Here is a 72,089-nt window from a genome sequence, read left to right on the forward strand (position 1 = left end):
TCCTTCTCAATATTTAGATACAGTGGAATTCTCTGTTTTTTCTTTTCTTTTGTTTTAATTGGAGAATAAAGTAAAAAGAGATCAAAATACATGAAGGAAATTTTTGAGTAAGATAGCATCCAGAAAATATGTGATTTCTTTTCTCTGAGTATTACAGATTAATGTTTTACAGGGAAATAGAAGAGCAAGCTGTCTATCTTTGAGAAATTTCAATCAGTAACAACAACAGTGGGGAATTAACAGATGAAATTTGTTGAATAACCGCCAGAAGTTCACTGTGGAACTTCTACGAGCGCAATTCCTTACCACAACCCTATGGAGTGTCATTATTCCAATTTAACAGATGATAAACAAAGCCTTATTAGTTGCCAACTATGACTGAACATTAGAATCATTTTGGAAGATTTTGTAAAAATGTCATGGTTGGGCCCTATAGCAGAGCAACTGTAATGGAGCCTACTACCGTGTTTCCCTGAAAATAAGACAGGGTCTTACATTTATTTTTCCTCAAGAAGACACCCTAGGGCTTATTTTCAGGTGATGTGTTATTTCCCCTCAAAGCCTCAGCTTGCAGCACGCACAGGATGGCCAGGACCTGACAGGGGGAGCCGACCTTGTTGCTGGGGCTGCCCGCACCATTCTGGTCACCTCTGGAATGACAGCTGTCACGATGGGGCAGATGAGAAGGGCTGCTTGTCTTCCTTACCGCTCTGCAACAAAATGCATGGGTTGTGCACATACGCTGTGTAGCCATGCCCATCACTAGGTCTTATTTTTGGGGTAGGGCTTCTAGTGTGCAAATGCTTAGAAATCCTGCTAGGGTTTATTTTATGGGTAGGTCTTATTTTTGGGGAAACACGGTAGTTGCACACCAAGCTCCCTCCTGCTCTTTGTCCATAGTAGTTATAATGGAGATATAGCTGCACAGCCAGGGAAGATACTTCCAAGCCTCCTTTGCAATTGAGTGAGCCAAGTACCATTAGTAGAACCTGAATGGAGGTGATATGCATCACCTATCCCCACACATGCACAGTAGCCCCACTAAGCAATCTTGTTTTTGGCTGACTAGAGCAGGGGCATAGCAATCTGTCCTTGCCCATGCAGGTGATTTAAGGGCCTTGGATATATGTTGTCCAAAACAGTAATTACTGGCCATACCTGGCTACCTACATGAAAAAAAAAATTTTTTTTGAGACAGAGTCTCACTCTGTTGCCTGGACTAGAGTGCTGTGGCATCAGCCTAGCTCACAGCAACCTCAAACTCCTGGGATCAAGCAATCCTTCTGCCTCAGCCTCCCGAGTAGCTGGGACTACAGGCATGTGCCACCATGCCCAGCTAATTTTTTTCTATATGTATTTTTAATTGACCAATAAATTTCTTTCTATTTTTAGTAGAGACGGGGTCTCGCTAAAGACCCCGTCAGGGGGGTTGCTGGTTTCAAACTCCTGAGCTTGAGCGATCCTCCTGCTTGGCCTCCCAGAGTGCTAGAATTACAGGTGTGAGCCATCGCACCTGGCCAATGAAAATGAATTAAATTTAAATCAAAGTAAAGTTTAGTTCCTCAGTCACACTAGCTATTCTTCAAGTGCTCAAGTGCCCTCTGTGATAAGTGGCTGTCATATTGGAGAGCTCTTTCCACCACTGCAGAAAGTTCTCTTGGACAGTGCTGTCCCAGGGGTGGGGTAGCCACATGATGACCCAGGAAAGAGCCTGTATCCATGCATCTCCATGTGTAGAGACCCACCTGCTGATGTTGACCATCGGGCTGTTATGTGAATGAGAAATATTTTCTTTCATTAAACCACAAAATTGGGGGGCCTGTTTCCTATAGCCCATTAGCCTACCTTTACTTTTTTTATACTTTATTTGCATAAATGTAAGGGGTACAAGTGCGATTTTGTTGTGGGAAGGACAGACATGAGTGTTCATCTCTGTGTAACCAATCCCAGAATTCACTCAGGATTAAAAAGCTGCAGATATTGCTCAAAAACACTGTACAGGCACAAACACAGATGTCTGCAACAGAAGATTAGATGAAGACATACAATAGACCACCTAAGGCCCTGAAGGAACACTGGAGTAGACTTTCTTTGCCAAATATGGGCATTCAAAATCAGATTATATGGGAGAGAATTTAGAAAACCATGCACATGATCAGACAAGCCCTGAGAAGACCCTGAGCTTTCAAATCAGGCTGTCCCTAGGCTCAATGCACAAATCCTAAGTGTTGAAAGAGTTCCTCAGTACATGGACACTCTCCAAAGATTGAGAGAGGGGTTTTTGTCTGCTTGCTTGCCTGTTTGTTTCTGTGTGTGTGTGTTGTTTTTCTCTCTCCTTTTCTCTCCTCTCTTTCTCATCTTAGCTCCTGGCGTTCAAGGAAATCTCTGTCAAAACTAGCTGAACGTGAGCTAGGGAACAGAAATTTTAGTGACCACACATGATAAAGAACACAATCTTTGCAAAAATAGTTTGAAGATGTTATTAAACATATGCATTACTACAGTTGTCAATAATCAGGAAAAAAAAACAGCAAAACCAAAGGAAAAAAGAGAATATGATTTACAGAGTCATTGCATTATAGTATTCAAAAGTCCATTTTTCAACAAAATATCACAATGTATTCAAAGGAACACAATAAATTGTTTCTATTTATTGTTCCAATCAATTGACAGAAACCATTCCTGAGGAAGCCTAGACTTACTAAATATATTCAAAGAGCTAATGGAAAACATGAACAAAGAACTAACAAAAATAAAAACATAAGAAACATTATATATGAAATAATTAGAGTAGTAAAAAGATAGAAATTATTGCTTAATATGTACAAAGTTTCTGTTTGTGTTAATAAAAATCTTTTGGAAACAGTGATTATGGATATACAACATTGTGAATGTAATTAATGCCTCTGAATTTTCCATTAAAATTGTTAAACTGGCACATTTTATATTACATATATTTTACCACAATTATATGTATATATTATATATATTATATCTACATACATACACACATACATATATAATTATCAAATACAAAAATGTACATCAAGGTTTACAAAGGTTTCTTTGGAAACTTCTTTTTCACTTGAGTGAAGTCAGTTCCTATTACCAGTGATAAGATTTATATGCCCATCCCAGACAGTCCTTAATAGAGCTTTAGTACATATGTAATATGTTCATAATAAACAATTATCAAATTAAATAATATATTATTAAATAATGGATTATATAATTTATTATTGACTAAGCTACAGACATACACATCTTGAATCTCTAAGGAATGGCTAATACTGACCAAATCAGCTCACTCTCTCTTTTAGTTTCCTTTCTCATGCACTTGCACATCTACACACATTTATTCCTTACTTAATTCTTTCAATTCCATTCCAAGGGTGATAGCAGAAGAATCATAGAAAAAATTAGAATATAACTGGACAAGGAATCAAATTATAAAACAACAAGAATGTCAAAAAAAGAAGTGTTTTAAAAGTTTGAGACAGAAGATGATTAATGGCCAAAGGACGAAATTCACCTGCAGGTAGAAATGATAGAACATGAGAGCTTGCATATGACCAAAAACCAAAAGAGAAAGGGGAATAGATGCAAAAGCAGTGACTGCACACATAGAGAGAAAACCTTAGATTTAGAAGGCAATAAAGCTTAGAGTTGAGGGTAAAGTCAATACCACTATATTTTAGTATATAACCTATAAAACTGTAGGTACTTATAATATCATACAAAAATAACAAATAGCACCCAGAGATATAAAGGTAAATAAAATGAGAACGATGGAATATCATTATATACTTGTAAAACTTTAGCAAGGTATTGAGCTCATAATAAAATATAATAAATATTTGACCATCAAATGATGTATTAGCTCATGAATCCTTAAAAAGTGATAAAGCCATTTATTCAGGGCTAAAGCAGCAGAAAAGATAAAGATCTCTGAGAGAAAGCATGCTTTATGCTGTCGCTGGCTTCAACAATACACAGGCTGGGCATGGACACTGGGAGGAACACGTGGGGCCGGGAAAGAGAAGAACAGAAAACAGCCACGGGATTCCCAGGAAGCATGAAGTCGGGTTGAGTTGGAGGCAGCAATGGCTTCCTGGAGAATGAGGATAGAAGCTGATGGTTAGAAAACATACTGAATAAGGGTAAGACTGGGGGTGTTAAAACAACAAAGCACAGTTAAAAGTACAACACACACAAGCTTAATTGCCAGTAATTTTTGGAAGATTAGGTATGTAAGCTGATGTACACTGGTAAATGACATTATAGTATATTCCACTTCATTTCTGTAGACTTTGAAATATATGAATTAATATTTTTTAAAAAAGGAAGTTTATACAGATTGAGAATAAAACAGGCATGGTTTTTAGTTGTTTTGTTAAATAACTAATTTATCTATGCAATGTCTTTCCATCCACAGAGTCAGAAACAGTGGTAAATATAGATTATAATGAATTGGTGGGTGGGACACAGATGTATCAGTGTAATTAATAGCAGCAACAAAAATGTGGAATTAGAGCCTTTTCTAGAGAATATGGAAAATGGGTTAATTTTGGAATTCCAAGAGTTCCTATTTCTCCAATCCTTACTGCTTTATTAGAAGTATTGTAGCTTATGGCAAAAAGACTGGTTTAAAATTGAAAGAATGTTCAACCCTTGGGAATTAAGTATGTTTCAGTACTATGGTGCAGCTCATGTAGGGAAGGACCAAAATGTCTTGAAATTGTATCCAAAACTGATCTTTCAGATAAAAATGTATTTTACAAGGAAAAAGCTATAAATACAGTTATTCTATAATTATTAATGTCATCATTAATATATTTGTGCTTTTTTTCTTGTTTTTTAGGAAACTGTGCTGTCAACTGCAGTTAAAGAGTCATGTACTTAAATTTCATTTGGAAAAGCAAATGCAAAAAACCTGAGCTAATCTGAAATTTTTCTTTAACAATAAGATTAATTTGCTTGCACCAGAACCACATGGAAGGTTTCATTATTGAGCGCTGAAAGAATATCAGCTTAGTAAATCAGGCAAAATGTTGAAGCTTTTGAATATACATGATTAAATAATTCAGGTGACAAACAGAAATATCATAGACTAGTCCAAAATCCAAGGAATCCAGAATCTAACTCAATCTCTATTGGAAGATTATTCATGAATACACATAACACTTTGGGAAAATTAAGTGCATATCATTTTGGAGCAACATGATGATTATATATCATGATTAAAATTTCTGACAGTAAAACTGAGGGTGGCATGGAAACTTATTACAGATAGTTTCTTCAACAGTGTTCTACATTTGAACACTCAAATCTTTCTTCAATAAGGGCATCAAGAGGTTGTAACACACCTAGGGGAGTGAGAACAATTTCACTGCACCCAGAGTGTTCTTTTATGAAATCTTTTGTGTCTTCTCTAGGGGAACTGGTAAAGTTCACATCCTGTCTCCATGTCTTATCTGAATTTCTATGTGCACTTTCTTGTCTTGAAACTATTTGAAATTACATCTCTACTTTGTCAAAAAGCAAAATCAGATGTCAGCGAGGGGTTAAGATTCTATATTTTCTGGAGAGACAAGATAGTATAGGTTGAGCATCCCTAAATCTAAAAATCACAATCCCAAATGTTCCAAACATTCAAAAATTTTTTAGTGCTGACATGACACCACCACAAGTGGAAAATTCTACACCAGACCTCATGTGGCAGGTCGTAGTCAAAACACAGGAGCACAACATGCTGTTTATTCAGCATCCTCATAACATGGACACTTCGTCATCCCTAGAGGGCCCATTTATTGGTCTCTAACTGCTTCTGATACTTTTTCTCACTGAAAAAAATAAAATACAGTGCTACAGTAATCTTTTAAACAAAACACAGCTTCATAGGCGGAGACTGAAGGCCTACCATGGTTTGTTGTTGCTATTATTTAACAGCCAATATAGGTATTTGGTGATGCTGCTGTGCTCCTTAGTTATCCTAAAAACATTTTGTTCATGGTATTAATGTCATGTCATATTATTTACTGTTAGGTACCTCTGTGTGATTAAGTGCAAGAAAATGGTTGCTATAGGTAGCATGTAAATTCAAAGCCAGGAATGATAAGTGATGCTAAACAACCACAGATTGTCTACCTGGGTGGCTGAGATAGTAATGCTTTGGTTTTCTGATGCACATAAACTTTGTTTCATGCACAAAATTATTAAAAATATTATGTAAAATTACCTTCAGGCCGTGTGTATGAGATGTACACAAAACACAAACAAATTTTATGTTTAGTCTTGGGTCCCTTTCCCAAAATATATTATTTATATGCAAATATTCTAAAATCTTAAAAAAATACCAAATCTGAAACACTATGGTTTCAAGCATTTCAGATAAAAGATACTCAACCTGTCATAACTAGTAACTCAAGGTCAGGCCTCCAAATTCCTGCTACTCCCACCTATATATAGGCCTAGAGAATATCTCTCCTGAAGGTTTTTTAACTTGCCATCTGGATTTCTTAGGAAAAAGTTCTATTTTCCAACTTATGATAACGGAGCTCAAGTGGCAATTTTTTCAACAAATTCCAAGTAAATCTTCATTTTTTTATGGTATAGCTATTGAATTTACTCATAAAATAGCAGAATATGTCAAAGGACTGACTCTGCATATCTTACAGCATCGTAAAATGAACCCATTCATTAAAGGCCATTTATATGAATGCAGGATGTAGCTAAAAGAGTCGAAAAGTGTGTCAAAGTGAAGAAGGCTGCTGAAGGTTACTAACACAGCTGAGACAGAAACAGCCTTACCTACCATCTTTGTAAAGAGCAAAACTAATCACAGAGCAGAGACATGCATTGTTAGAAAGTCTAAAAAATTAACAAAGCCTCATCCCAAAGTGATTTGGAAAATATTTTCTTTAAAACATTATTTGGTAGATGAGTTGAAATATAATTTTTTTCATATTGGGTAGACCTTCAGGTTCTTAGACCAGCTGCAGCACACAATGGGACCTCATTAGTTGAACACACCCTTCGGGCTTCCAAAACTATTACTGGCGATATTTGGCACCTGTTCATTCTGAGGGACACAGGACAGGAACCCCAGCTCACAGGTGAGAGCAAACTCCCAACAGGCTACTCAGCTTTCTGGGATCTGTTTTCTCTGGCTCTTCAGCTCATGTGTGAAGAAACCAGACTCACATTGACACAGTGCAAGGACTTCCCCAGCTTAGAAGTGTCATGCCTCACAAGAGCCAACACAGTTTGTAACAATCCCACATATGTCATTTCCAGGGTCTCTGCAAGAGATGCGTCCTGTTGCAAGAGTCACTATAAGCAAGGAAGCCCAAAGCTATAATTAACTAGTAAGTGTTCATCGTTCAAGTGTAATTTGCCAGTCAGGGATCATATTCTCCATGAGAAATACTGCTTGTAGCCTAATGGACAACCCAATTTTTTTCAGGTTGCCGGGAAAGTTAACTGATGGTCAAATTTTTGTACAGAAGGGAGAAACGTGTTTCTTAATTTTTTAACTCAAGTTGACATTTCTCATAGCAAGTTCTGTGAAGCAATTTTTTTCCTTTGTGATATATGCAAGTGCTAAAAATTTCTTGAAAGAAAAAAGTGAATAGAAAAATGAAAGGACATTAGTAAAAAAAGACAGGAGGGAGAAAAGGAGGGAGGGAAAAGAAAGGAAGGGTGATCTAGCACCTCTTGTATTATCCTGGATAGAGCTGGAGCCCAGTCTACTAAGTGAAATATCACAAGAATGGAAAAACATGCACCACATGTACTCACCGTCAAATTGGTATTAACTAATCAACATTTACGTGCACATATAGTAGTAACATTTACTGGGTGTCGGGCAGATGAGGGGGAGAGGATTGCTATATACACACCTAATGGGCGCAGTGCACACCATATGGGAGATGGACACGCTTGAATCTCTGACTCAGGTGGGGCAAAGGCAATATACATAACATAAACATTTGTACCCCCATAATATGCTGAAATAAAAAAAAATTTTAAAGAGAGGGAAAAAAGAGAAAGATACAGTTCATTGACAAACACCTACTAAACTTCATATATTAATGTGAATTTTGAAACCCCTGGAGGAAAATATAGCGTGTAATTTCCACTATACATTAGGTAGTGCCTTGTATGCCACTAATCTCCAGTACACCTCACATTCTTTATTGGTAGGTACAAAGAACACAAGTCCTTCACTTCCCAGAGCCATTTTACTAATAAAAAAGAAAAAAAACTAGTACATAATGCTGCTGCAAATAAAACCTACAGAGTTAAATAGCATTTTTAAATATAAAAGACTTTCTTAATTTTTCTTTAGTTAGTACAGGTCATATAACAGATCTTCAGTCACTTTTGGAATTTTCTTGGCTACAAGGCTGTATCCTGATTTAAATTCTGTGTAGAAAAATGAGTCAACCAGGAGAGCAATGGAACTGCACTAAATCATTTTAGTTTGCATTTTGGCTTTACCACATGGGATTGTACTGAAATAGAATTTAATTCACATTAAATTAGAGTGACAGGTGGGGACCCAGGGCAATTTAAAATTCTATAAAATAGAAAAATCTAAATTATAGTAAATGAACACTTCTGCATGTATCAGAATATACGATGGTGATATTATAATAAATGCAAGCTTGTTAGGCCTAAGTTCCAGAACCAATATCACACTCTCCTCTATAAAACCGGACTGAGGATTTTCTCAATAATTTTATACCTACTGTTCTCTATATAGAGTTTAAAATTTTGAATGTTTGATTTTTTTAAGTCAGATAATCCCATAAGGATATACACATGAGAACATGAATTTGTGAAGAAAATGAATTTCTGTGCATAAATGATGATAGGGAGTTAAAGATATCTTCAACTTCCTCACAAATGCCCTTTTTATTACTTAACTAGGGATCCAATTAACAAATAAACTACACAGAGAAAGACTTCTTGTAGCATATTAAATTGAATGACTGATTCCAGGAAGGTTAGTGCTTTTAGACAAGATCACCGACAGCTCGCTGTGAATAAAAACTCCAGGAAGGGCGGTGCTGGGAAAACACGATACGTTCCTTCTCATCTTCTGGACCAATACGGAAATAGAGTTTATGGCCACATATTTCAAATCTTGATCAGTGGGAAAGCCTGAGTCCTGGCACAAATGTAAACACGGGCCATAAATTAGCCATAAAAAGGGCGCTACACTGTTCAGGATGCAGGGCTCTGTCTAAATTTACAAGCTGTTTGCAGAGCCTCTGAGGCTAATGGATGAATAAAATATTCCAGCCAACTAGTAGAGGAAGTACTATGCCTGATTGAAAAGTACTGTGGCTGACCATTCTGATTAATGAGGGGTAAATTACTGTTAATGCTTGGCATAAATGTCACGGGCTCTATTTCACTAAGCAGCATCCAGGGCGCTATAAGGGCTCCACTGGTTTAAGAGCTACAGATGAAACGATGACTAATTAATCACTGGGAAGTTTTAGAATTGTGTAACGCTTTCTGGTCAAAAGCAGAACAGCCCTTTATGTGCTGCCTAAGGAGGGAGCCATTCTCCCTTTGTCTGACCATGAAGTGGGGTGGGGTTTTATCAGCTTTTCAGATCTGATTTTTTTTTTATTTCAGCATATTATGGGGGTACAAATGTTAAGGTTACGTATATTACCCTCCCCCACCCTCGAGTCAGAGCTTCAAGTGTGTCTATCCCCCAGGCGGTAGGCATCGCACTCATTATGTACACATATACCCGTCCCCTCTTCCCCCACCCACCCACCCAACACTCAATAAATGCTATTCCTATATGTCCAGATCTGATTTTGTTTTGAGTCTGCTTATAATGTGATCATGTTTAAAGAAACCTAAGTCACTCTGAGAAGAGGAAGAATCTGAGTTATGAGTTGTCCTCATTTATTACAAGTTTAGAAGTCATCCTTGACACCCACTGCCAAGGGAGGTAGAATAAATCTGCCGTGATGAAACCTGAGTCATGAACTCAAATGTGGCCAGGATCTCTGAGCAAGTGGATTCAGCATCAATAAAGGAAGCCTATACTATATGCCATGTGATCAGATTCAGGGAGTTGGGCTGAGTGTGGTCAGGTAAAGAGTGGTGGGTGAGAGCTCATTGATTGTTCTTCCCCAGGAGAGCTGGGCTGGTGTAGGAGCGGTCAGAGCTGGCCAGGGCCAGTGCGGAGAGCTAGGCAGGCAGAGGCCTGCCCGACAAGCCCAAATCAGGGCCAGGATCAGCGAAGTCTGAGGCTCCATCCAATACGGACAGATGCATGCTTTGACTAGATGGTGTCATTAATATCCAGCTTATGGAGAATCCTAACAACCCCTAATTGGGGTCTAGGCATGTTCAAGCCTATCTTCAAAGGGCCTCTGGGAACTAGAATAGTGGCCAGCTCAAATTCCTAGAGAAGGTGTCACTGTCCTGTTCATTTCTAAACCAGGATTCCAGGACTCTGTGCCCACTGAGGCCCCACAGTATCAACAGAATGCTCCTGGCAAACAAATATTGCATTTGTGATTAAGATCAGCAGTATGGTGATGCTATATCACCATCATCATCGTCCCTTCTTTTTAAGAGGCATTTCATTTTTCAAAGCATTTTCATACATCTTTAGTTTCTTGCTCAATATTCACAACCAACTTGTAAGATAAGCAGATGGTGATTTCCACATTTTGCAAACGATCTGATACACAGAGAGGTTAAGGCAGTGGTCCCCAACCTTTTGGCACCAGGGACCGGTTTCATGGAAGACAATTTTTCCACAGACAGGGGTGAAGGTGGAGGGGAGGAGGAGGCAGAGCTCAGGCAGTGATGGGTGATGTGAGCAATGGGGAGCTACTGTCTATACAGATGAAACTTCGCTTACTCACCTGCCACTCACCTCCTGCTGTGCAGGCCCTGGTTCCTAATTTCATGGGTGACAATTTTTCCATGGATGGGCTTGGGGCTGGTTGGTGGAGCTCTGTGGCCCCATCCCTAACAGACCACAGACTGATACCCAGAGGTTGGGGACTGTAGAATTGAGGGATTTGATCAAGATCAGGAATTTAGTGTTGGAGTTGCAAATAGAACTCAGACATGCTGATTTTTAGTCCAAGATTGTCTATCCCCACAAACACATCAATAATGAATGAATTAATACATAATTAAAATATCCAGTCATTCCTTTACCCACCCACCATCATACCTGTTTACCTACCCACTCACCCATGTATTCACCCATCCATCCAGTCATCCAGCCATCCTCCCAACCATCTATCTATCTATCCCTCCTACCATCCACCATCAATCTATATTTCTGGATGTATTCCACCAGGCACTGCATGATTCGGCCTCCCACATATATCTCCAGTGTCAATTTATACAATATCTCTCAGTATATAGACCCATCAGTATCTCAGTTGGTAGCTTTCTCTGTTTTCTGAACTACTGTTGTTTTCTATCTATGTACCTACCTGTTTATTAATATCTATCAATCTATGCCTAGCTCTGCCTCTCCCCTTCCCATTTTGGTGAGATTCAGGTGGAAGGGAACCTTCCTCATAGCACATTTGCAGATGTGCATAGGCTGAGGTGTGGCTTCTCTGTGTATCCGCCTGGCATCTGGCCCACTGCCACAGGGGACCCAACACACTCTGCAGTGTGAGCCACTTCACTGGTCTTTTTCCCCCTGTGGTTATGGGAGAGAGCAAGGACTCTGTCTTCTGTATCCCTTTATTCCCTATCCCTAAGCATAGTGTCTCGCTCATGGTAGGACTCCAAAGTTTGAATTCAGTAAGTAATTAATTTAGTAATAGTAAATAGGTACTTAATTTATGCTCTGAAACAGGCTAAATATATCATGATAATGGCTAAAAGCATGGACATTAGAACCAGATAGTTACCCCTTTATTGGGCCCATTTCTTTCTCTTTGACCTTCAGAAAAAGGAAATAACTGCTCAAAACATTGCTTTCTTAGATACAAAGTAGGTATGTAATATTATCTTACAGGGTGCTGGTGAATTGAAATGAATTTAAAACACTTACAATGGTTTCTGCTACATAGTAAACACTCAAAAAAGGTGCTGTGATGATTAAGCTTCATCTTTTTCATTTTGTGGGTTAAACTTTTCAAATTTTTCCTTATTCATTTCTCTTTTATTTTAAAATTTGTTTTAGAAATAAAAGTACTACATCTTAATTTATGTAGCTCTAAAACCATTTTATTTTGTTAGTATTAAATAAATATAGCACAACAGGTCATGGAAGACAAGGAGAGGCAGAGCCATGCCTTCAGGCTGTTGCCAGTCAGTAAGAGAATCCTAAGACAGGTGCACAGAGAGCTGTTTTCTTTAAAGGGACATATAGGAATTAGAACAAAAGTACACTAGGAGTTCAAAGTCAAAAAGGACAGGGGCATGTGGACTAAGAATGTCTCCTTAAAGGAGGAAGTTGAGCAGCACTTGAAAAGAAGAATGGGACAGCCATAGATGCTGAGTAGGAGGAGGAGAATGTTCCAGGGAAATGCTGCATGAAGAACTAGGGCCTGAAGACAAACTCTATGAAATCTCTTACTTTAGTGTAATGTATCCTAGTCTGGCCAAAGCAGAGGAACTGGGCCGGCGGGAACTTACTAAAGACAAAAATCAATAAAGACCATGTTGGGTCGTGATGCACTTTAATTTCAGGATAGAATCCCCTGTAACTGGTACAAAGTGACTAAAGGCTTTTGGTTGGGAGTGTGACCAGATGATCATCAGAAGGTCAGTGATTATGCACTCATTGCCTACTGTGGGCTAGATAACCTAGCAAGGGGCATACCATTGATGGAGACAAAACCAATAGCATTGAGGATTTACCTTCTAGTGAGAGGGTGCTGGGGGGAAATAAAATAAATCAATAAGATAATTCCAGGCAAGGATTGGTGTTATCAATAAAATAAAACCAGGAAGGGTGATAGCGAAAGAGGCTGCATTTATTTGCTGGGCTTCCAAGGAGGGTCTCTCTGGAGATCAGACCTTTGAGCTGGGTCCTGAGAGAGAAGAAGGACCCAGGGGACCTGGGTTCAGGCAGGCGAGGGGTGTAGGGGTCCCAGCCGAAGGAAGAGCAGCTGCAAAGGTTGCTGTAGAGGAACAAGATCAGTGTGTTCAAGGGAAAGGGAAAGCACAGATAGGCAGTGGAGAGAAAACAGAGGCTGCCACACCTTTTAGGATCCCTTTGCAATGGTCCAAGGGAGAAGCAGGAATGACCAGTGAAAGCCACAGCAGAAAAAAGAGAAAATGGAAGAAGAGTGTATTTCTTCTCTTCTCATATTTCCAAGACCCCACATGAAAGCTATGAGGGGTGGAGGAAAGAGAATAGACATTAAAAGGGAGGGATATTCAGTGTATTTTGATTCCTATCATGAATTTGATGCCAAATTAAGAAGTACTGTGTCAGTTTCTATATCATTTCTCCTACAAATAATTTATAAAACTTTCAGTAATTTTATATAATTTGAGATTGGATCATTCCACCAAGCTATTACAAACACACCAGTGAGGCAATATAATGACTTTGGTTTCTGGAACTCTGTTCACTCCCTCCTTTCCTCTCTCCCTCCTATCTCTTTAGAGACAGGCACATTTTCAACCACCTGCATTGGAAGCTTCTGCCAAGTAATTCAGCCAGTATTTATCCATAGTCTCTAGAAAAATACTCTTGCTCTCTGATCAGGTGAATGTGCTATTCCTTGAAATTTGTCCTGGAATCCTTCCAAGTTGATGATCTGAAATTACAGTGTATGCCGAGGTGGAAATAAAAATGGAACTAGTGTTGCTAGAAAGCTTGTCCTTTGTATTCATACTTTGCCTTGGAGAGAGGCTATTCTTTCCCATGTTTATCTTATTTGTTTCCGTTCAGTTTGTAAACCTAATAAATATACACTCATTCAGCTCTCTGATGTGCTTATTAAGCCCGGTTTTTCCCATTGCTATACCTGAGAGCTCTAGCTATTTACTCTTGTTTTAGAAGTTTGTAAGACCAGAGCCTTGGTAGCCAGAGAGACAGAACTGTATAACGTTGTATCTGGAAGAGATCTTAGGTATGAGTCTTCATCCATCCACTAATTTTACAAACAAGAAAAGTGAAACCCAAAGATGTGAGTGATTTGCAGAATGTGAGGTGGTGATTTGCACTGTGATTTGCACTGTGAGGTGGTGGCAGGACAAAGTCTACGTCATCACAGACTTCAAATGCAATGATTTTTCTCCTGGAGGCTGGATATCCAACAGCCAGTCTGGCTGGGTCAGGATGGCACAGGAGACAGAAGGAACAAGGTAGCAGCAGTCTGTGCACACCCTAAGAAAGAGGCTTCACTTTGGGGACCCTTGGCCAAACAGCAGTTATGTGGGAGGCTAGAAAGAAAGCTTCATAGGTGAGAAGAGTATCTCACTTTGCAAAACATATAGTTCCTCATACTAGTCTGTTACTCACACACTTGTCTGCTTATTAGCTGGCTATGCATTTTTCCTTTACTGCTCTGTGGTGTGCTGGGGGCAGAGGCCTGCAGATCATGAAACCACAGGGGAAAGAAACCTGACTTGTTTTTAAAGTCCAAATTTTATTCAGTGGCAAATAATTCAAATCATTACAACTACAACAAATATAGGGTATATTAGTAAAAATTATATTATATTGAACTAAATAACTAAATTTTAAGATGAAAGATTAGACTTCAAAGTAATTTCTGACTTAAAAAGGACTTTTTGTTACTATTTTTTTTATATTTCAGGATATTATGAGGGTAAAAACATTTTGGTTACATGTTATGACTTTGCCACACCCAAATCATGATTTGAGATGTACCCTTCCCCCCTACAACGCCCACCGCATCTATTAGTTGTGAGTTTACCCATCCCCAACCCCCCAACCCCGAAAGAATATTACTACTGTGAGAGCACCTTAATGAGTTACATTTTTAATACTCCCAAAGGGTATGAATTTCTTCTAAAGAATGCCTACGGGTTTGAAAGCAGAAGAGCATTCAGAAGGAGAATGTTAAATTTTTAGAAGTTGATAAATTAGTTAATTAATTTAAAAAACAGCAGCTGGTAAGAAATATTCTAAACAAATAACATTCTAAATCATATTTCATAATATGCCATTTTGATCTCCAAATTGCAAAACAGTATACATTCAAGAACTCATGAATTTTGTAAATTGTATAGCTGAAAAATAGCTTTTTGCATTTGCTTCAAAATATCCTCTAGAGACGTGTCAATTCTGACATTTTATAACAGCCTAGAGGGAGAACTTCCAGCCTCAAGTCTAACAGCAAATCTGTCAGCCCACCATCAGCCCCGTGACCAAGAAATGTCACATGTATGCAGGAGGTCCTTGAGGAGTCAAAGGAAGGAGAAATGTGATTTTTTTCAGTTATGGGTCCTCTTTTCTTCCACTTCTAAGACACATTTATTTCTGCAGAGAATAAGCAGCTACATTTTGAGAGAGATTTTTTGATTCAAGTTAAGTGATTGTGTATTCCATCCACCCATATCATTCCAAAATGATATTAAATAACTACTTTGTACCAGGCACTGGGCTAGGAAGTTGCATTAGAGTATTTTTTTTTCCCCTGAGGCTTTTAAGTCTTTTAACTGTGCAGATTGTTTCATATGCAAGTTTGTGAACTCATGTAACAATGTGCCCTATTGTAATTAGGCTACTTTTCCTTGAGAAGACTAAAGTAATGTGATCGTGAAAGGGAAGAGAAGAATGAGAAAGCATATCCTCATAAGACAGTTGTAATTAAGAAAATGTGATAAGACCTACTAGTGGGAGTTCCTTCTGAAAGAATGACAGGCCAACTATGTACAGTAAAGAAACGCATGGACAACACACCAGGGAGAGAAAAGCACACAGTGCAAACTCCGCCCATGGGTGGACATGCTTATGGTGTGGCTTCGATATATGAGGATTTCAGGTATTTTCTGGAATGTAAAGTTATTTGAGGGAAATAATGAAAGTAGGGAAGACACAGGCATGAAATGTGTCACTCCTTCGAAGGCGTGGCTCAGAGTCGGTGGGCGCCGTGAGAATAGGAGCCGTAGCTGTGAGGATGAGTGGGCTAGTCCAGGAGGGCGCCATGATTCAGGCCTGGGTGACACTAATTGAAAGATTTGCCACTGCCGACGGAAAGACCAAAAGTGAAGTCTATATAATTTCTGTAATTCCTAACTACTGGTGATTTTGAGAATGCTGAAAGAATATCCAATCCTGTCACCTGCTACCATCCAGATTTAGGAGATTTTCTCATTATTGTCATATGGAATGAGAAAAACATTATGCATAATGGTGGTCTTAGAAAAGATATGAAATTATTGTTTTTGGTAAATGGATTATGTCAAATAGCCTCATCTTTATAAACACACCTGTGTGACTTATCTAACAATAAAACGATCTATTCCAAGGCACAATTCAATAAATTTTGTTGATGGAGGAGAACTTCACTCTCTGATCACATAACAGACGCAACCTAACTCAGCCAAAGGATCAAATTCATTATGTAAAAATTTTGTAAGGAAAAAAAAAAAACATGTGGCACTCTCATTTGTTCATTATTTAACAATTTTTCGACATTCAGTAAGCATCTACTATCTATTGTACTAGGTGCTGGAGCTACGAAAATAAATAATCAGACCCTGTCTCTATCCACAAAAATTCATAAACTTATGGGAGAGAAAAACATGTGAAGAATAGATTGTATAGTAATGTAAAACCTGCTGTAACTAATGAACAAGAAGGCATGGATGGGGAACCAAAATGAGCTAAATGTTTGTGTCCCCCCCCAAAAAAATTCATGTGTTGAAATCTTCCTCCAAAGTTGGTGGTATAAGAAGGTGGGCCCTTTGGAAGGTGATTAGATCACAAGACAGCATGAGTGGGATCAGAGTCCTTAAAAAGAGGCTGCAGGGAACTTTCTCATCTCTCACACCATGTGAGGACTCAGAGAGGAGACAGCTTTCATTGAGCCAGGAAGCAGGCCCTCACCACACACCCATTCTGCCAGGCCTTGGTCTTGGACTTCCCAAGCTTCAGAATTGTGAAAAATACATGTTGGTTGTTTATAAACTACCCAACTTATGGTATTGTGTGATCAAACAGACTAAAGTAGACACCTAACTCAAAATAAGGGGAAGCAGTCAATGATCAGCAAGAACTTCACTAAAAGAACGGCCACAGATGTGAGACTTCAGGTAAAACTTGGAATTGTCCAGAAAAGAAAACACCATGCAAAGATAGGTCAGTATGAAAGCATAGACTTTATTCCAGGGACCAGCAGGTTAGGTTGATTTAGCCCAACCAAAATGTAGTGAGTTTATAGAGGACAGTGACGAATAATGATAAAAATAATAAAGTTGGGTGAAGAGATCAGAGCCTGGTTGAGGAAAATCTTTGTATATAGTGCAGGAACACTTTCCTACAGCAGATGGGAAGCCATGACACCTTTTAGGCCTATGAGTGATATGATCAAATTTACATATATGTATATATGTGTATTTTTTTAGAGATGGGGTCTCACTCTGTCACCCAAGCTGGAGTACAGTGGCACAATCATGGCTTATTGCAGCCTCCAACTCCTGACCTTGAACAGTCCTCCCATTTGAGCCTCCTGAGTTACTGGGATTATAGTTGTGAGCTACCATGCCCGACCACATTTATATTCGCATAGAGCTCACCACTGCATGGGTGATGAAATGGAGGAGTCGAAACTGAAGAATTGGAGACTGAGTGGGCTTTAAAGGGCCAGTGAGATACTCCAGGGAAAGGGATGGTGTTGGCAGGAAGGAAAGCGGTGGCACGAGAGAAATATATGATAAGTTTGAGGGAGATGGAATCAACCAGGCTTGCTCTCCAATTGACTTGTGCAGTGAAGAGGAGAAAGCATTAAGAGATAAAGAGGAAATAAACTTCACTACAAACTTTTTAGATGTGAAACAATGATAAGATCACAATGCATAAAAATTTGCCATATGGCAAACTGCCACTTTGAGGGAAAAATAGAGTCTTAAATGGATTTAATTAGGACATACATAAGGTTGAATGATAATTTCACAAAGTTTAAACTTAAAAATTTAGGAGGAAAAAATACTGCAAATAAAATGGAAAAAAAATCATTTTAGCTGGGCACAGTGGGCTGCATCTGTAGTCCCAGGAACTCAGGAGGCTGAGGCAGGAGGATCCTGAGGCCAGGAGCTGGAGTCCAGCCTGGGCAATATAGCAAGACCCCATCTCTAAAAAATGAATAAATAAAATAAAATAAATTTTTAAAGACAAAAATAGACACAAAGAAATATATTTTTTTAAAAAAAGTAGAATAATTATTTAAAGCAAAATGTGATTTTTCCATTTTTATGGGTACATAATAGTTGTACATATTTATGGGGTGTATAAGATATTTAGATACATGTATACAATGTGAAATGATCCAATTAGAGTAATTGGGATACCTATCACCTTAAGCATTTATCATTTTTTTGTGTTGTGTTATAAATTCACTCCTCTAGTTATTTTGAAATATTCAATAAATTATTAACTGTAGTGGCCCTATTGTGCTACCAAATACTAGATCTAATTCCTTCACCTAACTGTGCTTTTGTGCTCATTGATCAACCTCCCTTTATCCCCTCCTCCCCATTACCCTTCCCAGCCTCTGGTAACCATTATTCTACTCTGTACCTCCATGAGATTAATTTTTTAGCTCCCACATATGAATGAGAGCATGTGATATTTGTCTTTCTGTGCCTGGGCTATTTCATTTAACATAATGTCCTCCAGTTCCATCCAGGCTATTGCAAAATGTGATTCTTTAAAATAAAAACAATTGTTGCTATTTATATAGGGCCCACTATTTCCCCAGGTACTGTTCCAAGCATTATATATATTAATCTTTTAATGCCCTTACAAAATAGCTACAAAATAAATACCATTATTACAGGGATTATTTTAAATGAGAACACCCAGGCACATAGTGTTGGAGTTTCTCCAAATCATACAGCTAGTAAAAAGATTAATAAATCAGAAACACTTTGGCAAGCGTGATCAGGAAAATAAAAAAAAAAAAATAGAAAAATCTGTGTTCAACTTAATACCAATAAAGTTAAAATATTAAATAATTTAAAAATTTTAGGTGGTGAGAAGCTGAACTAAATCAACAATAACAGGAGGAATTAAAATGCCAATCAAAGATTTACCAATACCACCCAAAAGGCACTTGTTCCAGAGAATTCTATGGAATATTTTTACCATATTCTCAAGGAATTGATTGATTTCTCCTTATAAAAACTGCTTCAGAAGATTGCAAGGCACTCGCCTCATTTTACAAGGTAGGTATAGGTAGGCACAGCCTGGTAACAAACTTATGCAGCACACAAAAAAGAGGGGGGACCTACTGACTAATATAACTCATGAACATAGTAAAATAGGAACAGAGGGAAGGAGGGAGGGATGAAGGAGGGAAACAAAATGATAACGGACATATCAATCTGTATTTTAAAGTGATAGAGCATCATGATTATGCTAGTCACAGTTTTTATTGCAAATAACAAACTTACTCCAATCAGTTAAAACAGAAAAGGAATTTAACAAAGGATGCTCAGTAGCTCCCAGTCTCAAGCTTGCAATCCACACCACGAGGAACAACTCTAAAGTTACAACCTTGGGGTTTTTTTCCTGGAAATCTTATGCCACTCCTGGACGTGCACCCTGTCACCAGTAATGACAACCCTGGGAATAGGACCCTGAACTGGGACCTCCACCACCGCTGGCCCTGCAAGCTGGATCTCCCTGCTCTGTCTTGCTCAACAGCAGGGACAGCCCCATACCCCTTATTCTCATTTCTCCCTTATGCCTGTGTCTTCCTTGGGCTGTGTGATGGCTGAGTGTAGGTCATGAGCCTGTGTCCTCACTGTCACAAAGCTAAGAGGGTGAGATTCAATCTAGAATAGACACGAGCTACAGAGTGAGAAATTACCCAAACATAGAAATAGTGGTCAAAAGGTTTTGGAAAGCAGGAAAAATGTTTTTCTAGAAATAGAAGGATATTTCAACTTAGAAAATCTATTAATAAGGTTAAAGAAATTAAATCATAAATCTACATAGATAAAAAAACTAACAGATGATATAGATTGATAGACTATATTTGTATATTATATGACAAAGAAGCAGTATTCACAATATAAACAACTCTTACGAATTAACAAAAAGACAAAAATCTCAGTAGGGGAGTGAGCAAAGCAGGAATGCATTAAGTCACAGGAAAGAATATTTAAATATCCTTTTTATAAACATTTGAAAGATATTAAACCTCATTATAATCAAGAAAACATATTAAGAACACTAGGATAACACTTTTTACTCATTAGATTAGTAAACTTTAAAGTATCCGTTTAGTAAGGATATACACAACAGATAACACAGAGATATACACAGAAGTCTTATAAACCGTGGTAGTTATAAATTTATTGCAGCCATATTACATGGTGATTTAGCTTCAGAATCTATTAAAGTGCATGAACTATGACTCTGAAGCTTCTCTTCTTGTTATCTACCCAGAGAAACATTTTAATATGTGTAAAAAAAAGTGTATGTATAGGATGATCTTGGCATAATTGCAGAATAAATTAATGCCCTAGATAATGATCATTGGGGAAATGCCTAAATAAATGATGGTCTATCCTCACTACCAAATACTATGCTACAGTTACAATGAACCAGGTAGACGTATATGTGCAGAAGTAAAAAGACGCTATGACGATGTTTATGTAAAACGTAGATTCATACACACAGACACACACATAGAACCACTACATTCTACTGAGTATGTATTCCAGGGGTGCCTGCACACAGGGAGTGTAAATGCAAAGAAAGAGGCGTGGAGCAAGCCACACAGAACTGATCACATTACCCACCCTTGGGAGAGGTGTAGTGAGAGCAAATTTGGGGGATGTAGTTAAAGGAGAAGAGTATGAAAGTTAATTTTGAGGTGTCATAGTAGGCCAGTTGAAAGGGAGAGTTTAAAGGCCCAGGAATGTGGAGAAGTCAACTGCTTGAGGGCCCTCAGAGGGCAGGAGGTGGCTCGCACAGGCAGAACGGTAGCTCTTCTCTCTCACAGAAGGGAAAAAAGAGGAGATGGGGTCAGGAATAGTTTGTCTGCATGTTTGCAGCTGAGTTTCCATTTAGTGCTTCAGTTATTTCAGTGAAATAAGAGACCCATTGAACAGGAAGTATTATACAAAGGTTAATGAAAGTCTACAAGAAATGAAAAGTAAGCTATGGAGTAAGGGAAGCACATAAGTATTGCTGAGCAAAGCTGAAGTTCACTGGATTGGAGGAAACCATGAATTTCTAAAAGCTCCATTTGAGCAGTTACTTGATCCTCTCCAGCAGCTCTCAGCCTTCCCAGCACAGGCAAAGTGACTATGAGCATGAGGACGCATCCAGACTTGAGGATTTTCAAGACCAGTAAAACAAAAGCACTACCAGGCCAGGGAAATAAGAATGGGCATGAGACGGTAGGAGTGAGGGGTGTAAAATGCTACCGAGTTGAAGAAAGGAGTAAAGATGGAATTGAGTGTTGATGGGGAGAGAAGGGTGAGAGGGTGCAGAGGAGTAAAGAAGCTGAGACACACACACAACGTAGGAGGCTGGTGTTGGAAACGAAGTCTTCTAGACAGAATATTCCAGAAGGGAGCACTCCCAAGATATGTAAATAGTACTACATCGGCACCAAATGAAATAATTTATAGAAAGTCATGACTGCAATGCTGGCTGATGCTAAGTGTGCAATGGTAAGGATTCTTTTTAAGCCAAGACCTGGCCATTATTACTCTCTTCTGTGGCATTCTAGTCTTCTTCAGCCTGAGTCTGCGCTATTCCCTCTTTTGCCTCCTGCTCTGCCCTTAATTACCCCTCCCTTTTCAGCTGCTGCATGGCCACGGTTAACGTTATCTCTGCAGCTCATAAATTAACACTTTGCAAACTTTTCCTAACATTCACGATTATTTATTTATTTATTAGGATATTTAGGCAAGATTGCTAATAATCACTATTAGGAAGAGAAAATAACATAGTTGGCTGTGACTAGTTGACATCTGTGCTCCACGTGCTGTGCAGAAAGAAGTCTGGCCAGCGCTGATCACTGATGATCGGTCATTATTATTGCTAACGTCACCTGCAAGAACTATCCACCATTCATCCAAATGGGTTCTGATCCTAAAATTGGTTTAAATTCAGGCTTTAGTTGAGAATTTTTAGCACAGAAATAATTTTCAAATTGTATTATGTGTTTTAATCACCTACATGTTTCTGCTTCTCTACCCTGAGATTGAACCTATTCAGAATTCATAAACCTATTCAGAATTATTCTGATTATAATGATAGATCCTCACTGAGGACGCCTTACATTCCCAGGTGAGGACCTAAACAAATACAACTTTACAGACAAGAGTGAATGAGGCAAAAAATTATTGGGAAAATGTATTAGTGACGTGGATGATAAATGTCCTGCATCAAAGAGCAAAGAATTAACTGTTCTCTGAAAAGTCAAGAAACAAGAACCAAGACCATATAGAAGTGTTTGTACGTAAACCTTCTGTATTTCCCAGACCCCTCCTAAGAGCTCCATCCAAACTCTACAACAAACTAGAAAGTAAACTGGGCTGTGCTGTTAACTGGCTGCACAATCTTAATCAAGTCAGTTCACCTCCTTGGACCTCAGTTCCTACACAGAAAAAAACAAAAAAACAAAAAAACAATGCTGTCAAAGTGATAATCTGTAAGTTTCTCTCAGCCCTAATATGATCCTTATTTCAAAGTGATTCCATTTCAAATGGCATTTATTTTAATTTTGTAAAAAATGTGAAGGGCTTGTACAACTTGGGGTGGGCAATATTTCAGTGCTTTTTAAGTCAACATTGGTATGAAGCTTAAATTTAAGATAATACATGGGAAAGCATCTTCCAACCTGTAAAGCTTATCTAAATGTTAAGGGAAATTTTTCCCTAAATTTGACTTGTTTCTAATTAGATTAATTTCTTAAAGAATCATGAAGTAGAGAGGAGTCCAAGAAGTCCATCTTCTGCACTACCTTTTTCATCTAATTCTTAGACATTTTGTTATAGATCCGACTGTGATCTGCCCTGAGATATAAGGATAGTGTTAAGAAATTTTTAGTTAGAAGAAATTATACACGCACATGCACACACATGCCCCCACACACACCTCACAATAATATAATTATGTAAATATACCAATTATATATTTAATTGATTTAAAGTAGCAGATTAAATATATATATAATTTGAAAACCATAAAAGACTGCTGTTTGTCAACTTCTACATATTCTGCTAATTATTCCTTTAACACCGATGAAACCAAGAGAAGTTGAAAAAATGGACAAGGAAGGTCAGAGTACTATGTTGATGGAATCTCTAAATCTAAAGTGTTGGCGGCAATACTGTTTGGATAGGAAGGACAATAATATCTACTACCTACTTTACTGAAGGTTGATTTTATATTCTGTATAAGAGGGATTTTAAACTCTATCCTCTCTCCCTGGGCTGTCAACTTCCTTTGCCCTGTCATTGGGATGGAGCAGCATGGAGTCACCATTAATGCTACTGACTCATAAAAGTTCAGGCCCTATGATTGTGCATATATGAGATTTCTTCTGGAAGATAAACCACTGGCATTTGGATAACTTCCAAGATACCTTGAATTTCTCACAACAGGTTCAGCAAATCACAGTGTTAAAGTTAAATATGAAAAAAAAAATTTGGCAACACTATGGCTGGCATTAGGTAAGTGTCTCACCTTTAAAATAATAATTTACTCATTATTGAGTCGTGTATACATAATCAAAACCCTACATCATTTATTAGAATCCATTTCACTTTGAGTATCCTATAATCAATACCTGGAAGCCTCTCTGAGGATACTGCAGAAGAAGGTCTGGGAGTTACAGATCTTGGAAGGTCAGTACAAAACTTAAAAAGTTTATGCAGCAGAGTAGAAAAGAACCCTTTGAGCATCACAGATTCCCAATGTGCATGTGTTCCTTTGCTAAATTAAATTATGAGTTTCTCTGATGCAAAGAAGTCTTTCCTCATTTACTTTATTCACAAGCCCCTTTTACTGATTTATGGTGAGAAAGCATCCAAGTATAATATACTCTTATACTTGGCATGCAACGGGACATTGCAGAACTGCTGCCATATGTCAACTGAGTATCTGCTGCATGATGCCTTGGTTCCCTTCAAGCACTAACACACTAGATTCTCCTTGGTACAAAGGCACAATTACTTTGCAAGGAATGATAAGGTATCTCAACCTTCCAAGATGTATCATCTAGTTGAAAATGTAAGATATTTTTCCTAAAGTCATGCAAGTGAGTACTTGCCTGTCTTTTGTTAAAAGCTAATTGGATAAAGAATTTTAATGGTGTAAATAAAATATGCTCTTAGTCACAGACCCTGCATATTAGAAATATGGATGTGACCTTCATACAAGTTTCTTGGTGGAAGTGAGGGTAGAAGCTACTTGGCAAGATCAAGTTTTAAGGAGATCATCGCTAGCTGCTTTGTGGAGCATGGGGCTGGAGTTGTGCATGGAGGAGAGATGAGCAAACCTACTAGAACAGAGCTGTGCTCGGCTGGCAAGTGTTGATGATAGTTAGATTAGCACGGTGGCAGTGGAGATGCAGAAAGTTGTTAGAATTAAGAAATATTTTAGAGGTAAAATTAGTAAAGCCGGTGAATGTCATAGACCTGGGAAATGAGAAAAAGGGAGGGGTTCTTAGCTTTGGGGTTTGGGAAGCTTGGAACATGGCAATATGTTCTATTGTCAGTGGGCATAGCGGATGACAGACAGGTTTGTGGAGACAAGTCATGAGCTTAAGAGGCCTGCATGGGACTGACAAGCAAAGATCTTAAGTAAAGTGTTTGCTTTTGCAACTAAGTCTCAGAAATGAAGTCACAGCTCAGAGAATGGCCAGCATATATGGATGGACCTTTGAGTCTGGGGCTAGAGAAGGAGTATGTGTAGAGATGAAAAAGGCACAGAAATGAGCCTCAGGAACTCCAGCATGCAGGTATAGGTGGAGGAAGGGGAGCCAGCCTAGGAGACTCCAAAGGAAGGCTTTGTGAGCTAGACACCAGGAACATAGTGAAAAGAGGGGTGAGTCAACCACATAGAAGGCATTACTCACTGGGAAAAATCTGGATGATAAATATCTGTAACTGATGTATCTTGCAAGTAAAAGTTTGCACCACACACTCCATGGACAAGATACACTAAATAGAAGCAAAATTGCATCAGCCCTGCCCACCATGAACACATGGTATTGGGTTTACTGTGGACATGGCAGCAAAAGAAATTAACAGCTTTTATGAAGCTAACCTATTTTTCAATGTGTTAGTGCTTCTAAAATGCACAGTACTTTCAAAAGGTAAAAGCTACTTTATTCGTGTTTTTTAAGAACAGAATTTTCTAATCTCTTGGGCTCTGCTATAATATTTCTTTTGTTAACAAACCATACTTTAGACTTCAAGTTCCACCAGAATAGAGTAGCCCTATTTCGCCTGGGTCCTCCCTCTAATAACTAAAAATTCTGTATGTAACACAACAAACATAGGAAGACTGAAAGATAGAAGAAGGAAATGGACATCCTATGGGTCTGGGGACTTGAGAAACAACAGAAATGTGAGTCCCCTGAGTTGTCCCCTGTTGTTTCCACATATCCAGGACAGGACTCTGCAGAGCCTCTACCTGACAATGCTGATTGGCAGAGAAAAAAAAAATGCTCCAAGAAAAGCCTATTCCCCCATTCAAAAGACTGGGAAAGGGTCGCCTAAAAAAAAAATTTTTTTTTTCAATATCTGCCCTACTTTAGCCAAAAAAACACAGAAAAACCATATGCCTCCCCCATGGGTTCAGCAGGACTGAGCAGGAAGTAATCTTATCCCCTACCTACCTGACAAAGCAGGGCTCTGGATCCCACCACCCAGTAGTTTTGGGAGGACTGAGTGTGGAGATAATGTTTATACCTCGGTCTACAGAAATAGGCAATGCACTGATTGCTCAGACAGGATGGAAACAGCAGACGAATGGTGAGCTTAATGTTCACATCCTCCCAGCAGCAAGGAGATGCAATCAGGCTAATCAACACTCTCCTTGACTATCCATCCACTGTCATCCAGCCTCAGTGCAGAGCTGAGCTTCTGCCCCAAATCTGAACCAACAAAGTGGTGCGAATGATGCTAGTTCTATACTTCTTGGTAACAGCAGGATCCAGAGGGGAGATACTCTTATGTATCCTTTTGGAGCAAACAAGGTGGTGCCATTTGGTGCACTACTTTCACTAGGAAGATGTCAGCAGGGCTGAGGAGGGAGGGGAACTTTCACCCCACCCATCTGCAATAGGCAGTGAGAGTTCTCTACCGACGCCATGGGGGCATTGGCAAGGCACAAAGGGAAACTGCACATATGCACCCAGTGACCATCACTCCACACCGCAATGGGGGGACCGCTTGCTAAGAAAGAATATTAGCTAAGGTCTGGGTCTTCATAGTATGATATCCAATATCTAAAATGTCCAAATCATCTATAAATGATAAAGACTAGCAACTAGAATATATTAAAAACTCTCAAAATCAAGAAACAAAAATACCAATGCCTTGCAAATTCACTTGTCATGCTAAGAACCATAAAAATTTTAATATGAATATGATAAGATAATCAGCTGATACCAATACCAGGTGAATCAGATGCTGGAATTATGACAAGGATTTTAAAATATCCATAATAAAAAAGCTTCAGTAAGAAGCAAGCTTTGTATGCTACTAAAACACTTCCCTCTCCCCTGAACAATAGCAAAATGCACATTCTTCTCCAGTGCACACAGAGCATTCTGTAGTATAGATCATATAACAAGTCTCAAAATATCTTAAAAGATGATAACCATACAAAACATGTTCTCCAACAATAATGGAATGAAGCTAGAAATAACAGTAGGAAAACTAGCCAATTTGCAAATATATGGAAATTAAACAACAGAATCTTAAATAAGCAATAAATCACAGAAGAAATCACAGGGAAAATTAGAAAATACTTGGAGATGAGAGAAAACAAAAAGACAACATACTAAAACTTGTAAGATGCAGTGAAAGTAGTGCTCAGAGGGTAATTTATAAATGTAAATTTCTACATTAAAAAGAAAAAGGTACAACCGATTTTTACAAAAATAGAAAGACTATTAAGAAAAACTATAAGCAATTTGTATGGCAACACATTTGGTAATCTATGTGAAATGGATAAATTCCTAGAAACACACAAACTACCAAGACTAAAATAGAAAATATGAACATATCTGTTAATAAAGTAAGGAGATGAAATCACTAATCAAAAACCTCCCAACAAAGAAAAGCCCAGGACCAGATAGCTTCGTTGGTGAATTCTACAAAATACTTAAAGAAGAATTAATAACAATCAAATTCTTCCAAAAAATTTAAAAGGAGAGAGAACTTCAAATTCATTCTCTGAGCCCACCGTTACTACAATATCAAAGCCAGACAAAGACATTACGAGAAAATAAAACTATAGACTAATATTCCTGATGAGTATTGAAGCAAATATTCTCAACAAAAAACTCACAAATAGACTTCAACAGCACATTTAAAGGCTACACCATGAACAAGTGGGATTTATTGCTGGGATGTAAGGATATTTCAACATATGAAAATCAGTCAATGCAATACAACAAATTCATAGAATTAAGGGGGAGAAAACTACATAATCATCCAGATAGATACAGAAAAAAAAGTATTAGATAAATTTCAGTTTAAAGTCAATGTAAAAACTGGATATGTCCAGAATGTTGTTCACATATAATGCTTCAAGATTGAATCACAGTTGTTTCTGAGAAACAGTTCTCTGAAAGGCATTCGAAATACCTGATCAAGAAATACCTTAAGAAGTACAATCTTTGTGATTGGCTTTGAGTGGTTGCATCTGGCAAGGCGACTTACAAACTTCCTCACTTCCAGATCTGTCAAGAGGAAGATGAGATGGATCAGTGTCCAAGGACTAGCTGAAGCCTTCCCTTACAGGGCTTTGCTGAGTAAGAAAACAAGTGAAGCACACATGAGAAACGAACACCTAGAAAAGAACTTTTAGTTTATCGGTGAATATAAAACATTGTATTCTTTAAAAAAAAAATTGTGTTGAAATTCACAGTCCCTAGAATAGCCAAAAAAGTCTTGAATAAAGAATAAAATAGTTGTTTTATTCTAAATAAATTGTTTCTTTTGAGGAAAAAAATAAAGAATAAAATAGGAAGCATCACTCTCCTCAATACTAAGGACTACTGTGTAGTTACCATAAACAAAACAGTGTGGTAGTTGTGGAGGCATAGACATAAACTTCAGTGGAACATAATAGAAAACCAGGAAATATACCCACACAAATATGTTCAACTTTTTTGACAAAAGTGCTAAAGCAATTCAAATGGGAAAAGGGATTAAAACAGTTGGACATCCAGAGGCAAAAAATAAACAAACCTCAATCTAAACTTTACACCTTATACAAGTCAAACTATATAATTTACATATATGGAAAACCGTTGGGAGCTAGGACTAGGCAAAGGGTTCTTAGACACCAAAAGCATAATCCACAAAAGAAGAAGTTGATAAGTTGTATCTTATCAAAATATAAAGCTATAGTCTGGAAAGACATTGTGGAAAAGATGAAAAGATAAGCTACACATTTAGAGAAAATATTTGCAGACCACATATGTGAAAATGATTAATTTGAAGATTATCTAACAAATCTTCAAACCTAACAATAAAAAAAAAAAAGCACAATTAGAAAATGGGCAAAAGACAAGGATAGACATTTCACCAAAGAGGATATACAGAAAGGGAATAAGCACATGAGAAGATGTCCGTCTTTATTAATCATCAAAGAAATGCAATGACATATCACTACACTTCTATTAGAATGGGTAAAATAAAAAACAGTGAAAACACCAAATTCTGGTGAGAATGTGGAAAACATAAATCACTTGCACAATCACTGGTAAAATTATAAAATGATAGAGTCACTCTGAAAAAAGTTTGGCAGTTTCTTATGAGATTATTCTTTTAAAATTTTTTTTATTTCAGTATATCATGGGGGTACAAATGTTTAGGTTACATACATTGCCTTTGCCCCACTTGGGTCAGAGCTTCAAGCATGTCCATCCTCCAGACAGTGCACAATGCACTATTAGGTATGTATATGCCACTCCTCTACCCCCTCCCATGTGCCCAACACCCGATGAATGTTATTACTATAGGTGCACTTAAATGTGATCAGTTAATACCAATTTGATGGTGAGTACATGTGGTGCTTGTTTTTCCATTCTTGTGATACGTCACTTAGTAGAAAGATAGGAACACTCCTACACTGCTGGTAGGACTGCAAACTAGTACAACCTCTGTAGAAAGCAATATGGAGATACCTCAAAGAGCTACAAGTAGAACTACCATTTGATCTAGTAATCCCATTACTGGGCATCTACCCAAAAGAACAAAAGACATTTTATAAAAATGTTTCTTATGAAATTAAGCATGCAGTGATCACATGTCTCAGCAATTGCAAGCTTGGATCCCAGAGAGGTGCAAATTTATATTCACACAAAACCTTGTATGGGAATGTTTATTGCATCTTTACTTGCAATAGCAAAAAAATGGAAACCACCTACATGGCCTTCAGTGGGTAAATTGTTAAAAAAAAAACTATGGTATGTCCATATTCGAGAATACTATTCAGCAATAACAAGGAACAAACTATTAATCTCTAGGGAATTTTACCTAAGTGGAAAAAGCCAAATGTAAAAGGCCACATAATGTATGATTCCACTTATATAGCATACTCAAAATGACAAAACTACAGAAATAGAGCACAGAATATTGTTGCCAATGGTGGGGTGGGTGGGAAGAGTAGGGAGTGGGATTTCACTATAGAACAATACCAGTGATACCATGGTGATGGAAATGTTCTGGTTGTGATATTTTACTATGATTTTGCAAACTGTTTTCACAAGAAGAATCTGGGGAAAGGGTACAAGGGATCTCCCAGTATTATTTCTTACAACTGCACGTGAATCTACAATTATCTCAAAACAAAGTTCAAAGAATAAAGAAAAAACTAACCTTAATGAGTCTTGTTTTTTTAAAAATTGTGGCAAAAGATATATAACATAAAATTTACCCTGTTAACCTTTTTTAAGTACACAATTCGACAGCTTTAAGTACATTCACATTGTTGTACAATCATCTCCACCATCCCCCTCTGGAAGGTATTCATCATCCCAAACTAAAACTATGTTTCGATTAAACAACACTCTCAATTTCCCCTCGTCACTAGCTCCTGGCAACCACATTCCACTTCTGTCACTATGAATTTCACTACTCTAGGTACTTCATACAAGTGAAATCACACAATACTTTGTGGCTGGCCTGTTTCTCTCAGCATAATCTCCTCGAGGTCCATGTATATTGTAACAGGTGTTAAAATTTCCTTCCTTTATTAAGTCTCAATATTATACCACTGCATGTTGATCCTTAATGGGTCCCATGTTTTTGATCTTTTAAGTCTTCATCCCAAACAGCAGCTTTAAACACTCTTTTATAAGTGAACAGCGCAATTTACCCTGGTAGGAGATGGAATTCTATTAGACACCAGAGGGGCAACAACTCACTTGCTTTAGTTCATTGGCTTTCTAGTAGACCACCAGAAACCACTTGAAAAGCATGAAACCATCTGAAAGCCGACACCCAATGTCCCAGCAGGTGTTTGCAAGCCTGGAGAAAGTTGAGAGCAAGGGAAAATCTGGAAGTCATGAGAGTGAAATCAAATAGAAGCTAAGGGTTCCAAACAGAAGCTCGAGTTTAGCAGCCGGATAAAAATATTTGATATTCAGCAGTGATGTGAAGCCTGCAGATTTAAATTCTTAAAATGAATAACACTGGCAAATGGCAGTAAAAATGACATATAAAATATAAAACTAAATACAAAAATTCCAAATCAACTCTAGCTATTCACAAGCAGAAGAAAAGACTGTGTGAGAAAACAGTCTGTAATATAACAGTTATCGTGATGTAATGTAGTTCAGGAAGAGAATCTTCAATACCTGGCAGTGACATTTTATGCAGCAACTAGGGATACTGTGAAGTTTATCTCAGGCTTGGAGTAAACATTTATTTAAAAACTAAAAGCAGCTTCCTGTGGCTGACCCTTCACACTTCTTTAAAATGCAATCACATCAGTATTCTTCCCATTTTAACAATGGGGCATTCAGGCTAAGAAAATTAAATAACTTGAGGTTCCAGTTCAAGATGGCTAACTAGTTACAGCTAGTATGCTCCTACAGAGAGAAATTAAAATTAGGGCGTAGATTTTCATGCTTTGAATAGATAGTCAAAAAGAGAACCCCAAATTCCAACAGAGAAGCTACAGAGGCTGAAAAAGTAGAGAAGAATGAAGACCAATGCCCTATTCAGCCAGGGTCAGCAGGAAGACAGGAGAACCTCTTCGATGCCAGGAATGCCCAAGTGAAAGATTCCTGGGTTTCCATCCTTCTGCCAGGGACATTTGGGACCCTGTCCCACCCCCAAGCCCTCGTGGGACCACAAGACTGAGGCAAGGAACTTCCCAGAGGGTACACAGAAACATTGCTTGTATTCAAGGGAAGCCCTACAAGCATTAGAAACCTGACAAGCAGCAGGGTCCTACAGTCTTCTGAACCCTGAACCATGCAGAGAGCACAGTCCCCACGGGTGTCTGTCTGTCCTGCTCTGGGGCCACCACCTATGCTACTGCAGCCACAACTGCAGGGCCACTGGAGAAGCAGGGGAGAGAAGGCACTCATGTGCAGCCCAAAGACAGAAACTGCAGCCACTGCTGAGGGAGAGCAGGATGAGCAATCTGCAACCCAGCAGCCTCTGCTGAGAGAAACCTGCCCTCCCTAGAGACAAGTCTGTGGCACAACTGCCCCTCCCCTGCTGGAGCATTTCAGCAGTGGGCTGCAGCAATTCCGGGAGCCCAGCACACAGCAGTATGAGCTTCCTCTGTTGCTGCTACTACAACCAGGCCGCGAGGGATCTGGGAATCCTTGTGCTTCTGTGCACCCCAAGGCCATGGAGAGAGAAGGTGAGCAGTCTCTTCTCCCAGCTGCCCTGCCTATATGGTGAGGAGCCTGACCTCCCTGGAGGCAAGTCTGTGGCACAGCTCGACACCCCCCAACACACACAGCATATCAGCAGCAGCCTGAAATCATTCTAGGGGCCCAGCACACAACAATCTGGGCTTCCTCCACCACCTATGCTGTTGCAGAGCCAAGGAGGGAGATGGGGATACAGGTGATTTTTCCTGCCCAAAGGACAGATACTGCCGTCACTGCTGAGGGGAGGGGCTTGTGTACCCTACAGCTGTCTGATTCCACTAATCTCCCTGAGAGGGGCCCACCTACCCAGGGGTAGGCTCACAGTGCATCCACCCTTCCTCTGCCTGAGCACTATGCCAGACTAGAGGATCACCCGACCTCTCCCTATAACAGCCAGCACCTAAAACCAGGAAGGCTGGAGCATAAGTTCACCAGCCTGGTCTTGATTTGATCCCCCCAAGACTCAAGCATGCCATTCCAGGGCCCTGAGGGCTGAGGGTTACCTAACCTAGTCCATCACCGTTAGCATCTTGAACATTTCAGTTGACCCAAATTGCCAGCAACATCACAGTGGGTGCTCCTCTGCACAAACCTAAAGGCAATGCACCTCTCCCTCTCCACATGGAACATCAGTGCTCCCCACAGAGGAGAACAGGCAAGCCACAAAGCCCTCAGAAGTTCTGCTCTGAAACTATTTAGGCAGAGAGCTGACAGAAAGGCATTTTCTGCTGACATCAGAGACAGTGTGGACTGAAGATAGCTGACAAGGTTTGACTGAACTGAGAGTCACAAACCTCAGTGCAGGGCCGTGATAAGGACTGGGATAGCTTTCCAACCACAGACTAGTCCTTTGTCTGAGACAACAGAGATCCCCTCAGAGTAAACAAAGCTCAGATACCTACTCACAGCCTCTGCTACAGCTGGCTCTTACTTGTAAGTGCCCTACTGGCCCTGGAGGTTGGAACACACAGCCCAATATAATATTTTGTCCCAGAAAAGGACAGTGTTGAGAATGAGATAAGCTTCCTGAGACCTCTGCAATTCCAGAACTGCAGGAAGTATCAAACCTACTCATATACTCAGTAGATATCTGCTACAGTCAGCATCTGAGAAAGTCACTGCACAAAGGCTATCTATAACCAAGAACTCATACAGAGCCTGGACCTCTGAAAGAACCCCAAATCAAAGAGAAACGACCAAACATAACATGCAATATATTCATACCCTCAAGGGGGAAAATAAAACATAATTATAAAAAATTTAAAAAGAAATGAATGTAAATTCAAAATTAAGAAGTGAAAGTTTCTCCAGATGGGAAGGAACCTGCATAAGAATCATTGCAACATGAAAAACAGGCTGTTCAATGCCCCCAAAGAACAACAATAGGTCTCCAGCTATGGATTAACCAAAAGGAAATTTTTTAAATGACAGATATTGAATTCAAAATATGGATCGCAAGTCAGCTTATTGAGATCCAAGAGAAAGTTGAAAACCAACATAAAGAAACAAAAAAAAATTCAGGATATGAATGACAATTCACTAAAGAAATAGTTATATTTTTTAAAAAAACAGATCTCTGAAAGTGAAAGATGCATTTAGGCAATTGGAAAATACAGTGGAAAGTTTTTACAATTGACTAGACCAAACAGAAGAAAGAATTTCAGAGATTGAAGACAAGGCTTTCAAATTAACCCAGTCAAAAAAATAAATAAAAGAATAAAAGAAAAAAGAATTAAAGAAATGAACAAACTCTCCAAGAAATATGGGACAATGTAAAACACCCAAACCTATTAATCACAGGTGTCCCTGAGGGAGAAGAAGAAAAAGCAAAATGTTTGGAAAAACTATTTGAAGGAGTAATTGAGGAAAATTTCCTTGGCCACACTAGATATATAGACATCCAGATACAAGAAGCTCAAAGAACTCCAGGAAGATTCATTGCAAAAACAGCATCACCAAGACACACTGACATCAGACAAGCTAAATTCAACGTGAAGGATAAAAATCATGAGCATAGTGAGAAACAAACATCAAAAAGCCTATAAAAGAAAATCTACCAGACTCATAGCAGACTTCTTAGCAGAAACCTTACAAGTCAGAGGAGACTGTGATCTTATCTTTAGCCTTCTTAAACAGAATAACTGTCAGCCATGAATTTTATATCCAAGAAAACTAAGTTTCATAAATGAAGGAGAAATAAAGTATCTCCTAGGCAATCAAACACTAACGGAATTTGTCACCACTAGATCAGCCCTATAAGAAATTCTCAAAAGAGTACTAAACATTGAAACAAAATGTTGATATTCACAAGTATAAAAACACTCAAAAGTGTAAAACCTATATTGCTTATAAGACAGTAACACATTGGAGAATACAGAGCACTGGTTAACAATCAACATGATGACTGGAATAGTGTCTCACATATCAATATTAACTTTGAACATAAATGGTATAAATGCCCACATAAAAGACAGAGATTGGTAAAATGGATGAAAAAACACAATCCTAATATCTGTTGCCTTCAAGATGCCCACACAACTCATAAAGATTCTTCTGGACATTGGCCCAGGTCCTAGGCAAAAAATTCATGACTAAGACCCCAAAAGCAAATACAACAAAAACAAAAATAAATAAATGGAACTTAATTAAACTAAAAAGCTTCTGCACATCCAAAGAAATAATCAACAGAATAAATAGACAACCTACATAATGGGAAAAAATTCACAAACTAAACATCTGACAAAGATCTAATATCCAGAATCAATAAGGGACTCAAACAAATAAGAAAATGCTCAAAAAGTGGGCAAACAACATGAACAGGCTTTTTAAAAACATATACATATGACCAACAAACATATGAGGAAATGCTCAAAATCACTTATCATCAGGGAAAGGCAAATTACAACCACAATGGGATACCAGCATACCCCTCTCAGAATGGCCATTATTAAAAAGTCAAAAACAATAGATGTTGACACAGATGTGGTGAAAAGAGAATGCTTACATAGTGTTATGGAAATTTTTTTAGTACAATCTTTTTGGAAAACAGTATGGTGATTTCTTGAAGAACTAAATGTAAGTCTACCATTTGAACCAGCAATCCCTCTACTGGACATTTATCCAAAGGAAAAGAAGTCAGATAAAAAAAGATACCTGCACTTGTATGTTTATTGCAGCACAATTCACAGTTGCAAAGATATGGAATCAACCAACACATCCATCAACTGAGAAGCAGATAAAGGAAATGTGGTATATATACACCATCGAGTTCTACTCAGCCATCATAAAGGATGAAATAATGTCTTTTGAGCAATTTGAATGGAATAATGGAGGCCATTATCCTAAGTGAATTAACACTAGAAAGGAAAACCAAATACCATATGTTCTCAATTTTAGATGGATCTAAGCTATGGGTACATAGGAGCATGCAGAATGGTAAAACAAACATTGAAGACTAGGAAGGGGGAGGCTGGGAGGGAGGTATGGGAAGAAAGCTACTTACCAGGTGCAACGTACACTATTCATCGACTGGTACACTAACATCCTGGATATCACCTATATAATTCATCCATGTAACCAAAACCGATTTATACCCCTAAGTCTATAAAAAATATATATACACATATATATTAGCGTATATGAATCCGTTTGTCAAATCTACAAAAATACCTGGCTGAAATTTTTGTTGGGGTTGCAATAAATTTATAAATAAAATTTGAGAAAATTGACATCTTCAAAAAATTAAATCACTTGTTGAGTTCCATGAAATTTTTTTAGCATTAAAATGTAATCATGATCAGGAGACCTAAAAATATGTTTAGTACTAGTTTAGTCCATAATGTCTCCACATCATGAGTTACTGAGGGAAACCTATCAAAAAAGCATAAGAGGAAAGCAGTCGTTACAGGGTGGTGGCACAGTCCCCCAGGGCAGGGCATCCTGCAGTGAGGGAGTGAGCCTGGACCACAGGGCCAAGCCAATCAAGACTTAAACACCCCTCCAGACACCAGGAGCTGGAGCCTGGATGTAGGAATCTTACAGACTGCCTAGAAGGGCAAAAGTCCAATTAGGGAGAGTTCGGGGCTGTGTGCAAGTGAGGAGGTGAAGAGGGCCTGGTCTCCTTCAGGAGACCAGGAGGCAAACCTGGACTAGATATGGCCTTGGCCTTAGGGATGGAGGAAGGTAGAGGGTAATCAAGGACAATGTGGATGGGTTGTTTTAACAAATTGGGACTCTACCCATGAGAAAGTGAAGCCCAGTGTCCTGACATCATTGGGAACATCGTCGCACTTCCAAGATGAGCTGATGAGACAGACAGGGCAGGGTAGGGGAAGCCACTGGAGAGCGCTCCCTGCCTGAGCCCTGAAGGCCTGGTCATGCAGGGAAGAGATGGCAGACCCTGGGCTGCTGGTCTCAGCTGATGGTCAGCAAAGCCCGTGTTCTATGGTTCCATGACAGGTGTTGGTCTTTGTGAGGTTACTTCCTCATAGCCTGGCTAGTGGCTAGGGGCAACATTCCAAGAGTCACAGATGGAACCTCTGCTTGGCAGTTATACAAGGCTGAGAGAGGACAGAAATGTGTCTGCCTTGCACAGGAGCCCACTTTCTGTGGATCATGAAAGATACTTAGTCTAAAAGCGAATTTTACTCTCAGACACCAAGTCCAGATCAGCCAGTTGTGGGGCCACGAGTATCAACTCCATATTGCAACTTCCCACAAAGCCAAAGAGTAAGACTTCTTTTCTGGCCTCAAAGAATTGTGGGTTTTTTTTGTTGTTTTTTTTTTTGAGCTATCTAAGAATATGATGGTCAATAAATATTAAACGATGTCAACCATTTTAATCCTAGTTCATGCAAGAGTAGAAGTATAAATAGTAGCACAAGAAATTTTTGTTTCTGTGGAAATTTAGTATGTTATCTGAGTAATTGCAAGGCATGCTGAAAGTTGTATAAAATTCAAAATTAAGACATGTAATTGACATTAAAAATAAAAGTCATGCAATATCTTGAAAAAATAGCAACACTCTCCCAAACAGCTTCCAGTGATATATATAGAATCCCCACCTTGTCTATGTTCTTTCATAATGCAGTTTTATTTTGAGCTTAGCTAATGTGAATCAGCAATTCACTGTTGAAAATCCCACAACAAATACCCTTTATAAAATACTGCATTGACTTAGAAAATCCTCTTGCCTGCATACACTCTCATCAAGACTGAGTCTATTAAAAGTTGTTCAGGTTGACCTCTCACAAAGACAGCAATTACTAGGGAAGTAACTCCCTGTGACAATTCATGTCTCTACACATTTCTGAGAAGTGTCATTTTCTCAGGCAAGAAAAAGGTATTCTGTCATCCAACATGAACTTCCTATCTGAGAAGTGATTTAACAGCCTTTCTTTCAAATCTGCTAATAGTGGCTGGTCCCCATGCACATTACTAAATGCCTTAATTACAGGAGGATGGTGAAAGGACATGATTTTCTTATTTCCTTTCCCTCAGAATAATTGGGACAATAAAAGGTCTGGAAATAAGTGTATGGCTATGTGGTTACTGCGGGTTAATTTCTACCCATATGAAAATTACCTGGATCTCCCATAACATTCTTTAGGTAAACACCTGGAGGTAAGTGTCTGCAGCACAGACATGGCCTACCCATCAGTAGGTGTCCTGGGTAATCTTGTCTGTTGTCACCTCTACCTGCCACACTCTGAGTCTAACTGGTACTGAAATCATGGTAAACAGAATCCAATCTCATAATTGCACTAATTTTAATCATATACATAACAAAGAACTCTAATCTGTACACATGAGATCCATGTTCTAAAAGTGGAAATATCTGTCTAAGAAAAACTAGCAAGCAAAGCATGTGCTTTGCTGACCTGGGTCCTTTGGTTGTTAGAATAACAACTAGGATTCCCAGTGGCCCAGGTGTCTGCAAGCAGGGGTTGATGAAAGAAGTGAGCACAGACAGTTGTCTCCACCCTCCACCTGGTTCCCGGTTCTGCCAGCCTTTGTAGTGGCCTTCTTGTCACTTCTCTCTGCCAGAGAGGTGGGTACCAAGCACAGTTGCATCATGGGCCTGTCAAACTAAGGAGAAAGTGATTGGATAGTCTCTGCCTGGAGACAGGAAAAACAAGAGGCTAAAGATGAGATCTTAAGTATCAGTCAGTTTATACAGAAATAAATTAAATAACTTAGTCAAAGACATAGGCTATTATTAAGTCATGGAGAAACTCCAAAAACTAAGCTTCCTTGCTCTTAACATTCTCTTATCAGTTGTGCCTAGTCTTGGCTGATAGTATCTGGTTCATTTCTCAAGTTATTCTGTTTTAAATTTTGTTATTTTAAAGCATACTTATTTTATAGTTTCTGTCTATAGTACTCTTATTATCTGAAGCCCTTGGAGTAACCTCCTGCCATTCGTTTGCGTTGATGCTTGCTCATTGCAGCTTGTGACCTCATATGCCTTATAATCTTGGATTGTGAGTACATTTTCAATAGAGTTGTATGTATGGGGATACAGACCACCTGCGATAAGAAGGTAGGACTACAAATAAGGTGCGCATTGGCTGGTGTGAGCACTTCAATGGGGTTTCTAGCCTATTGTGTTAATTTTTCCATTTGGAGGATTTAGGATCATAAAACAATGTAAATTCAAACTTTAAACCCATCTTCATGGAAATTTTGTGAAGTCCAAATTCTCAAGTAGGTTATGGATTTGTTTTGTTTTGTTTTGTTTTGTTTTGTCCCACTAAGCCCGAACTGTGATAGATAAGCTTGCTTATTTCCTCCATCAATGACTAAGTGCTCATTATTTGAGGCTTCCTTCAAGGGTTATACCTTCCTAACCCTGGGCCTAATGCAGGGTCTCAATTCCAATCTTCCTTCTTGATTGGGTACATGATTTCCCTTTTTATGGTCATTACATATATGCTTCCTGGTCATTGAGCTTGGCAAAATTCCCATAGTAGCTATGGTTTGGTGATCACTGACCACTGGTGTTTGTAATTTTCCCCTTGCTTTTGGCCCTTGAAAATTCCCCTTACTTTCTTACAAGCTCACCTCTACATTTAAAAGTATATTTGTTACTTTTTTTTTTTTTCAGATATTTGTAGGTGTCTTGGAAGCAGGAATGTTTCAGATCACTTAATGGGCCAACTTGTATACAGTAGCCCTACTGTTCCCCCAACCTTTCTACCTCCCCCCACCCACATCAACACACACACACACACACCACTGGCCTCTAACATCTCATTTTTATTCTCCATCTTCTGATGGCAGATTACCCCAGAAATAATTCCCATTTATTCTATGACCAATGGCACATCTTGTGCAATGTTCAGACAGTTTCATTTTCTGTATCGACTCCTATTTTATAGCTAACTGGTACCTTCCCTGGAGGAATGGCAGGGAAGAGAATTAGATAAGCATTGACAAGTTCCATTTCAACAGGGCTAATAAAAAGATTTCATGGTAACAAAACTCTAACAGGAGCTTTGTGAACTGAGGATCGAGTCATCTGTTTTTCCTATTTTTAACTATGAATTATTTAGAAATCACTAAGTCTCTTTAGTATAGATAAGTCTCTTCTTATGTGAGCACATGTCTCTTTCTCTAAGTGCATTTTGTTCACTGCACCTGTCCAAGGGAAAAAAAAGTCTCATTACTGGACCCATGAGAACAGCAGAAGATTATCTTTGCTTTCTTGTATATTGAAAGGAGGGAGAACTTTTATCTCTGGATTCTACTGACATGCCTGGCCTTTAGGAGACTTGTAGAAACAAGAGAATTCCTTTGTACTATGTTTCTAAAGTGGCAGGCAGGTCACAAGGCATGTGTTTGCACTCAAAACAGATCATTAAAAGATGAATATTCCCCTCAAGAATGGTGAGCTGGGAGCCTGATGTGTCCTGCCGTGCACAGATGTAATCAGAGAGTTACAGAAATTTGTGCAGACAAAACTCAACAGGTCTCAGTCCTGAGAGCTGGAACAGTCTTGCTCTGTAGTTAAGTTCACAAGAGGAGCCTGCGTCATCTCTGTAATGACAGGTCCAGGCTTTGGTGGACTCTCTGATTGATATGTTTCCCTTCTGCTGCACGCTAGTTCCCATGTCTAATGAATTTATGTCTTCTTCAACTTTATCCCTATTAGTCTTTAAACACCTCTTAGAGTTTTAGTTTTTTATTTTGTTTTGTTTTCTAATATTCTGTTATTCAAAAAAAAAAACAATGAAAACCACAGTTCTCAAACTTTAGCATACATACCCGAGGTTTTCATTCATGCAAATTGACAATATACTTTGTTTTATTTTGTTTTTAACCATAAGCAACCCAGTGGATTTTAATGCGGATGGTTCTGTGGAATAGTCTTTGAGAAGCATTGCATTTGCACAAGGAGAAAATAAAACAAAAATATTTTTTCACTGGAAAGCATTATATAGTAACTAGAGCAATCTCTCCTTAAAATAATCATGAAACACCATAAAGAATATCACAGGTGGTGATTAAAACAGAAACACACGAATTTCTTCATCTTAAACAGCCAGTTGCACCTTGATAAGGAAAAAATTGCAGTTTTCTCCTCAGTATTAGTTTGCAGTCAGTGTCCAGGAGGGCATTTCTAATAGAATTACTAATATCTAATGTAATTACTCACTTAGTAACATAGTATAGAAATCCCCTTGACTTGGCAAGGGGTGAGGGACAATATAGTTTGTTCCTCTTATGGAAATTCCAGGCAGCTTGATTATAAATAACCTCTAGTTATTTTTCAAGAAAATAATTATGACATTTGCTGTATGTCTTAAATGAGTTGAAGTTGTACATACTCAAAACAACAATCATTAGTTAATCATGTAATATGTTTCAGGAAGTATATTACATACTTTCTATTATTTCATCATCACCATAGGACAAGTAGTATCATTCTTGTTTTGTAGATAATTCTTGTTTGTAGACAACAAACACTTGTAAAGCCCTCAATGTCCCAGTTCTTACTCTAAATGCTTTACATGTATGAAGTCATTCATCCCTCAAAACAACCCCATGGCAGGGTTGGGGATATCCCATTACTATCTCCATCTTTACAGATAAGAAACCAAAGCCCAGAGAGGTTAAGCAACCTCTGTCCAATGCTGCGGAGATAATCCATTGTGGGACAGTCATTCAAACGAAGGCTATCCAGCCTAGATTCTCTAACAGCTGCAGCAATTGTTCTAAAACTTAAGAGCACATCAGGACCACCTGGAGGGCATGTGAAAACACGAAGTTCCGGGCCCCACCCTTGGAGTTCCTGATGCGGAAGGCTTGGGTGGCAGCTGAGGTTCTGCATGTCTAACCAGCTCCCCGGCAATCCCAATGCTGCCCCTGCAGCAACCACACATTGAGAACCGCTGCACTAGACTATAGTGCTTATCAGATATTTATTATTATTATTTTTTTAATTTTAGAGTGAAGAAGTCACTAGCTGAAATGACTTCTTTCACTGCCTAAACTTAGACCAGATTTATATGTTAGATTCACAGTCTCCAATGGCCGTAAGCTTCACTTTTACTTCTGACCAACTGAATATAAATACAGAGGTTTCTCTATGCCCTCCTGTTCGTTAACTCACTAGAATGACACATGGAACATAGGTGAGTCCCACACTTATGACTGAAGTTTTATTGTAAGTACAAAGATGCAAATCAGGAAGTCCAAAACAGGGACACATAGGGTGACGTGTGGGAGGGTCCCAAATGTGAAGCTTCTGGTCTTATTCCCCTGAGGAGTCAGTGTGCATCACCCCACCGGCCAACTGATATGTAACAATACACATAGAGTATGTAGTCACAAGGGAAGCTTGCCGAGGCTTCAGTGTCCAGAGTTTTTATTGGGGTTTCATTATATAGCATCACCTAGAGAATGACAAGGTTCATAAATGAGGAAAGCAGAGCTTTATTTCTCATAAAGGGTTGCTGCCTGTAGGGTGGCCATTCTGACAGCTGGGAAGCCATAGTCTTGGGCAGATGCCAAGAGCATGCACTTCAAGGGAAACGTGGAACAGGAACAGGAATTTATGCTGAGCAGGGTGGCCATATATACATATTTAACAAGCTGTAGAAGAAGTCATGAGTATTTATGAAAGGAAAAACATCCACATGCACAATCGATCTTCATGCTCCTTCATGGGACCCATTTTCCAAAAATGATGGCCTTAGCATCATCCGAGGGTGGAGTTTTCAGCCCTCTGACATCAACAGGTGAAACAGAGGACACAAAACCCCTCACTGTACATCTTCTATAGACTGGCCAGAACCACTCCATGGTCAGTGGCCTCTTATCAGGAAGGAATGATGGCCAGCTGTAGTGCCACAATCACAAAAAGAGAGGAGCAGCATTAGGTGGATAGTTGAAATCAGCAAAAAGCAAGTCTTCCCAAAAGGCTGGTTCTCTTTAACCATTAGTAAAGAAAACCTAATGGCAGTTAACAAGGATAGGGGTATAATGAGGCGTGTCTGACCTCCCATCCTCTCATGTCTGGGATTTCAGGTTTTAAGGTTTCTCTGGGATCCCTTTGGCCAAGAGGGGTCAGTTCAATCAGTTGGGGAGGGGGGGTTAGGATTTTGTTTTTGTTTCTCAATAGGCATGATTGATAGAATTATTAGCCACATGAATGAAATCTGTCAATCTCCAGCCTCCTTCCTCCCTGAGGTTGGATGAATATCATGTGGCCCCAGATCCCAGCCCTCTAATTATTAATACATGGTTGATCTTTCCAGCATGGTTGATCTTTCCATCCTGGGTCTCCTGCTCCTCTCCTTAGCAGCAACTAGCAGGCCTTGCATGAATAACAGACGTTCTTCTCACTCACAAAATTTCAAGGGTTTAGAGGCTTCCACCCAGGAAAAGGTGACAAAGACCAGACAAATTCTTTATCACACAGAACTAGCCAAAGTCAGTCTTTCAGCAAGAAGCTAGTAAGTGTCCAATTAACTTGCCCGAAGTTAAAACACAGTAAGTGGCGGGGTCATGACTTGAACTTATGTCTTCCACAGGCAAAGGCTCAGGCTCATAACTGTCATATTTTCTGTCTCCTATTATCTTTTCATTGTAGTGAAAATCCACTATAAAGTATTAGCCAAGTAGATGATGTTGGAGGTCTGAGTGGGGAAGGCAAAGTGCATATCTTGGGAATTATATAATTGTCCCTGCCAAGATTTACACTGAGTTTTTTTGAAAAATATTATTTTCCTGTATCCCTCAAAGGGTAAATCTTTCTCATTGTGTTTTATTTTTTCATCTGTCTGAGCAGCTCTGACAACACTGCCACTAGTTAGCATATTACCTGCCATTTTAATTGCCATAATTATCACCAGCAGATATCCTTCCTGCTCAATTTCACAGCACTGCTATATATAAGTCAAGTGAAGCCCATCTGTGATCTGAGCTGAGTTGAGCCTCCAAATGTTGGTGCAATAGATTCACGAGCTAATTATGAGTGGCCTATATCTCAAAGTGGCAGTGCACTTTCTCCAGCACAATTACTTTCCCATTTGGTTCCATGATAAGACATAAATAAAATATAAGGAAGTAATAAAGGCTAACATTTATTGAGTACTTACTATGTTCCAGGCACTGTACTTTATATATCTTACCTCATTCGAAGATCATAACCACCATATGAGGAAAATAGTATTATTGTCATCATTTTCCAAGCAAGGAGACAAAAGCACAGAAAAGTTGAGAAAATCATCATCTTTACATCTTGCAGACAGCAGAACCAGTACTTAAACCCACACGGCATTGCTCTGGAGCCCACACCCTTAGCCACCACGCCTAAGGACTCGAGTCTAACTAATATCAACACTTACTGCTGCCATTACTGCCTGCAAACTAATTATCTTCATATTTGTGTTGTTTGCTTCACTAAATATGTCCTCTGTGATGGAGAAGATTCTATAATGGAAAAAAAAAAAGAAAACAATGGAAGATAAATGTAAAAAGGGAATTTGTCTATTGAAATTTCTAACAGCTAATATCAGTACAGGCTGTCGGTTATTACACACTTTTCAAAAGTGAGGATTTAAGATCAATTCCCGGTAGTCGTTTCTAGACAATGAGGTCCACGGAGACAACAACTGAGCTACATCCTTCTTGTCTACTGCTATTTCCAAAGGGCCAGACGCAGTGCCTGTGAAAGCAGACTTTGCTTTAATTAAAACCACCATCGCACACTAAGACATTCTGCATGGAAACATCTCCAAAGGTGGCACCTTTATGGAACCTTTGTCTGATAATTTCAGTCCCCATGAACTGTGCATTCCAAGGGTACGGTGCAGCTGTCACTGAGGACATTAAATTTGGGGCATTCACACCAGCTGCAGTGACAGACTGCAACCAAAAGCTGCAGGCACCATCCCTGCCAGGAGCCAGACGTCTGCATATTATCTCTGTGGCCTAAGGATGGTCAGATGGTCATTTAAACGACCAGCTTTTAATGTGTCTTACTCACTACTTTGGGGTTTGCTGTGAGAAGAAGGTATTGGAACATATTAGTGTGTTGATAGGGATTATTCTAAAACCTGTCAAGTGACTCTACTCTGTGACATTTGATAAGGAGAATGAATATAAAATGTGAAGCCCTGGAACTCTTGGGAGGAAAAAAAACTCATGTGTTTACATCTCATAAAGAAGTTGTACATAGCCACAGAGGAGAGTTTTATTAGCAGCCGTGCCTGCCAGGTAATATTTTCAAAACAGTCCGTTTGAGTTTGTGTTTATATTATAAACTCATAATGTCTCTTCTAACAATTTTTTTTTATTAACTGCTTTAGTCCTCTTCATTAGGAATTCACTTCCGGTCTGTCAGTGCACACCAATCCTAAGTTTGGTTTATCAGGATGGAAAGATGTAAAAAAAAATGACATGCTGGTTCAACGATAAATAAAGTAAAGCTCACACTGGAAAGCATTTGCTAATGTAGAAAATCAGTAAATACAGCATGTGTTTTCTTTAAATACAGCAATCTGACAGTCGAGCACTCTATTCACTTGGTATTAACAGCCTCTAAGTGTTTAAGACAACACAGAGAGTTCCATTACACAGCAACTTGGCGGCAAAACGGAATCCGATCCATCCACGCAGGCTGCCTTTCAGCAGGAAATGTGCACAGGCTTCACCATTCGGACCGGGGACCCGCTGCATGGTCGATGTGCCTGGCAGCTGAGCCGTGCCCTCCTGTACCCCTTGGCACTGTTAATGCGGTCACACTCCATTAGACACGCCGCTGTCCGTACAACAGACGAGTGCTTACAACTAAAGTCAAACACGGCATTCAAATATAGCTGCGTGTTGACCGGAGAACACTCACTTTCTGTTTTACTGATGCTAGGCGCTGATTTTAGCCAGTGTCGTTTACAATATGCCATTTATTTTACTAGAAACACTGGGCCGATTGACCTTCTGATGCACAGTTCCTAGTTTAATATTTAGAGGGGAACTTGTGAAGAAAGTGGGCCATAAGTCGGCTATGAGAGTCATCATGAGGAATTTCCTCTCTTAATGTGAATTGTACCACTTTCCAGACACAGACGGCCAAGTGTCCTCACTGATACATTTGATAACAGCCAGGCCAGTTCTGGGCTGCATATCATTTATCCTGAAGACCGTAAACCTTCTCAAAAATATACATACAAAGACAGACGTGACTTGTCAGTATGCATGACTTTAAATACATTTTTTAGGTTTGCAGCTTCTTGAAATAATGAGCCTTCGGTTCCCGCGTAATACATAAATAATTATGTTTTCACAAGAGTTCTTGGCATCTAGACTGTAATATGAAATGTCAATACTTGACACGGAAAAGTGGAGAGCACAGGAAGGGTGCTTTGCTTACCTTCTGGAGAACACACCGAAGCCTTAGTTCGAGGAGAGAATTCTGTGGGCTCACAGCTGCCCTGGGGTGCAAAGGACCTGACAAAGAAGCAATTGTCCCACAGAAACCCTGTCTGATGGTGTTAGCCCAGCTGAGGCAGCTGCAGGCAGGAGGCCCGTCTCAAGGGCTGTGTGGGCAGCAGGTTGGGGGCAGTGGCCGTCACTGTCTACTGGGCCCTGCGATGAGGCTGCACCTGGCCCCAGGCAGAAAAGCCTGCTTTGTGCAGCTCGCCTGGCCTGAGTAAACTGAGTCCTCAAGCTTCTCATGCAAACTGAAGTGCAAAACAGTTTGGCAACCCAGAGACAGAGAAGGAAAGGGAGCCAGGGAGAAATGCAGGGTGAGGATGAGTGAAGAACTTTCTGGAACAATAGTGCCAGCTTTCCATTGCAAGCTCTTCTCTCTCTCTCTGCGTTTTCCAAACCTTTGCAGGGTCCACTACCGCAAAAGCCATGTGGCAGAGGGGTTGTGGGACAGTGGAGCAGGGCTGAATGTCCAGTCTCAAGGGGAGCTGCACAGAATGCCCAGCATGTCGTGTGCTGGGGCCGCTGGCCGTTGGTTGTGTGACCCTCCTCACCTGCCGCCCTTGCCCCCTCTCCCTCCCCAGCTGCTCCTCACAGGGAGAATGTCCCCGATAAGGGTCTTTGCTGCATCTTGGGCCCTACCACCACCCATGTCTTTTATCCTATGTCATCTCTTCCCAGCATCCCCCCAAACTACCCAACGCCAAAGAGCCCACCCCAGGTCATGCCACAATGCCACCCTGTCTCATGCTGTTGGTACCACTTTTCACTACCTGGAATTTCTTTGTGTATATTTTCTTTTCTAGATTGTTTACCTCTGCATCAAAGTGTTCAATATATAGTTGCCAAATGAATAAATGCAAAAAGAAGCAGGACACTGAAAAGCCAAAGGTAAGAGCATGTTGAGGTTGCAGAGGTGGGAGACAGCAAGCAGTAATTCAGCGTAACTCCACCTGCATGAATCTCTGAATGTTACAGACAGACGGGACACAAACAAACACTGTGGATTCTATTTGAATATTAAAAGAAAGACTGACCTCTTTCTTTTAGAGGGCTTAGGGAAACACGGAATGTATGTTTTTCTTTGTCCTAGACCTGGAGCCTTTTTAGCCATCCAAGTCTTGTGCAATCTTATCCAATTCTTATCCATAGGACATTTGTTTGTTTTTATGTTCTATGTGTGTAGTCCATAGTCACATTCATTTGATAACACTTACATGGCACTTATTATATGCCAGGCACATTCAGAGCACTTAATAAATACTATCTTGTGCATTCCCAACCCTTTCAGGGGTTATTATCAACTCTGCTTTACAGATAAGAAAACAGATTTAAGTACTATCTTGGCCAAGAATGCAAGCTAGTAAATGACAGATCCAGGTCCACACCAGGAAGCGTGGCTTCAGAGTATGTGCTCTTAAGCACACATTAGGCCGCCTAATTTTGAATCATTCAAACAGCGTCCAATCTCGAGATACACACTGCCGCTAAAATGCATCCTTCCTTCCAAAGGCAGCCTCTGTCTCTTCACAGGGAAATGCTGCCATGAACAAAGCCCACACTCTCAACTGTTCCATACTGAAAGAAGAGATCATTTCTAGCAAGTAGATGATCCTAATAATAAATAGTGGATTTAGTGTCGTTTTAGGTTTACATTTGTCAGTCAAAAGCTACATCTGGGTTCTTGGTTTTTGTTTGTTTGTTTTAATTTCAGTATATTATAGGGGTACAAATGTTTAGTTTACATGTGTTGTCTCTCCCCCCACCCACCCAACGCCCAGAGTCAGAGCTTCAAGTGTGTCCATCCCCCAGATGGGTTCTTGTTTTAATATGTGCTGGAAAATTATTGAGTAAGTGTGATATCAGTGAATCTCAGAAGTGACCTTTTAAGCATTTATCGATACAATGTCTAGAGCAGGGGTCCTCAGACTTTTTAAACAGGGGGCCAGTTCACCGTCCCTTGGACTGTTGGTGGGCGGGACTATAGTTTTAAAAAAACTATGAACAAATTCCTATGCACACTGCACATATCTTATTTTGAAGTAAAAAGACAAATGGGCAAAAACACCCACGTGTGGCCCATGGGCCGTAGTTTGAGGATGCCTGGTCTAGAGAAACTAGCTTCAAGGAAATCCCCCAAGGATGTCCCTAAAAGTAACATTTTTAAAGTCTGTAAAGCGAACACATTTATTAAGTCGATGGCAGAGCTTTATTTAATGCTACCTCACTCTTTGAAAGACTATCAAGGCTCTTATCAAACAGTATTTCATCCTGCCATTAAATTGTTATAATTACTCAGTATTTGGCCAGATGGCAAATAATTTCTAAAGTCAGACCAGGTGTTCAAGAAGCCGAGATAATCACAAAGCTGATGACTGTGGTGAAACTAATTTAAAACACTGTAACATTGGCACAGTGGCGCTTCACAGGAGGGGGAAAAAAAAGGAAAGAAAGAAAAGGTAAGAAAAAATTGATATTTTTTTAATATTAGGCAAGAGAAACACAGGTGTGAGAAAGCAGTGTTTAATTCTACACTTCCTAATGCCAACTTGTATGTCAATCAACAAATGCTTTCACAGGTGCAATGTCTATTTGAGGCTGTCGAGGCCCACGCACTCTAGACACTCAGAAGGGCTCGAAATGAGCACCCGTGGCAGACAGTGTCAACTCAAATAAATATCAAACTTGGACACAGTCTGACTTTTTTTTTTTTAACATTCCTGTTTCATGCATAGAAGCATGGGTTTCATGGTCACAGCTGGAAGCCAGAGAGTTCTTAATTCATTTTCAAATGAAAAGTTCCCATTAGGCAATCTTCCCAGCTTCCTGCGCTCATCCCACATAGATGACCGAAACAACATTTGGGTCCAGCCAAAAGAGAGCTGGGTTTTTTTAGTATTTTTCCGTAATGGTAGAGTCTCAGTAAATATCTCATGAGGCTCTGTTAGGTGAAACTATGAGCAAACTAGGAAGCCCTTCACATTTTTGATAAGGGATCATTTAAACGAGGCAATGGCTAGATTGGAGTCAGACACCTGCTTCTAACGCTGACTGAGGAGGCCTTGTGATGGACTGGCTGTGTGACCTGTGCCCAGGGGCCATCCTCCGCCAGCCTTGGTCTAAGTCTCTGTTGTTGCCATGTTGGAATTCTCAGTAATTTTTGAAAAAAGGATCTCAGTTTTCATTTTGCAGGGAGCCCTGCAAATTGTGTAGCAGGTTCTGATGGGATGGGTTACTTGATCTCTCTGAACCGCAGTCTGATTGTCTGTAAAATGCAGAATAACAATAGTATTCATCTCACAGAAATTATATGAAGAAAATATAAGGTGAGCAAACCCCTGGCATATATATAGTGAGCATTCAATAAAAGATGCAATTTTTGATAATTTGTCATTGTTATTTGTTGGTGGTGTTTGGTACTTGTCACCTTCAAATCTCATGTTGAAATTTGGTCCCCAGTGTTGGAGGTGGGGCCTAGTGGGAGGTGATTTGGTCAGGGGGATGGATCTCTCATGAATGGCTGGTGCTATCCTCACTGTCATGAGTGATTCTCCCTGCTCTATTAGTCTTTGCAAGAACTGATTGTTTAAAAGAGCCTGGCACCTCCCTCCCTTCTCTCTCTCTCTCCTGTCCTCTCTGGCCATGTGATGCCTGCTCCCTGCCACCTTCCGCCGTGAGTGGAAGCTTCCTGAGGCCCTCCCCAGGAGCAGCATGGCACCATGCTTCTTGTACAGCCTGCAGAACTGTGAGCCAAACAAACCTCTTTTCCTTATTAATTACCCAGCCTCGGGTATTTCTTTACTACAAAGCAAATGGACTAGACAGGGTCACTGTTGCTCTTATTATGCATTTGTAATGCAGCTTATTTGCCTCTCTGCAGCATTTGACAGAGTTGATCCTGCTGCTCTCCTTCTTGTAGACTCTGTCCACTTGCCTTTCAGAACACACCATCCTGCCTTTCCTCCTACAGCTCTGATCTCTCTCTCTCCATCTTCTTTTCCACTTCTCCAACCTCAGTGTTTAGGGCTGCAAAACTCATCCTTGCACTTTTGCTATTTTCTGTCTAAACCCATCCTAGGTTGTTTCATCCAGATTCACATGTTAAATGCCACATATGTCAATGTGATGAGCAGAACTGTGCCCTCTTGAGTTCATATGTTGTAGTCCTAACTCCCAGCACCTCAGAATGTGGCTTATTTGGAAGTAGGATCTGTAAAGAGATAATTGAGTTACAATTAAGTAAGGAAGGTGCAGGAGGCACAGAGGGGAGGCCACGTGAGGACACAGGGAGAAGATGACAGCTAAAGCCAAGGAGAGAGACCTTAGGAGAAACTGCCTCTGCAGACACCCTGATCTCCAACTTGTGGCCTCTAGAATTCTGAGATGATAAATTCTTATTGTTTAAGCCACCCAGTCTGTGGTACTTTGTTATGACAAACTAATGAGCCGAAGACTTGCAAATACTATTTCGCACTCAGACATCTCCCCCAGGCCCTAGGTGCATTTAACTGTCTACTTGATGTGTCACTGAGATGTGTGTCAGGACCTCAGACTGAACACGAGCTCCTGAGATTTTCCACCCCAAGCCTTCATTCTTTGCTATCTCAGTTAGTGATTGCAGGCTTTCATTTGCTCACACCACAAACCTCGGAGTCATCCTGACCTTTTTCACTGTTGCAGGGTCTGAGTTGGATCAGCAAATACATCCCATGGGCTCTGACTCCCCACTAGATCCAGAGTCTGACCTCTTGGTGCCCCATGCTTCACGGTCACCATGGTGGCCCTATCCTCAAGCCCCTCTGGATTATTCCATCCAACCTTTCAGTCTATTCTCAACAAATCAGCCAGGATAATTATGAGAAAAATTGTAAGTCACACCATGCAACTCCTATTTTAAGATTTATCCAGTGGCTTCCCATCTCACTGAGAGCAAAAACCAAAATCCTGAAAGCCTTGAAGTCCACTCTATTCACATCACCTTTCTGACCTCAACTCCAGCAACATCCTTGCTCGGCCTGCTCTGGTCCCTCTGCCCTAAGCCAATACTCCAACCCCTCACGCATGCTCACGTTCAAGGTCTTCCCACCACAGCGTTTTCCCTTTAGTAACCTCATCGCCTCCTACAGGTGAAGCCTAACCGAAATGTTAACCACGATCTCCCAAACACTTCCTATCCTCCTTCCCTATTCTTTTTGTCCTAAGCACTTATCACTTTCCAACATACTCTTTATTTTATTTACTATGTTACTTACCATCCCTTCCACCCACTGAATCTAAACTCCTTCAAGACAGGCATTATTTTTGTTTTTTGCTCCATTTGTAGCACCTAGTATACAGTAGGTTGCCAATAGCTCCTTGCTGAACAAAAAGTGAAATGTGGATAAAAAATGGTAACATTGGCCGGGCGCGGTGGCTCACGCCTGTAATCCTAGCACTCCGGGAGGCCGAGGCAGCCGCAATGCTTGAGGTCAGGAGTTTGAAACCAGCCTGAGCAAGAGTGAGACCCCGTCTCTACTATAAATAGGAAGAAATTAATAGGCCAACTAATATATATGGAAAAACTTAGCCAGGCATGGTGGTGCATGCCTGTAGTCCCAGCTCCTTGGGAGGATGAGGCAGCAGGATTGCTTGAGCCCAGGAGTTTGAGGTTGCTGTGAGCTAGGCTGATGCCACGGCACTCACTCTAGCCTGGGCAACAAAGTGAGACTCTGTCTCAAAAAAAAAAAAAAGGTAAAATTGTCTCTTTTTTTATTCCTATACACTTAAACCAAATCGGAAGTATAGTCCAGTGAAGATGTTGACACTATGCTACATGCTATCATCCACAGCACACTGTCTCCTAGGCATGGGTAGTTTATTTTTGATGAAATTTGATTGGCTTTTAAAAGATATGCTCTATTCTCCAAATAAAATTACAAAAAAATATGTGTAATGGGAGTTACTCTGACCTTGGAATTTCTGTATCCTTTATTTATCATGCACATAGACTTGATATATCTCAGTGTGTCTAAAGCTATGTGCCAAACTATTAGGTCATTAAATATGAAATGTCTGATTTCGAATCTAAAGTGTAGTTTATTATATCTCAAACAAAAACCAGTTCAATTAATCAAAGTATGCACCTAAACTATCAACACTGTTTTGCCATCTTGCCAATGTGCGTTTGAAAGACTGAGGATGCACCTTCATGATAAAAATAAAACAAGAAGTGTCAAAGTGAAATGTCAGAGATATCAACTGTCAAACTTAGTACCTAACAGGATCGGACCTTTCATACTTAATAACCTAATATTTCAAAATCCAATTTCTATCATCCAAATCACAATAGAGGAGCATTTACTTTGTAACAGCATAAGTCACCTTTATTCTAGCCTTCAAAAATAACTTACACCTCCTGGATTCTCCCCCATAAGGTTTTTCCCTAGCCAGCTCAGACTTTCTCTCATTGCACCGACATTCCCAGATGGCAAAAGAGGACAGCATGGTTTCTGGAGGCCACAGCTCGGAATGTCACCAACATGCCTCTGCTGCATTCCATCGGCCCAGCAAATCACAAGTTCCGCTCAGATCCAAGGGGGCGGAGAAACAGACTTCACCACTGGGTGGGAAGAACAGCAACCTCACCAAGGGGAGTGGCAATTCCATCTTCACGCAGTGAGGAGAACAGCAACATCACATCACAGGGATCAGAGACATGTTGGGTCATATTTTTCAATCTACTCTAATCTGGCAGTTGTCCTAAATTATCCACGTTACTTCTCTCCGGACAATGTTTCTGTCATCTCAGAGACCTTATAAATTGTATCCTGATTGCAGCCCTGGACTTGAGGATCTTGTGCTTTGTGTCAGGTCTGGATATGGGGAGAAGCTCAAATGCAGCTTCTCAGGTGCATTCCATCTTGATCCTGAGACTGCAAACCTGAAAGCCAAGTTTTCAGCTCTCCATGCACATATAAGGCAAGTTATAGAGTGGAAAACAGTAATAGACACACACGGCCATTCAAAATGAGGAGGAATGGAGGATGCTGGAATAGAGGAATAATGGATGCTGTCATTAGTCCACAGAAGTTGTGAAAACCAGCCCAGACATGTTGTCAGGGCTTCCTTCTTTGGAGGTGGGAAATGTTCTGGTTCCTGGGAGTGGTTCTCTAATCCATTTTTCTCCTATGTTTTTTTTACCTCTACCCCTTGAGTTCTTGACTTCAAATTCTGAGACATCTTTCTTATTCAATAAAAAAAAAATCCATGTTTGCAACTATGCAGCTTTCTCAGTCAGCTCCTCGCTCACAGACAGGTGAGAGATACTCAGGATGCTGAGATACCTCTTTTAATTTTTAAGTGCCTCTATTCCTTTTATTCCAAGCAATTAGAGTTTTACCAATATATCTATCTCTCTTAATTTTTTTCTTAAGTGTCTTTTGAATCTTATTGGGGTTGACTCTATGTTCCAAAAGAACATAACTTGGTTCAATCTCTTTCTATTTTGGGCATGTGAAGCTATTGCAAGAAGGCAACTTTAAGATTCTTAGAGGCTATTTATCTAGTTTAGTAGGTCTAATTGACATAGACTTAAATCTTTCTAGGTCAATGTTTCACAAGGCTTGTTCTCCAAAACAGTAGCATCACCTGAGAACTTTCTAGAAATGCAACATGTGGACCCCATCATAAAACTACTAAATCAGAATCTCTCTGGAAAGGGGGGAACCTGTGTTTTAGTAAGCCCTTCAGATAATTCTGATGGCTTCTAAGGTTTGAGAGCCATTTTTGCACATTTTACCAAATGGTCTAAGAGCCACACTCTGCACTTGGTCCTCATCCGAAGGCCATTTCTTACAATGAGAATCATTTGCAGACTATAGAAACTGAGAATGAAAAACAACTTAATTTTCCCATTCAGCAAGTCTAAGAAGCATTCAATTTCCTCTAAATTTTGCTTGCAAGCTGAAAAGTTTCTTCTTTAGTTTGTCTCTCTTGTGCAGTTGACATATCACTTGCAGCTAGAAGAACCTAACTGATCTTTCTGACATCATACCTAGAAATCTCCTTGGCCAGCTCCACACATTTTATCAGGGACCTTTTCTCTCATCAAAGTTATCTCAGAATACAATTGTTCCACAAATAACATGGATTAACCATTGTTAGCCTTCCATAACAATTTCTTCATGATGTATTTCAGCCTCCACTAACAGTTTACCTTTTTTGTCTTTAGTGGTTTACAGTTTCCTCATACCTTCTTCTGTCTTTGGCTACTATTCATTCCCAACACAAAGGCCACATGTTTTCAATTGTTGATATATCAGCATCTTACTTTTAGGTACTAAATTTTGTATTCATTATCCCTTGCTGTGCACCAACCACCCCAACACTTAATGTTTAAAACAACAGCCATTTATTTCCTCCCAACCCTCACATTGGCAATTTGGGCTCAGCTGAGCTGGGGTTGGCAGGCCTCTCTGATGTACTTTGAGTCAGTTGGCAGTTCTGCTGGGGACTGGTGCATGGAAGATCACCTCATTCATGCAGTGACAGCTGGTGGGGGCTGCGGATGGAAGTGCCTCTGCCCTAGCCAGCAGGTGCTCACATGGGGGCTGGGTTCCAAGAAGGCAGAACTAGAAGCTTCAGGGCCTCTCATAGCTTCCTAACATCGCTCCTTTTGGATTCTTTTGGCCAACACAAGTCACAAACCCAACTTATTAATAATTTCAAGAAGGTAGAAAAACAGACCACCTTTTGCTGGGAGGAATAAGAGTATCACATCACCATACAAAGAATGAAGAAACATTTTGGGCATATTTTAAAGTATGCCAAATTATGCTTAGGAAAATTTGCAAACTAAGTTCAAAGCAAGGATAAGTTAATGACTCAAACCCATATATCCTAGAACCTTTACCAAAATAAGAGATGTTAATAAGTCTCTGATGTAAGATGCCTATGAATATATTTACCAAAGGCATCATAGGCAATAAATAATTATGTCAGTGTGTCATGGCACCATGGCAAGAAGTAAACAAAAGTAACAGTGACAGTACTATGGTTTGAGTTTGCCCTTTCTGAAACTCATGTTGAAACTTGATCCCCAACGTGGCAGCGTTAGGAGGTGAGTCCTAGTGGGATGTGTTTGGACCATGGGCATGGATCATTCATGAAGAGATTAATGCACTCCCAGGGAGAGCATGAGTTCTCCCTCTGGTAAAACTGGATTAGTTACTGCAAGAACAGATTGTTTCTTCCCATGTTTGGTTTTTTTGCACATGCCCACTTCTTTCTCTCCTTCCAGTTTCCACCATGAGTTGAAAAGGTATGAGAGCCTGATCAGATGCAGCTGCCAATCCTGGGCTTTCCAGCCACTAGAATCATGAGCCAAGTAAATTTTTTTTTCTTTATAATTTACCAGCCTCAGGTATTCTGTTATTGCAACACAAAATGGGCCAAGACAAACAGTGACTTCTGAAATGTCAAAGCTCACCATTTCTTAGGGCGTGTTTACCACCTGACTGACAATCCAAAATTGAATGTCAAATAAGAGAAAGTTAAAAGATGGTCAGTTGATCTAACAAGAGATATAATTAAGTCTGAATATGCACTTAATGTGACCAAGATTGCAAATAAGATATGAAGATAAATCATGCATGGAATTCCTGGAAATGATTTTAACATACTTGTCACCTGAATTAGAGTGAGACTGCCTGGGAATTGATAGGTTCCCATATGTTGGGTAAAGTGACGCACACATTATGGACATCACAACATGAAACTAGCAAATTAATGCAATTATGTTGAGATGCAAAGAAAGAGGAATACACCAGGAGTAAAAGAAGGAGGTGGAAGGGAGATGGGAAAGAGAGGAGAAGGAGAAGAAGAAAGAATCTTTGGAATGATTCATACCAGATCTATTCTAGAACACAGGAAAACCAATTTGCCTCAGAGACAAATCCCAGTTTCTACCCTGAGCACTACACTTGTGCACATGTGAATCCAGTATTTTGAGAAATTTAGTTTGGGTCCATAAGGGATTTTGACATATTTAAGTACAGTCTCAGAGCCTCCCTTGACCTCATTTACTTAACCCAAGTGTGGACACACAACAGATTTTTTAAAAATGTAACATTTCTTCATTGTACTTGCCACAATATACCTAGCATTATATTTTGTACTTACTTTCTTGTTTTTATTGTTTATCTTGCCTTTCAGGGCAGAGATGTTTTCTCCTTTGGTTCAGTTTGGCATCCCAATTCTAAGTCATGCCTGAATATTCTTAAATGAAAGAATAAAGAAATGAACTTAGTGTGCAAGTGTGTGGCAACCTGGTGAGTATGAACATTTGCTTACCTGTTTAATTAAAGAAATTATAAACCATTATAAGTTAAATTCATATCTATTCTCCCATCTGGATCCTAGAATAATTTCTCCTTTATTATAAGACTGAAAGTTTTAAAAGTCCTCTCACCTAGTATTTTCTAAATTCATAAAACATATGAATTTTTTAAGAGATATTTATCTTTAGGATTTAGGAATGAGACATCAGGATTTCTTGGAATGCTTAGGAATTCCTAAAGTCATGTTATATTATTTGTTCATAACTATTTACATGTTTTAAAATAATAATTTTTGGCCATAATAATAAACAGTTAATATTTTTTCTGAAACTAAAAGTTTTAGAAATATTTATATTTCAAAGATACAATAACAAATGATTTATTATTATTATGAATCAATATATTATAACAAGATTATATATTTCTTTTTCTTTTTTTTTTTTTTTTCTTTTTCTTTTATTTTCTTTTTTTTAGAGGCAGGGTCTCACTCTGTCACCTAGGCTACAGTGGAGTGGTGTGATCACAGCTCACTGCAGCCTCAAACTTCTGGGCTCAAGTTATTCTCTCATCTCAGCCTCCTGAATAGCTGGGCCTATAGGCATGTACCACTGTGCCTGGCTAATTTTTTACAGTTTTTGCAGAGACAGGGTCTCACCATTTCACCCAGGCTGGTCTCAAACTCCTGGTCTCAAACAATCCTCCCACTTTGGCCTCCCAGAGTGCCAAGATTGCATGCCTGTGCCACTGTGCCCAGCCAAGATTATGTATTTCAATAACATGTGAAAATAATCTCTATTTGATGTAGATATTTAATAATAGAAAAGATTAAAAGAAAAGAATATTAACACAAAGTAAATATCAATAAAAGGCACTTAAATTGAAAGATAATACCAAAAATACTCATTATTAAAAAGTTATTCCTAAAACAAAATTTTTAAACAAAACACTGATTGTTTATCTGATAGTTTTGATCTTGTTTTGTGACAAATATTCCAGACCAATTGGGATTTTTTTTCTTTTGTTTTACTCATTATTTTTCAAAGATGAAACTATTTTCATCTGCTTCTCTAATCTTGGTTTTGCCATTGGAAATGATATTGTTCTAGCTCATTCAGATTGTAGATCAATTTCTGATTTTAAGTCACATTATTCCACAATAGTTCCTTTGCATTTCCTCTGTTAAATTACTAGTCCCCATGCTAAGCGTTCAAACACAGAAACACCAGCAAACACTGAGGCACATTTGAACCACATAAGACTCAGGATGCCCAAGTACCACACAGAATCAAGTTAACCACTTCGGTACAGAGTTCACCAGCCGTGAAACCTTTCCCATAGCCGGCACTCACAGTCTGCACGATAAATTGTGCTGTGCATTGACGACGAATCCGTTTTGCTCTTGTGGGATGAGGAAAGCTTCAATGCACTGAAAGCTTGTTTTACTTTACAGGCAGCTTTACTTGTAATGTAAATCAAAATAGGTAACATATACATATATGTTTTCATTGCATTATTTTTAAATCTTCACAATTTTATTTTGATAAATTAAAAATCAGAAAAGTCATATCACGACTGGCGGCTAAAGTTGATGCTCGGCTGTGCGCCTTCATATCACGGCTGGCGGCTAAAGTCGCTGTGCGCGTTCATCTGTGGCTGTCGACTACAGTCGACGGTCATACCAAAGTGGTTAATAGCACTACTCAGAATCAGGAATTGACAACTTAAGGACTGTATTTTGCCTTCAATACTTATTTCTTGGAATATGACTCATAGGATACTTATTAATGCTTGTTTAGTTTGTAAGAACAACCAGCCTGGAACATGTCAAGAGCTGTGAGCAGGACAATTGGGGCACAGTCATTTTCCCATTTCCAACATGCTGACCTTACCTCTGTGTCAGCTTCCGATTCAGAGCCAGTGGGTTCTTTAGACTAACTAATATTTCTATATTGATTGATGAGCATTAATTCTTACAGAATACTACTACTCTTTCCTGTTTTCCCAATTTCTTGATTTATTTTTCAGAACTTGGGATTCTGAAAAACATAAATTTCCTAAGAAAGATCAGAAAGAAACTTCTACCTAGAAACATTATACTCGCTTTACCATATGTTACTCCATAAAAACCTTGGTATTGTACTTTGAAATAATTATCTGTATGGAGGGTTCTTTCTATGTAATGAATATTCATAGGAAGTTACTCTGGAATAAAGTGAAGACCTATGTTCTTGTGGATGAGATTAAATATCTGTCTCATATCTGGTATTTTATTTCCTCTCCAAGCTGTACCTTGATTTGTAAAGAGATGAAACCAATTTTATGCCTCCATCTTAAATTATTCAGAAGTCTGCAGAGGTTCAAATAGTCCACTATTCTATGTTCACATTTTGTTAGCTCTTATAGTATGAAATAGGCATTTCCCAGATGCTAAACCTGTCTCCAATGTCATACGTGAGTAAATGAAAGGGCTGAATAATAACAAATTTCCCTTACTAATAATTTAACAAAAGATTCTCGTTCCATTTAAATACATAAGATAAAATACGATTTTTATAGCTGCTGAAAGAGAGAATGTTATACTTTTTTTCTGGCTTAATATAGCCCTCTGCTATTCTATTCTTTGCTGTCTTTCACTCCATTTTGCTAGTGAATATCTTACCAAAATATCTTTAGGAATTCTTAGAATTTGTGTCATAAGGACTTCTCCCAAATCCAATTACCATTTTGTTTTGCTTTTCTACTTTATACAACATGGCACTTTCAATTATTCAGTTACTCGCTTACCCAGAAACTTATTCTGACTTATTCTTCCCATTTTGGCATCCCAGGAAGTTTAGATGCTTCTCCTGACTCTGGTTGCCAAGAAACAGCCAAAAGCCAGCAACAGTGTCCCCTATATGACACGTTTTCAGAGAAATCACAAAGGAGAGACCCCCTTCAAATTATGGTTAGATCTCTGCTTGTCCAGAAGAGCCTTCTGCATGGCTCAGAGGAAATGATTATTGTCTTCCTGTGTCTCCCTGTGTTGTTAGAAATTGTGGCAGGTTGGAGTGGGGTGCTTACAGCTTCAGAATGGATTCGAAATAGCTGGTTCTACCAAGAAGCACAAATTCTATGATATTTTCAACCTCTCAGAATATTCATACAACCCCACTCCACAAAGCTCACCAAGCCCCACTGACCACAGGAGTCCACATGTATCCTGCAGTTGTCTGTGTCCACAGTCCGGACCAGCCAGGCTCCTTCCGCAGGTAGGGCTGAGGCTGCAGGCTTGCCATCGTGGTGCCTGCAGCAAGTCCCAGTTCCACTCTGGGAACAGCAGAGCCAAGCTCTGCCCCTCACGCTCCAGTCTACTCTGGTAGCCAAATTTCCACCCTAACATGCCTCACCTGAGGCAGCCTCAGAAAAAGCCCCTAGGTTGCTACTTTAGTTCTATTATCTTCCTGCTTGTTGATTTGCATTTTGCCCTGGAGTACTATCCTTTGGATCATTCTCAGCTTCAAACTTAGAAATTCCACCACCCAGCTAGGGCTCCGGCCACCACCTTAAGGGGAAGGAGATGTCAGACAGCAGGACCTGCTTAGCAGTGAGGGCTCCAGCGCTCCCTGCTGCCAATCCCCTCCCCACTTCTAGCTTTAGTTCAACAGGTCGAATTTTCATTCAAAACAAATGTGGCAAACTCCTATTATGGATCCTACTATGGACTGTGGGTAGAACATGCATGCTAAGAGTGTAATGTATACAACAAATGTAGATTAGGCAAAACATAGCCCTAAATGATGCAATCAATCAGTGATTCTATGATATTCCTATGAACACATTTATGCAAATAGGATTCAGAGCAGAAGGCTCACTAAAATAATCACAAGTGTAGTTTATGAAAATAACATAGGACAAGTGCTCTTAAATATAGCGGGGATAGATGATTTTTAAAAACAAATCCTTAAATACATTTTTCATCCTGCATTTTCTTCTCCAAACTGTTCTTCAAAGACTAAAAGTTTACTGTTAGCAAACACCAATTTCTGGAAGTTGGAAAGGTAACAACCACTCCTCATGTGGATCTATATTCTTTTATAACTTTATTTAAGTTGGGAATTGAACGTGAATTACACCTTTCAAGCCCTAAAGGATCATAGCTGTTTCCAGTGTACCAGTGCATAGCCTGAAACTGGCCGTTGTGCCATCTCACCCCTTGCTTTGGGCCTTGAAAATGTAGGTCACCAAAAAGCCCAATGGGTATTCCCCCAATGACTGCTGGGAACACAGCCAGATCCCTTGAGATTTCAGTAGCCCAAGATCTTTGATGACTGCAATGATATAAAATGGGACTAGACCCTTGGTTGTAGGTACATGTTAATTGCTTGCTTCCTGCCCAGACCCCTTGTTCTCATGACAGTTATGAAATGCTAATGCACTATTTCTTTGTCCAGCAGGAGATAACTCCAGAGTCCCAAGGAGAATCTATGAGTTTGTTTTGCAGAAGGAATGGATGCCCCTGAAAAAGCTGTGACTAGCTGCTGACACCTAGAAGTCTGGGTACTCAAGGTGTTATCTGAGACTAAAAGCAGCACAGACTTTCCCTTACCTTAACCCCGACTCTGAATAAAAGCTCCTTGACTCATCTCTGTGACAAGACAGATATGAGAGGTTTGCTCTCCTGTCTTCTCATTTTGTCCAAATGGAATAAACCTTTCTCTGTCTCTAAGCGCCCATGTCAGTGGTTGGCTTTAGCTGTGTATCAGGTACGAGGACCTGAATGTGAGGCTCTACAACACTAAAGCAATGTCAATGTTTTCATTTCATATGCTATGCATAGACAATATAGCATCTCTTTCACTTTTGATGTTGGGTTTTAGTTTAGAGGCCTTTAAAAAATAATAATAATAAAGGCCCTAACCTGCCCTAAAGGCTTTAAATGCAAGGGGATTTAGCTGAATGTAGCACACAAGGCAAATAACTGTAAACCAGCCTATTTAGTTTCTCTAAATAAATAGAGAAATGATGAAATGTTGATGAAATGACATCTCTCTCTTATTGTGAATGACAATATTATCATCTACCTTGTTTTATGTTCTATTTAGTTGGCACTTAAATAGCCAAAATTCTATTTTTTCCCTTATAGGAGAGAGTAGGTATAAAAACTGGAGTTATGTGTTTTAAATAACTAATAGCTTGGGAATAACCATGACATTGGCCCACATTTGCAAAAGTAAATTGGTTGTCTAAGTCAGTAAATGGGATGAATAATTTGAAATGCATCATTAAAAGCCAATATGCAAATAATCTCAGCAATTGTAATGGTACCTGTGCCTGGGCCAATGGAAGAAAATAGACAGATACTTTTCACTTTATTATACATCAGTATAATAAGCAATCTTCACCACCAGCAGTATAAAACACACACGCACACGCAGAGGTGTGCTCAAACAACTAGGCAAGTTCGTGTTAGTCCTCGTGGGACACTCATGTCTCTTGCCCTCCCATTAGCAATTTTATTCCTGTCTCTGACTTACTCACACTTGGTTCAGTGTAAGGAGGGTGTGAAAACAGCATATTAAACCTCTTTGTACTGATGGATACATTAAAGTACAGAGAGGTACTTGTTGCCCAGTTGAGACTAAAGCAAGGTTCTCTTCAAAAGGCTAATCTAATCATGCTTAACTATATCCTTGCTTAAAATCCTTCAATGGTTTCCTGTTAATCTGATATAATTCCAAATCCTATCGTAGCCCACCTTTCCAGCATCATTTTTCTCAACACTCTTCACTTCTCAATGCTCTAGGCATGTGGAATGTTTTCTGTGCCTCAAATATGCTCTCTCATTCCCAGTGGCTTTTCTTTTCTTGGTCTAGAATGCTCTCCTTCTATCTTTGGCTGGGAGATATCTGTGCATTTTGTAGGTCCCTATTTAAATGTTATGTCCTTAATAACGTCTTCCCTGAACACTTGGGGTGAGTTACATTCCCTTGCTATATGCTCTTCTACTTTAATACTCATCAAATTTGTAATTATCTGTTCAGTGTGTGTCCTCCCTCCTGGACTGTAAACAACTGGAAGTCTGGGCTGACTTGTCTTATTATAATCATATTTTCCATTTTGTGTGCAGTGTCTGAGATATACTATATATTTAATTAAAATTGGATAATTGATTGTTAATTGATTGACCAAGGTGTTTTGCTTCCAGTGTTTATTTCTGAATTATACTGTACTGCTTCTCCAATATAAACTACATTCACAAATATATTTACCGTTTGTTGAAACTAAAGATGACTTGAGATGATCCATTTAGTAATTGAAATTATTGCAATTGTACGTAGTGCTTGGTGGATGAAGCCATTAATTTGAAACAGAAACATTATTGTAGGCTCCCACACAATTACTTTAAGAGTTCTTCCTTTGCATCCTTCCATTATTGATAGATATTAGGGCAAATTTTGATGATGTCTTATTGTGCTCTCTCTCTTCATTTCCAAATCAAATCCTACACATAAGCAAAATTTGCCTAATTATACATTTTAATTACTAATTAGAAAAACTTTATCAAGTCTCCTAAGTCCATCAGCTCTCAATTAAAGCAAATTTCTCATTTGTTTCTACTATTTTTTATAGTTTTTAGGGGGGGTGGTTAGTTGCCTACATTTTTCCCCCCACAATGAATCTACCTGCCTTTTACTATACAACTTGAGTAGGTAAGCTCAGTAAAGGCAAATTGCAACCTGTTGTCCTAGACCCAAGCCGCCTCATATCCTTTTCCCAACAACACTGCCTACAATGGCTAAGTTCGGAGCATGTCTGGTTACCTACCTGAAGTGCAAAAGGTGCTCAGTGTCCAGAAAGAATTGAGATAATGTGTGCTGTCATTCACATTTCTTTGACCTTTAAAGATTTAATTGTTCAAGTTCAAGTCATCTGATTCTCCGATTAGTTCAATTTTTTTTTTATCTCCTACACAGCTCGGGGAAAAAAGTGCATTTTTAAGTACCTCATATTTTCAAAAAGGCTTAAATAGTTGACGTCATCCAAAATGTTTTGTTGCCCAGTTTAGGGTCACTGTACATATGAAATGGTCTGACTGAGGCACACAGGATGCAGATGATGCCAGCAGAAATGCCAGGTGATGAAGGGAGCAACTTGGGACCTGATGAATGATTTGAAAATTAAAGATGGGAACTTCATCATTGCTGTTAATCATCACTGTCACCATCATTGTCACGGCATCCAGGACACAAGTGGCTGCTGCCAGCCCCATGCTGGGTGTATACAACCAATCACATTGTCACAAATGCCTAAAACTCCACAAGGTCAAGTGATATTTTTAATTTTTTAAAAAAATTACACAATATTCCACATATTCAAAATATATATGCATGTATAATTATATATATAACCTCCTCAGTTGTTTACAAGTGGTGTGCCTGATTTTTCTGGAGACTGAGCCCAACTTGGCTTAATTTTTATTTATTCCTATGTATCATGTCTCAAATTTTTTGAGATGAGTGCTTGCTAATTAGCATTATCGTATATGGTATAATTAAAATTGAACAGAAAGAGAGAGAGAGAAAGAAAAATACGGTTCCATCAGCAACAGTAATTATGTGTCAAAAGGTATAAAAAAGCTCAAGTGGAAGACAAACACTCTGAGAATCAGCTAAAAGCAGGTCCTCACTTTCCTATCACACTAGGGAGCCAGCCTCCAAGGGTATTGTTCAGACATGAAAAGAAAGAACATTAGGTTCTAAAGGACTGACTTCTGTTTAAATGCAGATGCAGATTCTAGCTTAGCCCAATCAAGAGAGACCCAGTAGGCCTAATTCTTATTATGCTTCTCTGCCCTTCCATTTGCCATTCAGATGCATGAAAAGCTTTCTAATTTTGAAAGATCTGTGCTACCCTAGGAAAGGGCACACGAAATGTAGAGATTGGGTCACAGGACCTTTACTAAGACAGACTGGAAAATTCTGATATTAAGCAAATAGACAAAATTTCCAGGGGATCAAAATCTCTTTCATTACAAATGTAAAAAGCAAAACCCACACCAATGGACATCAGAAAATTGCCCTCTGGGATTGTCAAAAATAGATAAATACTGGAGCTATCCAACCTATAATATTTTGAACTGATTTGTTCATACTATTCTCTCATTACTTAATCTGAGATAAGTATGCCAGAATTTGTGCTAAGAAAGAAAATCACTTATTGGTATACAATGCACTTGTTGACTGTAGGTTGACTAATCGTAACACAATTGTCACACTTGCATTGACTCAACCAAGGGTCCTGTCTGAAAGGACGGCATTGCTAATGAACTATCTAATGGAAAAAAATGAACTATCTAACAGAGGGGAAAAAAGGACACAGCACATAATTGCTCCTTTGAAGAGAAAGATCACAGCACAACTGCCCCTTTGTTTTATCAACCACCTGTGGCTTCACTTTTTGTCTTTAGGGTTAACCACTTGTGACCATACAGCACTTGAAAAGAACTGAGTAGATAGAAGGAGCAGGTCTTCCCCAGTTCCCACCAGCCCACATTCCAGGGCCACTCACAGAGAAGAGGGGGGAAAAAGGAATAACAGATACAGCCACTTCACAGCTGCCTTCTGCTATCAGCTTACAGCAATAACTTTTTTCCCCTTTACCCCTAATAAAAATCCCGAACTCCTATTCTCCCTGCTAGTACTTCTCCTTTCTTTCTTTGTGCCAAGCCCTCCCCTCCCTTTTGGAGTAAAATAAACTTTCTTCCTTTAAAACTATTCTAATCTTCATGTCAAGAATTCTTTCTCATCCCACACTACGAGTTCCCACCCTAACACTATCCTCCATCAATGCGAGTGTAGAGAGAAGGGAAAGACAATTGTCCTACATTGTGGTCCAAGGTGGCAAATGTCATTGTTTTCTCACAAAAATTACTGGTAGTCAATTTTTGATGTGGTAGTTCTAGAGGTCTCCCTGATTTATTTTGTCATGTTTATGATAAGAGGGTAAGGGGAGAGAAACTTTTGTTCAAAAGTGCCTTTAACCATTTTTCTCCCTGAATTAATTGAAAAATTACATCAACCTTCTACTGCCTTGAAAATGAAGACCTGGACTAAAAGAGAGAAAAAAATTGCTTTTATAGTACATTTGTGTTCTCAATTAAGATATATTTTGAAGGTATTACAGAAATACATAATGAATCACTACAAGTTTAAGTATTTTACTTAATGAGAAGGAATGAGTACCTGGATTTCTATGCAAATTGAAGGAGGAAAATAGTTCTAATATAATAAATTATTCTCCAAAATGAATTTTTATGATTCTTTTCAGTGATTTATGATCAAAAGGCAATGACTTTCAGGATAAACTACTATCAAAGGTATGAATAAAATGAAATCATAAAAGTTATAAAAACCTATTAGGATCATTTTGGTTGTGAATCACTAAAATTCCCATCCCAACCAGCTCAGGCATAAAGAGAACGTTTTGGCCCATGTAACTATGACATCCAGAGTAGCACAGTCTTTAAACAAGTCCCAGGGCTCTTCTTTCCCTGTGGGTTGGCTCCACAGTGCCACAGTTTCTCCTCCTGTACTTGCAGATTCTGAGATGGCAACTCTAGAACTCACATTCTCCCAGGGTCAGGAAAAGTGTGCTTTTCCCAAATATCTATCACTCCTTGGCTGTGGTCATCTCATGTGCCTCTCCCAGGATCAGTCCCGGTGGCCAGGGAAACGTAATGTCCTGGATCACATGCTCCACCCTTAGGTCCTTGGCTGAGACACGTCACTGAAGCCACATGGTCTGAGGATGGCAGCCAGGGTGGCTCTCCACAGGAACACAAAGGTATGGCTATCAAAAAGTGAGTAAATGGATTCTTGATGGTGAAATTAAAGCGGATGTTCATACAAAGATATTATTTTTTCTTCTATGGAGGATTTAGAATGCAAATCAAGAAGAAACTTAATAGTATCCACTACCCCAATACCTAGAAGTACATATATTTTTGTAATATTTGGATCTATTTCTTTTACATATGCATTGCCCCACCTAGCCTAATCTGTTTTGTTTAACTAATGGACTTGCTTTTTTTTCACAAAGTTATAATTGAAATCCCCATATTCCCAGATAATTTAATTTTTTCTTTATTTAAAATTATTCTGTGAATGCTTTTAGAAGTAGCAACACGTTCATTCCTCCTACAGCAAAATTCCTAACAGGGAATCTAATACTTCAGCTTATTCTGCTCTTAGGGCAAAGTAGTTGAGTGTGAAAAGGATTTAGAAATATCTGTTTGACAATAATATATATTTCACATAATTGGGAGAATAATTTTGAAATAGACCTCCCCTAGGTAGAATTATATTGGGATCACTTTTTGCATTTGCCTCTGAATGATATTTGATAACATGAATTTTAATGGTACCTTGTATTCTTTTGTCTAACATCCCATAATTTATTTGGCTAATGTCTACTCTGGCATTTTAATTATTACTGTTTTAACTATTATACATAAAAAAAAACTTCAATGAATATTCTTCAGTATAAATCTTGTTTTCCATCTCTAATTATTTCTTTAGGATAAATACTTCAAAGCAGAATTACGGGGTAGGATGGTCTAAAATATTTTAAGTCTTTTGATACATATTGCCACAATGCCCTCCAGAAAGATGATTCTATTTACATTCACAGTCCCACTCTTGCTAACACTTGCTATTAGAATTGTTTTATTTTAAATTTAGAAGTAATATATGCATATAGTTAACAAATTCAGAGACCCATTATTTTAATAAATTCTGCTTTCAATGCATCTGCTGATTCACATTGTAAATCTATGTAACCTTGTTTAACTCTATTTCTGGATTTATCAAATTTCAGTTGTCTTTATTAATATTTGTGCCATAAAATAAGAAAAGTAGTTGTATTAGTCAGGGCTATCCAGGGAGACAAAACCAATAGGATATATAGATAAAAGAACTAGATAGCTTGATAGATAGATAGACAGATAGATGAAAGGGGATTTATTAGGAGAATTGGCTCACTTGAATATGGAGGCGGAGAAGTCCCACAATAGGCCATCTGTAAGCAAGAAGGCAAGTGAAGCTGGTAGCATGGCTCAGCCCAAGTTCAAAGGCCTCGAAACCAGGGAAGCTGATGGTATAACTCTCAGTCCAAAGCCTGAGAACCCATGAGGTCATTGGTGCAAGTCCTGAAGTCCAAAGGCCAGAAAACCTGGAGTTCTGATATCTTAGGGCAGGGTCCCCAGCTCCAGAAGAGAGAGACAGTCAATCCCCATTTCCTCTGCTTTTAGGGTCTATCGAGGTCTCAGTTGATTGGATGGTGTCCACCCACTTTGAATGAGGGAAGATCTTCTCTCCTCAGTCCACTGATTCAAATGCCAATCTCTCCCAGAAGTACCCTCATAGACACACCTAGAAATAATATTTTGACAGCTACCTGGATATCCCTTAACCGGTCAAGGTGACACCTAAAATTAACCATCATAGTAGTTTAGCACACCAATAATACCTCCTCCTCAGAACTTTCTCCCATTTTTATGTTAATATATTTAGATCTCAGTATTTTGGTCTTCTAAAACTAAAAGTTTTTACTTTCAACCTTTGGTGTTTCATCATATCTGAGCACAATCTTTTCCCTCTCCCCTAAGTGAGATGAGAAAATTTGTTCACAATCACTTCTTGGACACTTCCCCATCGTAAGTCCTTTCCCCCTCCTGCCTCTGTCGACTACACCAATACTTTGGCATTAGAGAAGGGCCGTGCGGGTGGATGGAGTTTATCAGATAGATGTGGGAGAGACTGCATTCCAAATATAATGAAGAGTCACAAGAACAAGGCATGAAAAGCATAGTGTAACATTAATAGGATAATATTTAAAGTCTTGTTTGGTCAATAGCAGAGTTTCTCCACCTTGGTATTATTGACATTTGGGGTCAGAAAATTCTTTATTGTCAAGGGGCTGTGTTGTACATCGTAGGAAGTTTAGCAGCATGCTTAGTCTCTGCCCAGTGGATGCCAGTACTGACCTTCCCAACTGTAACAACCACACATGCCTCCAGACATTGCCTAATGTGCCCTTTGGGGGCAATATTGCCCAGTGGAAAATCCCTGCTCCACAGGTACTCTCCAGTAGGGCTTTGTCTGCACGGCTCTTGTGATTTCGCTAGGAAGAGCAGTCTGACCTGAAAGCACAACAGGAGTGTATGAGGCTTGCAGAGCAGGGCCAGGTGATGCAGGTACAGAGAGGGTGATGCAGCCAGGCTCTTCCCTTTGTGATCAGATGGTGAGCTTTATACTTGGGGGGCAGATTTGGTGCTTTTCCTTTCTTGGAAGAATGGATTATTTTTGTTTTGTTGGGTTTTATTTTTTCTCCCCAGGACTATTGTAAGCACCTACATTCCCCTGTTCTCTAAGAGACCTTCCCACCTGGAGCCCCAAGTAGCTGTTTTCACATATTTAAATTATCTTTCTAATACATCTGCAATGTTTGTTTCATAACACTTTGTTCTTTCCTGATGAAGCCCACAGCATTTTGTATAATTTAAGCACATTTCTTTAAAATTTTTTTCAGGTTGCTCTGACTTTATAGTTTATCATTTGTGAATTCCCCTCGTGTTGCATTTTTGCTTTTAATTTTTGGCTCTAAGTTTATCTTCCATGCGAATCATTTTCTATGAGAGTCTTGCTAGGGTCTGGTGATGAAGATATTTGAGAGGACAAATTTTTGTCTCTCTCTGGGCACTATGAGTTGTACCAGTTTCAGATATCAAGTATTTAAGGTTAAAGTCTCAGTTCATGCAATGTTTACATGCTTACCATGTGATAATTAAAGACTGGATTCCTCATGCGTGCAGAATTCAAATTTGGGGATCTGTTTTCTTGCTGCTGGTGACTCTTTCCTGCTGCTGGTGACTAAGCTAGTGACATCTACATATGGCACTTCCGGCATGGCGAACACAGTTTTGTTTTAGCTCCCCATTCATGTGTGGACCCCCTCTTCCCAGCTCCCTCTTATTTAGGGGCCTCAGTTATATTTCATCTAGATCCAGGAGAGCAGCCTTATCTCTTCCACAGAGCAGACGTGAAAAACCTGCCTCAAAACACAGATTAAATTTCAATACATTTTTGGGCTAATGGGCATTTTCAGGCACCTGGAGATTTCCCTTTCTTGCCTTTAAGCTCAGCTATGCATTTTATTTTGTTGTGTTTTATTTATATTTATTTATTTTTGCTGTCCTAAATTATCCAACTTATCTCTGTGTTTCGAGTGGAGGTTGGGGAGGGCATCACATAAAAGTCTAATCTGCCATGTTGACTCAAGGTATCCTGCCAGAGACTCTGTGCATGGCAGGGGCGGGAAAGCAAGCTCAGTGGAGATCGGGCCTAGATGCATGAGGAATAAGACTGGAGAGGGAGGTAGAGAGGGAGACAATAAGCAGATGTGAAGGCCTTCATACGGCATGAAAAGGAATCCAAGCCTTTTGTTCCCTTGCAGGACAGAGGTCAATAGAAATTTTTAAGTATTAGCAGTGGCAAGGCTCTTCATGGCAAGCCTAGTCATGACAAGGCTATTTTTTTTTAGAAGAAAATTTTGGCCATATGTAAGGTGATTGATGACATGAAGTGCCAAAGTCTGGTGGAAAAAAACAATTACAAGTCAGATGATAGGTCAAGCTGAGATAATATTACAAGGAAGAGCATTGATGCAGTAGTAGTTATGATGGATAGGCAACTAAGTTTAGAAAAACTTCCTGAGGTATATTTGCAGTGCCTTCTCAGTAATAAAAGATGAGGGAAAATGGAGCTTGGGAGGATAGGATACTGGGGTTGCCACTTAAGAGGTATCTTAGTGTGTTCAGGCTGCTATAACAGAATACCATGCAACGAGTGGCTTATAAACAAGGGGAACGTTCGCCACAGTTCTGGAGCCTTCGAAGTCCAAGATCAAGGCACTGCAGATTTTGCATCTGGTGAGGGCCACTTCCAGGTCACAGACTGCCATCTTCTCCCTGTGACCTCACAGACAGGCGGGGCAAGCTAGCTCTCTGGGACTCTCTTCTAAAGGCATTAATCCCATCCTCAGGGCTCTGCCCGTGTGTGACCTAATCACCTCGTACCACCATCGTCTTGGGGACTAAGTTTGAACATATGAACTTCGGTGGACACAAACATTCAGTCCATAGAGGTCTAATACGTTAAGGCACAAGGACCAGCAGGTCAGATTTGGGTGGGCTGCACCACATACAGAAAGCTGTCTCTAGTGGTCATGTGAACATGGTGCTCAAAAAAGAGGGTCCAAGCTAGAAACACAGATTTAGGAAATGTGGGCACATGGGAAATAAAGTGGGACAGTGGGCGGGCATCACTAGATTGTAGTTAAGCAGCAAAACACCAGACCCAGAGGGAACACAAGAGGTGGGAATGCCATCGTTAAGCAGCAGGTAGGGAAGGAAAAAGGAACAAAGTAACAGCCACACAGTGTCAGAGAATATAGGAAACATTGTCAGTGCTTGGCGAAGCCCAGTGGTAGAAAGAAAGAAAGGCTTGATCATCATCAGATGCTACAGAAAGTGGGAGGGAGAAGTAGTGAAAGCAAAGAAATATGGATGGGGTGAGCATTTAAAAGGACTGAACCATTTTATTTCTTATAAGGAGGAATATTAAAGATAATATGATAAAATATTAGCATAAGCTAAACTCTAGATGGTCCATTTGTGGATGTGTTATATTATTTTGGGTATTTGCTATACTTCCTGTGTGAATAGAAATACCTAATGTGTCATTTTAAAAATTTAATAGAAACTTAAAGTGAACAAATTAAGTTTCTGATTGGATTGGGCAATTAAAAGTCATAAGCTACCTTACTAAACCTCTTCCAGCAATAGTGGCACTTTTACTTCCACTTTTACTACCTCTGCTGTAGATGGCAGGGGAAGAAGTGAGGACCTGGGAGGCAGATTATTCCTTGGAAAAACTGGAACTGTAGAAATGGTGGGAATTAGAGTAGTTATGAATACCTGAGGTGGCAATAGGATAGAGGGGAGAGTTTTTAGAATGGAGCACTGGTTTGTGGACTCGTAGCAGAAAAAGAGAGATTTAAGATTTAGGAAAAAATAGAAGAAACCATTGCTGAAGAGTCCTAGGAAAATAAGCCTTCTTAAGATTAATAATAAAAAGCCACATGGGAAATTTTTAAATGGAGTATTCAAATCAGCAGTTACTACCTGTAACAGTTCAAACATAAACAGTAGTGTTCTGGACACAGAAAAAAAATGGAGATTTCCTACCTAAGCTTTCCAAAGGCAACTTCTACAATGCTCATTCTCAGAGGAATGGCCTGCAGAGGACACCTTATTATTGCCCTCAAAATCTCAAAGAGCCAGGGAGGCAGCAGTTAGCATTCACATACTATGTTCATCAACAAGCATGTTGCAAAGTGTTGACTGTTTTAGTAGACCCTCAGTTGAATACAGACATCCAAAACTCTCATGATCTCAGCAATGGACAAGCAAAATCTTAAGATCTTAATCATCGAAAGAGGATTTTTAAAACCTCTTTCAATTGTAATTATATCAACATAT

At 39.3% G+C, this 72,089-nt stretch overlaps 1 long non-coding RNA gene across 1 annotated transcript; it reads right to left on the minus strand.

Annotated features, from left to right (window-relative positions):
- Nucleotides 1-3,896: 3,896 nt before the first annotated feature.
- Nucleotides 3,897-36,703, minus strand: LOC109730620 (uncharacterized). Its single transcript, XR_012918509.1, has 3 exons — nucleotides 36,497-36,703; nucleotides 35,761-35,859; nucleotides 3,897-4,111 (listed from the first exon to the last, which is right to left on the minus strand). It is a non-coding gene; the product is annotated as an uncharacterized LOC109730620 (long non-coding RNA).
- Between the last annotated feature and the right edge of the window lie 35,386 nt (nucleotides 36,704-72,089).

The sequence above is a fragment of the Microcebus murinus genome, chromosome 3 (genome assembly GCF_040939455.1).
Source record: "Microcebus murinus isolate Inina chromosome 3, M.murinus_Inina_mat1.0, whole genome shotgun sequence".
Lineage (NCBI taxonomy): Eukaryota > Metazoa > Chordata > Mammalia > Primates > Cheirogaleidae > Microcebus > Microcebus murinus.